Below are 71,304 nucleotides of genomic sequence, written 5' to 3'. Positions count from 1 at the left end.
CAAAGCGCCGCGTTGACTTAGCGCCTGTGTTGTGTGCGTCTTTCTCGGTACCTTGTCCCGTTTTTCGCTGCCTCACATGCCGCGCGTCAAAGCACCTTAAATTGAATAGGTGCTGAACAAGTCAATGGCAGGGAAGTTGTGGATTTTCGCAAACAAGATTTTTTTGTTATCATTTCTCCACTGAAGTCAGTTGCAAATAAAAGCTTCATATGGTGTTCATGTGTACATACATCAATTTAATAATTATTACTAAATCAACAATACCACCAAAACTCACATCATAGCGGTAAATAGATCATATCTACAAGCGCGTTGACTTCTCTAAACCATATATGAGCTCAAAATGCAGCATCAAATTTAGCTTAAACGGTTTAAAGGGGGTGAGGAATAAATGACGCTGGGTACACACTCTAAATGGCATTGCTTTCGGGTTTTGATCTTCAAACCACAGTAATGGTCGCGCAAATAATCTGCTCCGCATGTGATGCTGACCACTTGGCATTCTGCGATGGCGTTTCGCGCCAGAAAATCACTCTGGAAGTTGGAGTTTAGTCAACGACGCGACAGTAGGAACGTTGTATCCTCGCTTAATTACGTGGTTTTCGGACACGCGTTTTAATCCTTAAGAAGGCTAGTCATTGTAACTAACAGGTGGAGAACAGCAAGAAAGAATAAATGAGCGATTATAATTAGTAAATGAGCTGAAAAACGCAAGATAACAGACGAACTTTTCAACACTCCGCGAATTCCCATGCCTAGGAAAAGTTGCGGTGGCGCCATCTGGTGGCGTCTGTTGGAAAAAGGCTTGCCTGCGCCTCGCCGCTCGCGCCACTAGAGAGTATTCTAGTTCACTATAATTGAATGGCATGCTGTGCCTCTGCAAGTGGTGCTTCTCCTAATGGCACTCTTCAACTACTCCTTGCCCGGCTGTGCAGTCTTGGTCACCTACTGGCAACACTAGCCTTAGAGCACATGATGAAGTGAACGCAACTGTGATTGAGAGTGGCCTTCCATCTCTTATATGCCACATCGCTGTCCTGCAGTGAAGCCAACCTAACTAAAACAAAATGCGTCGCTGCCAAAGGCATTGCGGAAGCTAACAGTACCTTAACCTTATTTAGAAAGGTAACAGGATCAGACACCTTATGGTAGGCAGCGGCTAGTTCCAAAGCCCCGTTCGCTGCAGCTTCGATGCAAAGCAGCTTAGGCCTAGCCAAGCATATACTCCATCCCAGCAGTTCCTCGCAGCACACCAAAGCTGCGGTAAGTGCACAGGCGACGTTCTGATGCTGAAGAATGTAGTGCCGGTATAAAATAAGAATACGGGCATATGGATAACATTCTTTAAAGTGCGCATGCGCCAAACGCTCTTTCATATTGAGGCTTAACATACACTATTTCCCGATTTTAGCGTGCTCGAAAACACAGTTTCCAAAATGGCAGCGCCTTTCGAAGCAGGACCCTTCGCCTCGAAATGAATTCGTCATTGTTACTGTTGTTTTCAATACAATGGGGCACCAAACTTTCGCTTCATCTCATCTCGCCTATAACAAAACCTATCAGTCATAAATTTGCTTTATTGTCACTTAGAGTGACAATTTTGCCACTTGCAGTCCTCAGTAGGAGCATCGGTTTGTTGACAGAAATGCTTCCCATTTTAACAACCAGATGGCACCACCAGGCTGAGCTTACCATTGTGTCTTTGCTTGCATACACTGAACTAAGAGTGCGAATGTGACAAATGATGCAACGTCCCACAAAATGCTTGTATTTAGCATACGTAAGCCTTACGCTTATGGTACGTAGGCAGCATCTATTTATACTCTTTTCTAACCATTTCTGAGCAGCAGATGACCAGGCATGGAGAAACACATTTAATGCGCTCTCCTGATTGGCTAAGGAGGTCTCTGCCTTACATAGTGCTGCAAGCTAGTTATGGGATGGAGTATAGCAAGTGCTGCACTACCACCACGCACCACGCTCATTACTAACATGGGTGCAGTGTATTCTTGCTTCTAGGTTACTGATAAGGTTATCTACAGTCATTTTTATTTGTACATCCAATTATTGATATATCGTACTATTTCACGATCCCTTTTTGAGTTCCATGCATCCAAGTTCGACTGCATCTTGACAATAAAAGGGAATGCAATCTATAATAACAAGGCAAAGCTTGTACTGTCTTTGCCAAAAGTAATCAGGCTACATGGTTTGCTTCTCAATTGTACAGTGGAGCACTTATGGCACCCCTTGAACTCAACCTCTGTAAGGTAAGAACAACCCTTCCCAAGACTTTTTTTATTTTTAGGGAAGCTGTAGGAGCTTCCCTATAAAAATGGAAAGCAAATCATGCAGCCTGGTTACTCTTGGTAAAGACGGTACCGGTACAGAAAACCGAACTTCCATTAAATTTCTCTTTTCTTGTATGCTACCCCACCTGCCAGTTTCGCAGCAGTGCACAGCAGAAGAGGTGGACTGTGACCCCCACCTGGATATTGGGGTGGCGGTGGCCTCTGAACCACATAGGGCTGCTGCTGCTGAGGTGCCTGCTGCTGTGGCACCTGCTGCTGCTGCTGCTGTTGCTGAGCCTGTTGCTGGGCCTGTTGTTGGGCCTGCTGTTGAGCCTGTTGCTGAGCCTGCTGCTGCTGCTGCTGCTGCTGAAGCAACTGCCGTTCTTGGAGGAGCTGCTGTCTGCGCTGAAGCTCAGCTTGGCGCATTTGCTGCCACTGCAGCTGCTGCTGCAGCTGCTGATGTGTGGGCACAGCTGGCTGGCCACCACTGCCTGTGGGCGGTGCCTGTTCACCCCCTGCAGAGGCAGCCTGGTGCTGCTGCTGCTGTTGCTGAAGCTGTGCCTGCGATTGGTTGTAAACATGTCAGCTGCAATCACCACCGTAATCCATTGGCATGGTATGAAAACTTCGCTGAAAGTGGCAATGTTGTGATTACTTTGAAAAAATTGAAGGTGTGGTCATGTAGCGCGACGCTAGTTACAGCAGCACTTGTGTGCGTTAAGGGGTAGATGCGTAAGAATGAACATCGTAAGAGAATGTGTTTGGGGCTTCATCTGTACAGTGCTCGTGCTTTTGCATAGTCATACTGCTGTGCTTGACTGCAATCATTGTCTGCGAAGCTCTGCTGAGCACTGCTCGAGCATTTAGAGAAACCTGCTTATAACGAGTGTACTCTTGGAGCGCAGCAAGAGAGGCAGCAGGTGACACCTTGTGGAGCTGAAGTTGCTGCTGCTGTTGCTGCCAGAGGGCTGCCTGCTGCTGAGGGTGCAGGCCATCGGCACGCACAGGTGGCTGGCCAGGAAGCCCCGGTGGCACCTTTCCCTTGAGATCCTCCCCGCCTGCAGGCACTGCTGCAGCTCGCCACTGGACCGCCGCCTGCTGCTGCTGCTGCTGTGGCAAGGGCGCTTGAATGCTACCGCCATCAGGAGTTTTCCTCTGCTGCTGCTGCTGGAAGTTAGCCCATTGCATCTGCTGCAAAGACAAGCAACATGGGAAGAAATTTGAAAGAGAGGCACCCGCTAAAACTTGGATCATATCAACCGGTCTGCATATTCGAAAGCAGCCAGAAAAAATCTGTAGCAAAGTGGTAAAGGTTTCGGAGGAGCTGATAGGGCCCGGAGTTCTGAAGGGTTGAGATGACAATGACTGGCACTGAAGAAAGGCAGAGAGGCCTTTGTCCTGCAGCTATGATGGTGACTGAGGAGGCTAACCTGTTGCCCAGCCACCTGTGGAGGGGGAACTGAACCAGGCTGCTGCGGCTGTGGCTGCGACTGCTGCTGCGGTGGGTACGGTGGACGAACCAGCGCCCTCTCGGCTGCGTAAGGATACTGGGGTGGTGGTTTCATCATGGCTTGTGGCGAAGGCTGTCCGGGTGGCATGCCTGGTGCACCAGCTAGCATCGGCTGCTGAGGCTGTGGTTGGCCACTGCCTGGAGCAGCTGGGGGTGGTGTCGGCTGCTGCTGCTGCTGCTGCCCAGCCACCTGCCCCTGCAAGACAAGATGGCAAAAAGGCACAATTGCAGGCTGGCACAGAGTTTTACCGGACTACAGACACCTAACTTTAGTTGCGCGTTTTCTTCCTTCAAATGACATTAAGATACATAGATCACCGCATGGTATTTGCCTACGGCCGCTAAATAATTTAACCGAACAATAGGTGTGACATGTAGTTGACCTTTATGTCACATGAGGCACGACAAAACCTGCAATATAAATACTGAGACGCAGTTTTAATTCACTAAAACACTTAAACCAGCCTACTTCAAGAGATGGAATAACAAACGACGTATCAGTAGATACACTGCCATTTTTTTTTCATGCCTCACCTGACCTACAGGTCAACTGCACGTCACAGCCATCATTCGGTTGACAAAGCCGAAACCGAAGCAGCATCAAGAAGAAATTCAATTATAAATTATTTAGTGGTCGCAGGTGAATATCACGCAGTAGTCCCTGTATACTGTACACACTTGTGTAAGGGCTGCACTCCCAGCGTAGCAGCCGGTATTTTGGAGGGAAAAAAAAGAAAAAAAAAACAGCCAAAAGAATTGCTTCATGTGTACATAATTTTGCCCAAATGGTATGTTACGCTGGGAGCTGATGGATGACAACTACCTGCAACACTCGGTACGACTGCGCACATGTCGGCCCACACGCAGCACTCCGCCTGAAACCGTGAACATGCGGCACCGCTGTGCTACGAACTTGTCTTACGCGCTTGGCGTTCACACCAGAATGGACAGCCAATAATGCCCATATTTTCGAAACAATCATTGCAAGAAAAACTTCACGCAAAACAGACCGGATAAAGGAGAGAAAAAACATAGACAAGCGCAAAATCTGGTTTTGTGCTCATCTGTGTTTTCTCTCTCCTCTGTCCTGTGTTTTGCGTGAAGTTTTCCTTGCAATGATCGTTCACCAACTGGCCCAACAGCTTCACTACTCAACTTGGGATCAATCCCTCGAAGGATCGAAGTTGGGACACAAACTGAGGCAAACCACAGGCTTAGCAAGAATGCTGGGTTGGCACCTGAACAACCTGTTGGAATTGCTGAGCTGGCATCCGTGGAGGCATGCCCTGCCGCTGCTGCTGCTGCATCTGCTGAATGATCACTTGCTGCTGTGGATGCCTCAGCAGCTGTGCAACGCCAGGCTGACCGCTTCCGGGAGGCTGCTGTTGCTGCTGTGCCTGCGGCAGGTTCTGCAGGGGCGGCTGGCCATGCATGGCCTGCTGGAACTGCTGCATCGTCAGCGGCCTCTGCTGCTGCTGCTGCTGCCGCTGAAGGTTTTGCATCAGAATCTGCTGCTGCTGTGGAGTCAATTGGCGCATTTGCAGCTGGCGCTGGCGGATTTGCATGATCTGCTGTGGGGTGAGCTGCAGGCCACCCTGCTGGGGCCAGGGCTGCAAAGAAACAGAATGGTGCACTACACTTGACCAAACAGACCTCAAGCCACTTTACTACACAACATTCACACTAATTCGGCCCGTACCCCAGCGTGGAAGCATAAGACGGGCCTGGCATTGTCTTTTGCTGTGTTCATCATGTGGTGTGCGCAGTGATGTACAGTGCAGACCGCTTATAACGTACGTCAAGGCCGCCTCGAAAATCTGCACTATAAGCAGTACCACACTATAACAAAAAATTATTATTTTTTTTTTCAGGTCAAATCAATGCCAGGTGGGTAGCTTCCCTTTCAAAAATGCTTTGTTTATCGCTGAACAAAAAGCAAACCACCAAGTCCGCGGCACACTTAGATTAGTTTTAGCAGCCCTCACGCAGTGCAATTGCGGAGTAGTGTTACAGAAGCGATTTCATTGCGAAGTGAGGGGATGGGTACACGGACACATGGTGCCAACAGCATGATGACAGCCATACCCTCAACAAGTGGCAACCTGTTGGGTAATTACGGAAGACAATATGCTTGGAGCAGTGCCTTCAGCCGGTGAAATCAGAGTCCATGTACAATGCGAATTGCAAAGTGAAATAAAAAAAACGTAACATAACCAGGTGAGTGTCAGCAATCCGTCAGATCGATCATCAATCACCGCATAATTTTTTGTTGTATTTGTTTTGTGCAGTAAGTGGCAGCACGGTTCAGAAGTCCCCGGCGCCATGCAGGAAAAGCTGTTCCGCGCGGTCATCGAGCGGATTTCAAAATCGCACTATAACCGGTATGACTTTACATTGAGACCTATAGGAGGCCGACCGGTGGCCGGTAAAAACAGCATTAGTATATATCCGGTCCCACACTATAAGTGGTTACATTATAAGTGGTCTCCACTGCAGAACATTACTTCATGTGCTGCCCAGATCTAGCATGGAAAGGTGTGTTCTACTCACTGCCCTCAAGAGGGAAGGGTCGCCACACGTTTTATTTCAAGACTTTGTTTACCCATGTGAATACTACTCAAACAGAAGGGGCTTCCAACCTCCTTCTAAAACTTTTTCGAAACTGTGACCTGGACTCCAGAAGATGACAGCAGCACAGATTTGCCAGGTCACAGATCTGTGCCGAAAATTTCAGATTTTAATTAACATCTCAGTATCGATACGGTGGAACAATTGCTGGCAGAACATTTACAAGGCTGATCCCACCAGTAGTTAACAACAACCTCAGCCTTTACACTTGAGCAGGTTAGTGTCCAGTCAGCTGAGCAAACAGTCACTCTTTCATCACATTCAAGTGCTGTTTGTTTTTGAATTGAAGACAGAGCTCCTATTTAACTAGCACCTTCAAATCAAAGGCACCTTTGCATACAGCTATGCTCAGTCCACAAAATGCAGACAGGCCAGATACATAAATAGTTCTATACACAAAATTCAGTTGACTTAAAGTATAACTGAAACCTCAATGCATGCTGTGTAGTTTTTATGGTTACTATAGAAGGCACGTACGACTGCCAATTACAGTGATTAAAGCCTGTGTTGAATGGCTTGATGGATTTGGTTCGTATTCCTGCCCTGCATGGTGCGCCGATTTACAAAAAGGTCACTTGAGGCCCACATCTCTTGGAGTGTGTTTTGGGCCTGAAAAGATGCTACATCGTGTGAATCACCCGAATTTGACAGTGTGATGTGTGCTCTCGAAATGACCACACGATTTTTACTGCTGGTGTGATGTGTGAAAACAATGGCAAGCGACTGTGCCTGCAAGCATAAATTGAGTTACATTCTGATCCGTGCTCACCTGTCGCTGTGCCACAATGCCTTGCTGCGAGACCACCACAGGCATGCCCGGAGGAAACTGCTGTCTCTGCTGCTGCATCTGCTGCAGTGATGGCTGCTTCTGCTGCATTAGCTGCTGCATTTGTGCGACAGGCCGCACCATCGCACCACCCTGCAGCTGTGGCTGCAGTTGTTGCTGTGAGGTTTGGGCTGGCTGAGGTTGAGCCTGTTGTTGTGATTGTTGCTGCTGTTGTTGTTGCTGCTGCTGCTGCTGTTGCATCAAGAGTTGCTGCTTGTTGATGGTCATAATGCTGATGCCCTGACCACTAGCCAAAGACACCTTGAGGTCGCTGCCAGATGACGACACATTGACCATCCGTGCTCCAAACTGTGAAGTTGGCACCATTTGTTGTTGCTGCTGCTGCTGCAGGAGCTGTTGTTGCTGTTGCTGCTGTTGGTGTTGAAGCTGTTGCTGAAGCTGCTGCTGCACCATTTGCTGCTGCTGAGAAGCCTGCTGTTGCTGCTGAAACTGCTGCTGCTGCTGCTGCTGCTGCTGCTGCTGCTGCTGCTGCTGCAGCTGCTGCTGCAATTGCTGTTGTGTAACTTGCTGCAGCCCCTGCTGTTGCTGCTGCTGATTTTGCTGCTGTGACACCTGCAGCTGAGTAAGCTGCTGCTGAAGAATGTGCTGCTGCTGCTGCTGCTGTGGCGGTGGCGGCTGCATCAACTGCTGTTGAATCTGCTGAATCTGCTGCTGCTGCAAAGTCATGGCAGCTTGCTGCTGTTGCTGCTGCAGCAGCTGCTGCTGTGTGACTTGGGGCATTCCAAATTGTTGCTGCTGCTGTGCTTTAAAGCCTGCAAATCCTTGCTGGTGTGACATTGCTGCAGAGCTTTTGATTGGAGGTGTTGGTACTGGCTGTGGGGTTGGTGGCTTGGGTGGTGTTGGAGGCTTGGGAGGCACAAGCAGCCGAGGGTGGTAGCGTGCCTCATCACGGAGCGCCTTGGTCTTCAGAGAGTCGGTGATCCAATCAGGAGTCACAATTTTCAGCTGTGGGCAGCAACCAGCTGTCATTGCCTTCTGATATTTTGCCTAAATTCAAGAGCAGAAAAAAATTAAAAAATAAACATTGATTTTTTTTAATGAAACATACATGCAGCATACAGGTTCATAATGCTTTCTACCAGGTAATTCATTTTGAATTAACAAACTTTTCAAGGTTTTCCCTGTCCAATGAAGAAAAGCTCTAGCCAAGTAAGTACCAAGCACTTGTTACAATGGTGGCAAACTTAGACACCCTGTTCTAAATGCCTCTGTACATTTTTTTTTATCCTTACTTATGCCTCTTTAGACCTCCGCCTCCAACTTTCTTCTCAAGTTAATGTCCCTCCACTACCCAATGCATCTAGCAAACACTAAGGCATCTGTGAAAAAAAAAAGGAAAAAAAAAAACAGGCAACATTAAACATGATAACATTGAGAAGCACCATACCCCTTCGGCCTTGGCAGCCACAAGGTGTGTGCAAGTTTTATCCAAGGCTGCCTGGAACTTGCCACCATGAAAAGTCACCATGGCCCACACAGCTTTCGTATCTGCCTCTGAAAGCTGCAGTTATAAAGAAGTAAGCATAAATGAACACCAGAAAACGAATTATTGCAAGCATGCATGCATTCTCTCAGCACTGCCTCACTCTTAACATAGCTCAGCAGCAATCACATTATTGAAAATAAATCTGCCCATTTATTGCCATGTTTTATACTTTGCTCATATTCTGAATGAATTTTTTTTTAAGCTTCACAAAAGAAAATCTATGCTCACAGCAGCAGCTGCACAATTTGATACAAAAGCACCCAGTAAAGACATTTCTAGCACAATACGACAAAGAACAGGTGAGCATAAATTGTAGCACAAAAGTTACAATACTGAAGCATAGGATAACATATGAAAATCTAGGATTGTAATGATTCATCCAAAAACATGACTGTTATTTATTAGTAACACTTAATATAGCTTTGCAATCACCTGAAAGCAGGAGCCCTTCATAAGCTGTTGAAAAATAGATAATGAAGTGGCACTAGTATTTCCAAAATGCAGTATTACAGTATGCCAGTTTATACGCTCACATATAAGTGAGACTAATCTCATATACATTTGCTGCATGAACAATGTTTTGAGGCTCTTTCCTGTAACTCAATGGACCTCTTCTTATAATATATTGCATTAAGAATGACATTGCTAAGAACTTCCAGTGATAATTTTCATTTGCATGCTCTCTGTATGCACATCAATTTGTTCAACCACATAGAGCACTTTACGAAAATTTTTGGTCTTTTTCATGCAACCATGCTTAGAATTGATAGGTGATAGTGGGCTTTTCAAAATTTAGAGTGCCCTGCTGCACAACTAATGCTGCTAATAACCATCCCAATTTGCCTTTGGCCAACTTCTGTTTGTCTTTGAGAACAGTCAGCATGTCTTCAATATGTGTGAGGCTCATTTTTTACCTCCAGCAACCTTTGCCTCCTTCTATTTGGCTCCATATTCGAGAAACTCAAGCTTTCTTGCTTTCATCAGAGAGCTTGCCTTCTCGGCCACTCCATCCGACATGCTTCTGGAGATCACCGCCATCATGGAACCAACTCTCTACTAGAATTCTTTCTTGCGCACACAAAGACGACACAATAAGACAAGGGAGACAGGACGGACCAGCTCATGCCTGGCAATTCTCATATTCAGATTTCTACCCTACTCTCGGTACGGTATGAATGGTTGATCAGGAAGATGCTCAAGTTAGTAGAGAGTAGCCATAACGACTGTTGCCTGAAGAGGTTAGAACATTTTACGACTACTAAAAAAGAAGACAAAAATACTTGCCTGTGATGGACAGATGACAGTATTTGAGAACACTTGGTTCTTTTGTGGTGAAAATGCTTCCAAGCTGTCACACTTAGGTCAAGGTTTTTGAACAAGATTTCACACAGAGATTTCTTCCACAAAAGTGAGTTATTTATGAAGAGGCCCGTAATAATAAATAATAACGGAGTAATGCGAATGTTCAAAGAGAAGGAAAAAAATTAGCTTTTGTACACAGCATTCTGCAAATAACCATGCAATAATCAGGAGGCCTCAGCATATCTAAGACATGTAACACTGAACAAACAACCTTTCCATCTATAAGGCCACTACAAAGTTATGATGCCCAGTCTTTGTCAGAGTTATGAACATGTAAAAACATGTAACATTTGTTAAAAGTTACATATGGGCTGTAAATATGACACGGTTTGGCCCCATCACACATGTCATTACCACAGGCTGTAAGTGAATCTGTATCTGATTATTTGAATAGCAGCTTATGGATGCACTTGATTATGGTTGACTCATTTTAAAATGAAACGATGATGAGGAACTATTTGAAGCGGTTTCTTCCACGCCTGCTTGATAACTTTTTTGGGGGTAATAGCCGCGAAAGATCAGAAGGATACGGAAGGAGCTTTCCACATTTTAGCGAGAGACGAACCCATGCGCTCTGAAAATAAACGAATGCACATATTTAGCCACGATGTTTCGTTTTTCTCAAGCATGGTTTTCCGATCAAACTTCGCAGCAATGCTTTCGGAATTGAAACTTCTCACCGTTACGACCGGTTTCTCATACAGATCCTGGGCCTCAGTGATTGTAGAACTGTCGGGGTTATCGGCGATCACGTAGGTGACATTATCAGAAAGATAATTGATGAGCGTGCCTCCATGCTTGAACAGCAGTCTCTGAAACTAAAGCAGTGGAGGAAAAATTAGCGAGCCAGCGGCATTTCCAACGCAATAATCGAACTTTCCAATTGATACGCACCGAAAAAAAACATAGTAACAAAAGGAAAGAAACAGGACACTGCTCAGAAGATATGGCGAGATATCGTTACACGTCCTCTGAGCGGCGTTCCTTTCCATTCGATCTAACCTACTCATGAAGCAGGACAGAAGGGACATTGCTCGTGCCACTATGCAGGGAAGCTTCGTCGGCACAGTCGCTAATCAATTTCCCACCGACCTAGCAGCGCGATAGCAGCGTTAAGTGCCCAGAAACCAATCGCCGCTCCAAACAACCGCAATATAGCGTCACTACGCGACGCTCGTACAACTTGAGGTCACGCCGGTATCTCAAACTTTCACAAAGTTTATGCCAGAGATTGCAAACAACTAAATAGTTTGTTCAGATCGAACACATTCTGTCTTCGCTCACATGGCACGCGTCAAAAAAACGAACGCCAGCCCAGCTGTTTCAACTTGTAGCCGCACCTACCTCCTCGTCATCCTGCAAGTCGTCCGCAAGGCAAAACTTGACGTTCTCGAAGAGAAGCGCCTTCTCTTCGTGTCCGTCCGGAGAGCTCATCGCTGGATCCCTCAGGCCTTAGCGTGCAAGCCAAAGCTTGCCCCGTTCTAATCGAACGCTTGTAAACAATGCATAGCAGATTTTCTCGCGTCAACTTCACGTGTTTACTATTTACCGCACCGCAAGGTGTCCATTTCCCGCGTAATCACTCCAATGTTGCGAGACCAAGACGCGCTATGAAGACGATCCGCCAATCTAGGCGTAGCCCGCTATGTCGCGTTTGTTCTCTCTGGGCAGCGCCTCCTTTATACTCCTTCAAGTGCAAATTTAAGTTTATACTCCTTTAAATGGAGGCTCTGGCGTTTTGTTAGCGGCTCGGCTTCAAGGCTTCAGCCTCAAACTTTGCTGCGGTCTGCAGCGACAAGTTTGCGTTGTTTATCGGTCCGGTCGCTCCACTCAAGCTGGCTCAAACATCCGTTGTGAATGTTTTCGTTTGTTTTCCATAGACTACACAAACTCGAGGAGAAAAATAATTTATTCATCATCATGCAGCAAAACCACTTGACTAGACATAACAGAAAAAATGCCACAACCAAAGAAATATTCAACCCAGTAATATATAATGTCTATGAATAAAACCTGAGAACTCTTGAAGAAGCAATAATAAAATTAATCTATACAGCCATCAGAACTGAAACAGTACTAAAATCACGTTATGTTAAGGAACTACATCTCATTGTTAGCACAAACATGCAGCTGAACACAAAGATAAGCAAAAAATTGGAGCATATGTAGATAAACCACATGTGGCCTTGCAATGGTTATACTCATTAAAAAAGTACATTCAACATTGATGCAACTGGTCACTTCACTGTTTTGAACCTATGTGCTCATAAACTCATTCTCGGCCCAGATATTTTGTTGGGCAATCAGCTCATTGAAAGCACAACGAATGCTCGCTGCCTTGAGCTGCAGCTCTCTACTTCTCCACTTCCCCAACCAAGATCTCTTCCAATGACCACAACTGTTAATGACGTACAATACTGCGACAACGAACTTTGTCAAGTAAAAACAAACTATAGAAGCATTGTGGCCATAATAAGCACTGGTGCCTTGGGCTAGCATTTCGATGTAAAGGTTTGGTACTTGCAAGCAACAGACAGCTGTACAAAGACATAGCGATGGAACTGAACCAGGACACTCAGATATCATTCTGTTACAACTGCCTCCTCCCCACAGGTGCAAATGTTAACTGTCATAATCGCAGCAAAGCACAGCACTTTCGTTGAGTAATTATTTCACTACGCACACTACACTGTGTACAGTAACAGTTTGTAAAGTGTAAAGTGTATTTTTGATAGTCACCTTTCCAAAATCAGCAAGTTAAGAGTTCACAGAAAGCACGTACTGTGACCATCACATAGCTCAATGAAGCTGATGCTCAATTAAGAATACTTAGGAACTCAGAACTGCAGTTCATCGTCTCAATCAATGGATGCATGCTAAAAATATTTACTGAGCAGTGTACAGTGCCAACAAGCACATTTGTACGCTGGAGAGGTAATTTAAGGATTCATCGTTGCGATGAGGGCTAAAAAAAGTAAGGTGATAAATACTGCCAGCAGACTGGTAAATATGAGCTTACTTATGATTAAACACCTTGTGAGCTACATGTTCATATATATCACTTAGGTATAACCAGGACGAAATAATTGAGCATATAACAGAAATAATCCTTCAAGCACAATGAGCAACAATGACTGCAAAAAACACAGTCAAGTGCAGTAAATAAAAACAAAATACTATTAAATAATTACATCTAAGCTTCAGGTTGTGCAATGGCAGCCCAACTTAACAGGAAAGGAAAACAACAAAGCAATCAGACCCTATCCCTTCCATTAACCTGTTCTAAGCCAGCTGCGGACACCTTGTTCCCGGAGACGTCCTAATCTCATCTGCTCATCTAACTTTCTGCTGCGCTCTAATACGATTGCATTTTCTTGGAACCCAATCCATTAGCCCAAGGAATCATTGGTTATCTTCCCTTCGCATGACATACCTCTAGATTTCAATTAGGATTTGCTTGCACTATGCAAGTAACACTAGCATTCTACAAATGAAAAACAGGCACTTCAAGGCTGAATCAAAGTGTGTGACAGCAACAATGACGAAAGGCAATTGCAAGAGTAGTAGATCTTTCCTAGCAGCAGCCTGCACTTAAAGTGCACAACCACATCAGTACACAACACCTGACCAACCTCAATATTAAATGCACAATATCCTTTTTATCAAAGAACCACAGCTAGACATATAATATTAACACAACCATTGAGTTCCCACAGTCAAGCAAACTCCACATGTACTTTAAAACTTGAAGTTCCGTGAGTTTGGTTCAGAAGCGTAACAGTTTGGGCAAGCTGATTGTGCATGAAGACACCTTTGCAGTGCAAACACAGCACAAGATGTAGCAGCAAGACACACACAAGAATAGCATTATCGGCGACAATCACTTAGTGAAAATTCGCCATTTGTAGATTACAATAAGTAAGTACGCTATTAAGTGCGCTGTGCTTAATAGAAAGCCTCATACTCGGCAAAATAAATTGAGTTGAGCACAGTTTTTTTCATTCCACGAAGAAACTGCAAAAAAAAACAAACAAAACAAACTACATGTTCCTATCAACAAACAGATTTTTTTCCAAAAGGAAGAAAGAAAAGCATGAATGCACCTTTTGCAATGTTGTCACATTCAAAGCAGTTATTTCTTTTTAAGAAAGACACTGTGGTAAGCACACTGTAAACATTTTAAAGGCACACACATCAAGGCTTGTAAAGCAGAAAAGTCGCAGCAAACAAATAACACATGCAAAGTGCTCAGAAAGGGCACGTCAGACATGAGAATGAGTTGTGGCAGTGGGATAACAAAGAAAGACCACCTGTAGCAATGTATCCATAAGGTTGGTGACACGGTGACAGCACTAGTTTGAGAAACGCCGCACAGAGGCTGAATGATGATGCACTGACGCTATGAGACATGGTGATCGAAAAGAACATTCTCAGACTTCTCACAAGCCCTGGTGTGCAAAATGACAGTGACAAATGTACTGCAATGGGCCCATGCCCACACCCCTATACGCAACCTGCAGTGTCCAAACAGTTATTGCAACTGTTCCATTGCAAGCCTAAAAACTGCTGCCTTCAGCAGCTTGGGCAGAGATAAATGTGAGACCATGTCCTGAACGATTAAAGGACTATAGACACCAAATTTCTGCTTGCCTATTTTCTTCTTTCAAATATAAGTTCAGCATTATACGTGGGATCACTGTGCGACGTTCACTTGCAACCGCTAAATAAGTTAGTATAAATGAATTCCTTTCAGACACTGCTTTGGTTTCGGTTTCATCAACCAAACGATGGCTGTGATGTGTAGTTGACCTTCAGGTGAAAAGGGAGTAATGTCAATGAGTAATTACTCCCTTATTACAAATCTACTCCACCTTGGGGGATTCCCCTAAAAAACATTTGGTCGACCTTCAGGTGATGTGAGGCATAAAAAAAAAAGCAGCAATATAACTGCTGTTATATCATTTCTTGTCACTCTAGCTCTTCAAGCAGGCTGGTTTAAGTGTCATAGTGAATTAAAACTATGTATCAGTGTTTATATTGCAGGTTTTTTCATGCCCGACGTGACTCAAGAGGTCAACTACACGTCGCAGCCACCGTTCGGTTGATGAAACTAAAACAATATTAGAGAAGAAATTAAATTACAAATTCAATGTCCAAGGCATCATTTTAAAGAAGAGAACACGTAACTAAAATTAGGTGTCTATAGTCCTTTATAAGTGCATGTTTCACTGATAACATTCTATGTCAAGGTGCTCTCAACGCAGCTCAGCTAGCTGACGCATGCTACACGTCGCTTCAACAGAACGCAAAAGCTGACGAATATAAGTGCAGGCATGTGCCGTGCAAAAGGACCACAGGTCTGCCTATAAAATGCTTGCTCCTCTCACAAGGCTGTGTGTTACGGAGCTGCGATTGATATAGCAAACTTATTGCAGGTTGCCTATGAAGCTCAGTCCCAGGGCCATAAAGGTGACATGGGCACATTCACACATTCAAGAGCAACTGCCCTCTGGTTCGCACGTCCCTCAAGTGTCTTGCACAGAAACTCTGATTATAGAGGAAGGAGAACAGCAGAGAAGACGATAAAATCACTTGCTACAGTGCCTGAGCAGTCGAGACAGTTTCCAGAAGAGGTTGCAGTCTTGGTCACATGACTACTGCACCTATTTCTATCAGAAAAGATGTCAAGATGCACTGTAGCTTGATGGTAAAAATGCATGATCTCGGTTTCATGAATGCATGAAAGTTTTCTTGAACAGGGCATATATAAGTGGCCAAAAACAAGGTCTGTGCAAATAGTGTTTTTTTTTTTGTTTGAAACGAATAGTAATTTTCTTCAAAAAGTAACCAAGCGAATATTTTGAGTGCTTCTGGCACAAAAAAAAAAGAAAAAGCTGAATGGCACAATAGGCATTTTCAAAACCACTTATTTTTTTAAACCCCAAGGTCATTACATAAAAAATAGAAAGAGTGCATTAAAGCTTTGCCACACACATTGAAGCTGTGTTGACTTTCTGCAAAAGTGGCCATTGCAAATTGCTGGAGTTGACCTACACGCAGAGCCAATGTATTTGTGAGGTGTGGGTCCTCCAACTGCCAGTCTTAAAGGGACAGTGAGGAGAGCTCCATTAATATTTTTTTTAAAGCAAAATCAGATACTTCGGCATTTCATGGTTTTGTTGCCACTTGGCTGGCAGCGAAAGATGCATTTATTTCTAAGAAATAAATTCGAAGTTGAAAAAGTTTTTCCCGCCGCTCTGATTCAAACCTGGGATTCTCTTATGACGACATAGGACTAAGTGACGTGAAACATGACGTGCACGTGACGTAACGCAGACTCCTTGACTTCTGCGGCCTAGCAGCAGCCGAAAAGAAAGCTACCGCCGGCCGCACGTTGAAGGCATCTATCGGCTATTGCGGCCGTCGCTACCGTCGCTTCGTTTACGTTTGCACTGGCATTTTGCCAGCGTTACGATGGATCCCGTTCTCGAAGTCGTCAATGAAGTTCTCGCGAATAGACACCTTTAGCATACCGTGTACCTTGTTACCGTCAGCGGAATACCGGGAGCCCGCCTACCGGCCGTGAGCAGGCGCTGATTGGTCCCGATGCTGCAGGAGCGCGCGTAGCTGTCGGGGACGTGGCGCCATCTGGCGACGTCAAGGAGATTTGCGCATGCACTGGCTGCGCCTCAGTGATTTGTGACTTCTCGTGTCCTAGTGTTGCTAGAACCATTGGTTCTAGCAACACTGTTTTGTCCTATGACGTCATCACGCTTGTACTTGCGAGTTTGGCCTGTGGCGGCGATACCTGTATTTTGGTTCTTGCTCTTTTCTACGTTACAAGAGCTTTGTTGTCAGTATGAGTGGCATTTTTGTAATCAGGAGCTGGTGTTCTGTCGATACAACCCAACTTCAATTTCTCCTCAGTGTCCCTAACTGTGACTGCATTGCTACATAGCTGTTGCTTTTATGTGGTGACTTTAGGGACATGTGCTATGTGCACGCACCATGTGCCTGCGTGCCCAGCACCAGCCTGCATGAGCTGTCGAAAAGGCACACCCATCTCCATGTCCCTCACGATAGCTCCCTCTTGTGCTAGTAGCTGTCACGCTCAATCAGTGAATTTCAGGCAAAGAAGAGCGACTGCAGCAGCCGCAGACAGCTCAGACTCGTCCCACAGAAGACAAGAGAGCCACACATCCCCCAATCGATGCACGCCACCATGCCAGTTCTGGCGTATATGCCTGTGCTAGTGGCGCAGGCATATACTCAATGCTCAAGCGGAGACCGGCTTCGGCATACATGCGGATGCACAGGCATGTGGCGTGTACAAAGTGTACACGGCGGAGTCTGGGCTTTAGCTGTGCACACACCACGGTGCCATCCTAGAGGAGGTACACTGAACTGAAACCACACAAAGCAGGCATTCCAGAAACATTCGCTTGAGATGAATTACTCCATGATTTCAGTTACCAAACATTTGGATCGCATCGAATATCAAATGCTTTACTACTCGACCAAATATTCGAAATTGCCAAATATTTGCACAGGCCTACCAAAAACATGTCGCTACTGCTCAGCAAAAAAGGGAGCTCAGCTCAAAGTGGTTGCAGTCGAGGATGACAGAGTTTGCACAGCAACAACACCGCTTAAGGGGGAATGAGGGTCTTGAAAACTTGTTTTTTATTTTTCGACATAACTTGTTGAAACTTAGCACGCAGGTGCATCATAGAATGCTGATCTCAAATATGCATTTAGATTTCAAATATCTCACCTGGAAGAATATTTATTGCAAAATAACATTCAAATTAGGCAATTTCTTACGGGCCTTTATAGTAATTTATCAGCTAAAGAATGATTTTTTAAGAATAAGTAAACATTTGCAAAGGCCCAAGGCACATGCTAAAGCTTTCTTTTTCCTTTAAACATGATATATGAGCAATTAGGCCTAGTGTGGGCTAATTACTGCCACGTCATTTTTTCTTTCGAACTTTGTTGTTTATTTATGATCAACAAAATTAGTTTGTAGACATTCTGTTAGCTTTAGGATGTGCTTTGGGCCTTTGCAAATGTCTGCTTATTCTTTAAAAATGTTTATTTAACTGATAAATTACTAAAAAGGTGCGTAAGAAATGACCTAATTAGGATATTTTATTTTGTCATATATTTCCTTCCAGCTGAGATATTTGAAATCTAAATGCATATTCAAAATCAGCATTCAATGATACACCCAGGTGCTAAATTTCAGAAAGATATGTTAACAAATAAAAAAAAAGTTTTCAAGACCCTCATCTCCCCTTAAAGTAGTGGTGTAAGTTTAAAGGCAACTTTAGGGTTTTATAAGGCTCTGGTGCATTATCTATTACTAACTCCGCCGTCCTCGTCATTCAGGCCAAATTACATTACTGTGCAGTGCTTTTATCTATAAGCAGACGATTTTAAGTCACTGTTACCACAATCTGTGTTGCTATGGGCAGCCTCACATTTTCTTCAGCCCAAACACTGCCCACTAGAAGTTCCCTGTTCCGTCCCAGAGGATAAAAAAGGTAACGTGTTTCTCATCATTCCAGAGATTGTATGAATGGGGTCATTGCTTGTAGCTGCTAGCTAAGCCATTTACTGCATGCAAGTGCTTTGCCAATAATGTCTACGTCATTATCACTATATCCCACTAAGCACTGCCTCTGGCCTAGCAGTGTAGTTTTGGCTTCCTGCATTTTGTTATATTTAAGTGATTCTACTATACGTCAAAAAAAAAAGAGGCTGGCCATAGAAGTAAAATATGACCAACTTACAGATTCCAGAAAAAAAAAAGACTTCCAGGTTGCCCTTTGAATTAATATGCAACTTTTACCAGTTGCGCCCACTGCAGTGACTCAGTGGCTATGGCATTCAGGTGCTGAGCACAAGGACACCGGATCAAATCCTGGCCACAGCAGCCGAATTTCAATGCAGGAGAAATGCAAAAACCCTTGTATGCTATGTGACGCCCGCACTTGAACGCCAGGTGGTCAAAATTAATCTGGAACCCTCCACCACGGTACACCTGATAGCCCATGTGCAGCTTTGGGATGTTCAACACCAAATACCATAGTACTATACCACTTTATCAGCTGCATACTCTACTAAACCACTAAACCAACTTACTCTTGCATACATCTGATCAAAACAAAATATTACATTCACGTTCAAATGGAGAGATCTATGACAGCGACCACGTTAACAACAGCTATGTTATGCATGCCCAGCAGAAGATTCACCGCTAAATTTCAGGCCACAAACGATATTAGTGGCTGCTGAATCTGTGGCAATGCAGGAAGCCATTCGCCACAGCTGTGGAAAGTTTTCTCAAGTGTGGTGCATATTTCCAGATTCTAAACCTGCACTGCAAATTCGGTAATGCTTGTTGCGACAAGGCTCCTAGCAGTATATACGAGGTCTGTTGGAAAAGTATCCGACCTTCGGCCGAAGAAAAAAAACTGGCATAACTGGAGCGTTAGAAACCTAATAACCTTCAAAGTAGTCTCCTTGGGGCTCCATATACATCTCCCAGCGGTGCTGCCATTGTTGGAAGTATTCCGAAAAGGCCCTTTTCGGAATAGAATTTAGCTCTGCTGTCGTTGCAGCCATAATGTCCATTCTTTTCTGAAATGGCGCTCCTTTCAATGGCCTCTTCATTTTAGGAAACAGCCAGAAGTCGTAGGGGGACATATCAGGAGAGTAAGGAGCCTGTTGAACTACAGTAGTCTGGTTTTTCGCCAGAAAAGTCTGAATCAAATGAGAGGAATGTGCAGGAGCAATGCCGCGAGGGATGCGCCAATTTCTTGTTGACCTCAATTCCGGTCTCTTGTGCCGCACAGCACCACGTAGGCGATGGAGGACATCCCTGTAGTACTATTTAGTCATTTTTTGACCCTGTGGGGTGCGTACTCGTGGTGTGCCACACAGAGGGAGTCAAAAAAGCAGTCAGCATCACTTTGACATTGCTGCGCACTTGGCGGGCCTTCTTTGGTCTTGGTGACGTGGAATGCGTCCTCTGTGACGACTGGGATTTGGTTTCCAGGTCGTACCCGTACACCCAAGACTCGTCACTAGTGATTACGGCGTCGGTGAAGTCAGGGTAACTGTTTGTGGAACCCAGCATCTCCTGTGAGACTTCAACACGAAGCTGCTTTTTCTCCACCGTCAGCAGCTTCGGCACGAATTTCGCTGCCACTCTCTCCATGGCCAAATCTTCGGTGATAATGGAATGTGCAGAAAAATTGCTGATGTCCACCTCTCCCGCAATTTCTCGAATAGTCACACAACAGTCCCGCATCACCACAGCATTCACTTCGGCAATTACCTGGTCATTTCGGCATGTTGATGGCCGACCGGAGCGTGGCTCTCTCTCCACGGATGTGCGGCTGTCTTTAAACCAGTTGCACCACTGCTTAATCTGTGTGCTGCTCATAGCATCATCACCGAAAGCCGTCTGAACATTTCGAATGGTTTCCACTTGGCTATCGCCAAGTTTCTGGCAAAATTTTAGGTAGTAGCGCTGCTCCTCTCGCTCCGCCGTTTTCCTTGCAACAAAAAACCGACGAGAGCACTGCGCACTGCCTCACTCAAACGCTGCTTCCCAGCGACTGACGCTATCGGCAGGCGGAAAAAAATTTGTGCATGCGCACGAGGGTTCAAGGTCGGCTGCTCTAAGCGCGCTTGTTTCATATCCAACAGGTGTGCGCAAAAAAAAATAAAGTCGGATACTTTTCTAAAGACCTCGTATATGCCAATGGACCTCACTGAGCTGCATTCATTGTAACAAGAAAATGGCCACCGCATTGTGTTGCTTTCACGTGGTGGTGCCTACACTTAACTGCACATGCAGACTCCACAAGGTGCACTTGTCATGTCTATGACCTTTTGAACCCTGTGATCATGGTACTGTGATCGTGGTATACACTGCATATGCACATGAAAGATTGGCGTTAGCTGCTTTTTTGCCATTCGACGGCATGCCACTGTCAGAGGAAATTGTAATGGGCCGGATATTTTGAAAATTCTCCAAGCAATGAGGGCACTCTAATGTTTTGTGCACAACATGGGTCTCTACTCATGACTGTGATAAGAAGTGCTCCTGACATGCTTATAATCTCTTTTCTGTTCATGCTGTCATCCCCTATAACTCTCTTCTCTTCTGCTCTCCAGTGTAAAGTAGCAGGGCTAATCATCATATTCAAGCTGACCTCTCTGCTTTTGTCCCTAAATAAATCTCTCCCCCACCCCTTCCCCCCCTCCATTTCACCCCATCTGACACTTCCATGGTTCTTATTTCCTCTCACATTTCTGACTTTGGGAAGTACTCAGTGTAGAAGGCATTGAAAAGGACGGCAATGAGAACAAGGAGAGCAAACACAGCGAAGAAGACGCGTCCCGTGATGACTTCCCAACGATGCACGACAAGGTTGCGCATCATGGGCACGCCGAGCAGGAGGCCTGCTGCAGCACCTGCAATGTGAGCTGCATAGCTCACACGGTTCTCGTCGTCTTCCTCCATGTACCGTGTGTAAATGGCCACGCCAACGTCTGTGCTGCCAAATATTGCCAGGAAGATGACGCGAATCCAAGCGAAGTCCATTTCCTTGAAGTTCTGAAGGAATGAAAGAAAGAAAAAAGAGGGGTCTTCTGCTGAAACAGAATTAAGTTTTTATAATAGAATAAATTCAAAAGAGAAGTTGCAAACCTACAAGACTAATTCAAATCACTGATAAAATACCCATAGTCTGGGTATCCGGGAACATCCATATAGCGAATTCGTCAAGATTACGAAGTTTCTCTATTCCCCCTCCGCCACCCCCATTAAAGGGAAGCTGAAACGGTTTTTTGAGAATTCGAGGTTATTCAAGAATTCGAATCTATCAAGCTTCTAGATAAAGCATGAAAAGTATTTTTGCTCTAGCATTTAAAATGATGTCATAATCATCGATTAAAACCACGACGATGTTTAGGCTCCTTCTCACTACGTTGGAGGAGTGCGGGGAAACTCAGCAGTGACGTCATTGTTGCCGAAATTTCAGATGTCCACTGCTTACGCCTGCATGCTGCTGTGTGTCGTCAGATGGTGCCAAACTATGCATCATGGGCTTCACCTTCGATGGCGTCGGTTTTCTTCCATGGAATAACCATTTCTTCGCTGGAAACATAGGGCTGTCATACGTGACGTCATGATCGGGGCCTCTGCCCGTCACTGTGCACTTCGGAGACGCCTGAACGCCGACGACAAGTTTATTCGGCGATTATGCCACCATTTTAAATGCCAGAGAAAAACGATTTCGCAGGCTTTACGTGCATGTTTCGCACATTCGGCAACCTTAAACTCATCGAATTCTAAAACCGCTTCAGTAGCCCTTTAAAGAGTGCATTGTTGATTTAATGAACTTGCTATGCCGACCATCTGTTAGCTTGTGCTGAGTTAAGATATTTGGCAGAAAAGTTTCATGCCGATAAAGCATGAATCGACATGAAAGAAATGCCTACGATCGCAACAAGCAACTGCAGTTGACAACGCGCTGTGCTCCAGTGCCGTGAGCGCATCTCCACTGCTTTCACTTTTGGAATGTCATACCACGTGGCACTAAAACAGTTCATATGCTCAAAAGCAGCGCAAAACAGTAGGACATAGCAAAAAAATACATGGCACGAGCAATGCGCGCCCATCACCATTGCGTGGTTGCTCGCGTGATTCTGGCGCCGATAGCTCTGGTGCATTTGGAGCAGGAACGGTGGAGTGTGCTGGTAACGCATGGCAAAGAGTCTGTTTACTGGGGCAACAGGGGCGGGCAGACCTAAAGGGGGAACATGCGTGAAGAAGCAGGGGCTACCAGCGGCGCGACTGTGCACTCTCTTCTCTCGCTCCACTGCAGTGCCCCCGCCTCCTCGAATTGTAGTGAAATTGAGCGCGCCGCTATAGAGGTGGTGACAGCTGCTGCCCCAGTCACTCTATCAGTGCAATCATGAAACGCTTCTCCCCGTTTATGACTGCAAGAAACACTGATTTACTGTAAGTATTTTTAAGGTGATTTCACCTACATTTATTTCTTATTTTGGCTTCCGTTCTGCATTGTCCTTTCGAGTATTCTCAGGAAAACTGCATGTAATGAAAAACTTGATGCAGCGAAAAATCCCGGACTTTTTTTCAATTTCGTTATACACAGGTTTAACTGTAAATGTTGGAAATGCCTAGATCTAACACTGTCAGTGACACTGAGTTGGGCTAATAAAAGGAGCCAATTGCAAGTAAAAAAGCTATTTGTGCACTATGTTCACATCACTTGTGCGTGTAGTTCCATTCGGGTAACTGATCACATGAGGCTCTGTTTTCTGATTAACTTAAAACAAAACAGACACCTGGACAAGTCTCTCACACTGTGTATACTCTCAGCAGCATATCAAACCAGCACTCTGACACAAATGCAAAAAGCTTGTCAAGGAATGAATGCATGAAAAACGGGCAAGAACAAATTTCATCCTTCGTTGCCACATGTAACTGGAAGTGCTCAAAAGTGGTCAAACTGCTGCCCTGGAAAAAGTAGCAGCAGAACTGAGTAGCGATGCATTCTTGCAATATACCAACTTTAGTTTTTACACTTATTATCTCGGCAATAACACGCAAACAGAAAACCTGCTATGAAGTATGCAGCAAAGTCTCAATGATATAAACAGGGCTGACACAAATCTGGACGGCCAATTAGTAGAATTGCCCGGCTGGAGTGCATTAATGCAATGTGCAGAGTTCTGGACATACCGAACACTCTACTGTGCTACTTCAGATAATACAATCGCACTAGTCATGACTGCACACTCGAGCACGAAGTGCCACCCGTACATCACTGACATCAAGATCGCTAGTTGTGAGCGGTGGTGCGCTGCCTGCCCATCGCCAGCTCCGTGATCACCATAAGTGCTGTGTGCACCCGGAGCAGTAATAAGGGCACACAGCCAGCACATCACTGACTCCACGAGTGAGCGTGACTGCGCGGCCAGTAAATCAGAGACATCGCAATTGCTAGTCGCGATGTACACACCATGAGTAGTAAGCTGTGGCCACGTGGCCGTAAATAACCCTACCTGTGGTAAACAGACCTGTGCGAGTGCATTTTCTGTGCTCTTTAGTATGAATTTTGTTCGTTTTCGATGGCACAAAATTTTGGATGATATAATATTTTTCACAACCCTGCGAGATTTGTATCACCGAGGTTCTACTGTAATTAACAAGTCCTCATCAATCCTGCCCAGCTCACACTTACACTTTTACTGTGCCATTCAGACTAAGAATACTGAAACGTTAATCATAGTGAAACAAGATGGACACTATAAGAAGTAAGACATGATGTTGGGCTAGTCGGTTCATGGTTAGAGCGAAACAAAACAAAGCGTTCCAACTTTTAATGAGCGCGCTTTAGAACACAGGTGATCCCTTAGCAGTGGCACTGGCAGCAATCTACCCTTGCACTGTAAGAGCTGCGACACGAAAACCTGCTCTCCTTACCTGGAAAAAACAAAGTTCCTTTCTAAAGCCAAAACAAAAACTGAAAGAGAAATTATCGAGGCCTATTTCATTTCTAAAAGGGGTGATAAGTGTGTTAGCGCCCCTTCTTTATCTCTTTCATGTCAAGAAATCAATTTCTTAGATGGTCACATTCGAACTTTTCATGCGTCGTAATCACACGTGGTATTGTTGACTCTGTCATTGCCGTTCGCACGTTGCTTCCGCTTGTCTCCTAGTTTGCTGTGATTGCCTTTATAAGCACCCTGCTTTTACAAAACAAAGTCAGTTGGAAGTCTGCGCTTTGTGTGTGTGTATTCGTGCCTTTCTTTTGTCCCGTCTTCTTTGCGCAGTTTTGTTTCGCTCTAAACACTATAAGATGCAGGCAGAAAGGGGCCATGTGGTAGTAAATTACATTATCTCTCAAAAGCAAGGCCTGCTTGAGCACAGTCACCAGTGGCTGATGCAGCACAAGCCCTGAGCACACAGAAAACAAGGCGCACAGTCCCTGTAGCTCACTATGCAGCTCTGCTGCGCAAGAGGCACCGCAGTGACCTGTAGCAGGTCTTTTGCTCTGGCCGCTTGATTGCAAATTGCGGCCTGCCTACTTCTGAGCGTAAACATGTGCAGCAAAGGTACAAATAAACAGCTGAAAACTGTTGCACAGTTCCTTGGCATACCAGTATAAGTGTTGCCAGGTGGCCTGCAATGAGAGCGTACACGCCCCCAGATGCACCAGCAAGGAAGACATATGGATCAGACAGCGACGATCCAAGTGACCCTACAAAGAAAGGAAGGGGGGGGGGGGGGGGGGGGCACAAAGGGGGACAAAGAGGATGTACAGTAAATAACTAGACTGAGAACACTGCTGTATACGTTAACAGCATCCCCGATTAGCATTGCCTTTAGAGCAAATGAGCAGACGTTTTTTTAAATAGCACTTAGATGTGACATTTAGTGTAAACTAACTAATCTCAAGTGCGGGACATATGTTCATGAGCACAGATGACAGACACCTTTTTTAGCAACAGCTCAATTATGGGAACTAGCAATAAAAATAAAAATAACTATTCCAAGGACTACTCATTTTTGCACTGTGGTCGCCCCGTAGGTACAAATTTGACCACTTTTCAATAATGTTAAAAATCACATTTCAATGTAGAAAATATCCACTGCAGCCACACCCCTCATAGAGAACACAGTTTATGCTTATTTTATGAAGTAAGATGCTGCAGTACAAGCAACACATTGCATAATTAAGCTTCAGCCAGTAGGCAGCACGATCTCTAATGCAGAGTATATATACTACTTGGTTTACTACATTTAACAGTGAGCATAAAGTTTGTTAGGAGCAAACCTGCTTGTCATAACGCAGAAGTAAAAGCATGCCTAAAGCTTATACGGCAGCATATAGTTTGTCTGTTACTGACGATTTTCGCGAAACTGACTCAATGCTGCAGCACCGCTGCAGACTAGTCTGAGAAGGATTTGGTGTAGGCAGAACAGCATCTTTTGCCCTGTTGCATGTTTCACAGGTCAACTCATACGCTGCTGTTAGAGCTCTGCTCCGAAAATAAACCCTATGAGTGCTGTTACATTCATACTTGCATGCTAATGAGACAAAAGATCCGATAAGCTTCACTGTGTGAGATAGTGCCACCAATATAGAGAGAGCATGGGAACGGGGATGTTCCCATGCCAGCAGGGCTATGCCAGTGCCACTCTAATCAGGCACCCAGCCCATAATTCTAATAATATAAGCTTCCTGGACTAAAAATGCCATAGTAGATACACAGTGCTGTTTGTTATGAAACATAACTGAGCATGCATGACTAACGGGCCTATTTTAAGCCAGAAGAGTTTTTTCATGGCTGTCTTTGTAATTGTGGGCATTATTACGACATGCGTGTATGTTGATATGGTGTTTTGTTACCCACAGATGGTAAACACAGGGTAATAAATGATTTCATTCGAATTCCATTTTATTCTGATTCCTTTTGCACTTTGATCCTGCTGGCGGCATGAGGTTGTTTTTTAAACTGTCCCTATGCCCTCTACATAGCTGCATAGAAGCAGACATGCAGGTGGCAAGAATAGAATAGAATTGGACAAGAAAAACTGTATCATAGCGACTTTAGTTTCATCCCATTATTTCCATCCACTGCTTACAAATAAATTGAGGGCACAAAGCGCAGTTAACTGCTCCAAGAAGACAGCACACGGAAAAAGACGACCTCGCTGTTCCCACTTTCCGCCTGTATTCAGTATAAAAATATATTCATATTTAAAGTAGCACATGGTTAATGAAGTGTATGACCATGGATAAGCATAAAAGGGCACAGCTTGATAAGAACCTTCTGTTCGTCATTCACCTGTTGTAACTGTCTTCATAGTTGATATCATGGATTTTAAATTCTTTTAAAGCAAGCGTTGGCTGCCTACCCTTCTGTTATTCGTGGGCCGCTCTTAAACATCAGGGAGTGATATTTTCTTCGTCACTGATTTATTTCATTTACACCATTGAGAAGAGAAGTTCTTTGGCTCACATGAGGTTGCCATCATTGACTAACAAGCACGAGTTAATTGTGAAGTTTTAACACAAGAGCTACAATACCTAACTAAGCTGACCCAAGGAACAGTCCTCTGTGACGCCACCATACAGATAAATTAAGACATCCCCACCCCCTTTTTTTAACCATGGGAAAACACTTGTGATAAAATTGCGTTACTGATAAGAAAACTTCATTTTCAGTGAATATGTGTAATCGGACAAAATAAAATGCTGCGAAGCACGAGAAAAGTAGCCTTACGAATGGACTTTCAGCAACAGCTGAGTGCTAAACGCTGAAAAGAAGACTTCTCTGCAATCACGGATGCTTTTCAACTATGTGATTACGTTTAGCCAATCAAGGCGAGTGGCACAGGGAAACCAAATGAGCAGCTCTAGGTAATTATACAGTAACTCTACACTTGCCAGAGTTACTGTATAAGCATGGAGGAGAAAAAACTCGGGAGGGAGTGTCCGGAAATATACTTGAAGCTGAGTCATAAAAAGTAAAAAGGAGAGAGTCGGTCCCCCCCCCGTGATCACACCGCGTGATAGCGTGCGGTGATATTTAGCGCCGCCGTGCGCGTTTATGCGCGGACCAAACTGATTGCAAATCAATCTCTTTGGTGTAGATGCCTGCACCATGGGCCACGCAGACACGCGCACTAAAATATACCAACAACTAAACATTAGAGACTGAGTGGGAGAGCGAAAAAACGGGGGAGGAAGCGGTTTCACGAGCACCTGGCTTATGAAGGCTGCCTACAGTACCTAAACAGTAGAGCAAAAAAAATTCATGAATAGAACACACAAAACGGGTCAGCTGGTAATTTAGGAAAGCCACTAGTTAAATTTAATGCGCAATATAAGAGCCAGAAAAAATAGCATCGCTGCACAGCTTTGCTTTTTCTGAATAAGTTTATACCAAACTATTTTCGATTGCCTGAGGCAAACCTGAGAAAAAGCCTGTAAGGTAGAGGCTGTAGTTGTAAAATCATGAACGGAGCAGTCAAAAAAAACCATTGGAACCAATTGGATTTCCAATCGGTTCCAATTGGAATGGTGTTCCAATTGAACGGTCCAAATGGACTATCCAATTGGACCGTTTGGGTTTCCAATTGGTGAGCCCAATTGATCTTACCCATTGCATCCAATTGGTCCGCCGAACTGCACCCAATTTATCCAATGAATGTTTGCATGTTTGACGAAAAAGGTAGAACTAATATGGTACTTACAATAAGAGCTATCAGCAGCTTAGCCTAATAAATTGTACTCATCACCTACACCACCACTGGAGCTGAAATTAAATTAAATAACTGCGCTCAGTGGGCAAGCACAACCGGCCCCAGCATGAGAGCCTAATAAATTGGGTATATAAGTTGGAGCAGAAGTGTGTTCTCTGGATGTACATATTGAGCTAATGTATGCTACTAGTGCCTGAATGTGCAGTGTTGCTTGTGTGTGATGTATGTGTGTCTGTTGGCTTTGATTTCCATAAAATCATGTTAATTTCAATTCCGTAGAAAAATGCTGATTGGCACTACCCAGTCAAAAAAAACCATTGGGACCAATTGGTTTTCAGACACCATTGGAACCAATTGGCTCAAAAGCCAACTGGAACCAATTGGTCTTTCCAATTGGTTTCTAGCCAATTGGTTCCAATGGTGTTCAAAAATCAACTGGTTCCAATTGGAAATCTCAATGGTTGAAGTCTGTGTGCACTTATTGAGTCATGGGAAAACATCTGCAGCCTTGGCTGCACTGATATGATGTCATCTTGAGAGATGTCAAACAAAAGGCACAAGACGAGATTTCGAATGGTAGCAAAAAGGCAGTGATCATGGAGCGGCACCAGGACTGCGATCATGTGAAGTGGCACATCATTTTGAAGCGCATGCTTCACGACTCTGTAAGTATTAATTTCTTTTGTACTTTGGGATCGTTTAGAGCATGGATATTTTGCAGATATATAATTTGAAGTTTTCCGAAAAGTCTATTTTTTTTGCGATTTCTTTTAAAATGTCAGGACACATATCCTCCCTCAAAAACAATAGCTGCACAGTGACGCAATCCCAATTAAGACCAGCTGTAAGGGATGTTGTAAGTAGGTGTCAAACCCAACAACCATGCTGGCTCCGCATGTAGATATTCATGATGTAAACAGCGCGAACTACAAGGGACAAGAAAAAGAAGGGACACTTGTCCCTTGTAGTTCGCGCTGTTTACATCATGAATATCTACCAACTCGCCCAACTGAACGTTTTGCTCCGCATGTAGGTTGACTTTACAATTTCCAATGCCCATTTTTGCAGGATGCCGACACAGCTTGAATGAGTGTGAAAAGCTTGAGTGCATTCTCGTTTTTTTTGCATGTGATGGCCATTGTGAACTGAAAAAATACATGATTTTGAAAATGCTTCTTGTCCCATCCAACCTTTTTCGTGCGCCAGAATTATTCAAAATATTCACTCTGAAATTATTCAAAGAAAAGTACTATTAGCTACGTAACGAAAAAATCGCTATTTGCACATGACCAAAAATATGCATACAGTGCCTGTTCTCATACACTGTAGGCTGTCAATAGCATAAACAATATGTACAGTTCATGCACTGAAGAAAGATATAATGTTTTCAAGGTAAAGCCTTTTGTACAGACCAGCTGCGACGCCCCCAACATAGATGAGCATCACCCTCCACCACTTGTGGACCATTTCAAGTGGAATTCCAAGCATGAGCTGAACAAGAAGATTGAAGAAGATGTGGAAGCCACTGGGAATGCATGGAAAGGAAAGATATACATAAGCACTGTAATTTGCTTGGTAATTTATACAAGCATGTAGTAACAAAAAAAGAAAAATTGGAGTCTAAATAAATAACGCACAAGTTGAAGGGTCTAAGAACTGAAGTTTAAGCGGCCAATTTTTTTTCGACCTAACAGAAAGTTTAATGCCTAGCGTGCTCTATTCTGCAGCGGTTATCAACATTAACCAACGACTCCACTATCGAGGAAGTACAATCACTAATATAAACCCTTCTTCATCATTCTAAATCAAGTTTACCGTGCTATCCCCAACCCTCATGTAATGTCCCGCAAGGGGCCTTTGAGGAATATTAAACAAATAAATAAATCACGTTAGAAATGCTGCAGAATACTTTAACCCAGAATTTTTTGATCAGTGGATGCACCAGTTTTCATGTATCCCGAAGCTACAAACCACGATCAGCGAGCGTCAGTGACAAACTAGACTAATATAGACTCACTGTCAGACATTAATTAGACAATTTTAGAATAGTGCAGCACCCATTTCAGCGTCCACACCCCAAGCTGTAGAGGCAGACTGACGATTGCTTCAATGATGACAGTTTTAGTGGACAGCAGTTACCATTTCGACCAAGAAATGCAAAATACCGTGGTGCCATTTAGTAACAAAAGCTGAAAGCTGGCGATGCAAAGGAAGCGCTGCTTTTAATTTAAGGGCGCACTGGGAAGGGTGCAAACTTTAATAACTTATAATATATATTTAATATATATATTTCATACATAGCAGGCAACACTGCCAAAGCTAATGCGCCTGTTCGCGAAGGCTAAGTCCACCCAAAAAGTAGAACACTGAGTGCCTCACAGTTTTGACTATGATTTTCAGTGCTAGCACTTCGTTTCATACAACCCTTTGTATTCATCCAAACACTCACAAAGGCTTCAAGAAGAACAATGACACATGGCAGAGTTATATGGTTTCGCAGACGCACTAGTATTTCCACAGCCTCCGCAATGTTGCCTGCTATGTATGAAATGGAATGTAGTCACATGGTAGGATACAACAATTGTGGCAAGATTTTACAGTAGGACGGTACTTCCGGTTGTCGTTTTGCAATTTTCAATGCCAAATTAAAATTACAAATCCTTGTTTCTTTGAAATTGCAGTGTTCAATTCTTACATTATAAAGCAAGATCTCTTCATGTACATCATAAACTCATGACATATTCTCATCAGCTTTCAATCCATTAATCAGTCTGCACCATCTAACTGTACAAAAGGACTCAAGACCTTGTATTATGAGGCTGCGACCACTACAAAGAGTACATTATAGGACCACTTGATCGTGAATAAATGCCAAGTGATTTAATGACTTGCAAATTTGCAACTTGATAATAACGAATTTTAATGGCGCAAGGGCAGATTCGGCCAAGGGCACCATGGCACAAAACATTTTTGTCTGTACAAGGTGGGGTAACAGATCCATTCCTAAGCACTTCGCCCCAAAGGAACTGAGCACCAGTGCAAGAGAAAGACTGTACCCATTGGAAGACTGGTGCGTGCCAGGTGGCACTGGGCACAGAATTCTGCACCACCAGCACACGAGGAAATTCGAAACCTCCAGACAGCAACAACGTGATAGTGCCCTACTGATAAATGGACTTATTGAGTCTGATTAAACTAATCAGTCCATCAAGAACCCTGAGGACAAGAAAACGCATATTACTGGCATTGCAAACCCAAAGAGAACAGCCATGAAAGACGATTTACATGCAGCAAATGTTTAAAAATGTTTTAGTAACAGCTGCTTCATTAAGAATCAAGCTTTGCTGCTTACACGCTAGAACTTTCTTAAAGGTCAGTCGGACTGCTCTCACATGTGTAGGAAGACGTTTGCTCGGTTCTTCAGTTTTCTGCCCATTCTCAATAAACTTGGGAGCTCGACTTTCAGATAAAAAGACAGTTCGCCTCACTGCCAACTACATGCTGTTTATATACAGACGTTTGCGTAATGTCCAAGGGCAGCACTCATCAGATCTACAGCCTCTGGCTTGACATTTTCTCAACTTCCCTGCGAAATGAAATGTCGGTCAAACTTCGAGTTATTCATCAATTCGATCTCGCCCTACCATAAGCTTGCCGTCCTGGTTAGCTCAATTGGTAGAGCGACTGCTCCGGTGTAGCGGTGGTCCTGGGTTCGAACCCCGGACCAGGACGAATTTTTCTTTAACTACGAAGTTTCTGAGAAAGCTGTATAGCTTTCCTTTGTAGCCGTATGGCTGCGCTCGGGTGGATGCCAATGAGTAATTACTCCCTTATTAGAAATGAAATGTCGCACCATATTTCCTACTCTCAGGAAAAATGTTTTTTTTTCAGAATGGCTGACAGTGTTGCGTGCAAATTAAGTCCGCATGCATAAACCACTCACCACATCGTTCAAGGATAATATTCTTTCCTTCATAATAAGAGCTGGTCCTGTCCTGTGCCCGCATATTAGTTTGGTTGATTGGCCAGCTAACCAACTTCTACAAAAAGGATATCATGATAGCCCGAGCCCTCAATGCCATCAGCAAGAAACAGATTCATAGCAGATATTATCACTGATACAGCAGGCAGCCAAAGCCCGTTTGTACAGCTGGTAGAACAGCATGCATGCGGATCTTGTTCAAGAGTTACCTTTTAGTACTTCCGATTCCATTTTTTCTCAACCTTGTTATGCCTTTATTTTCTCCACTTTGCATGGGGTATCACACCAGATGCACTTCTGCTATGCCTCAGTTCCCTCACTCTTTTCCTCCAGACAGTGTTCAGCGTAAAGTCGCATCAGGTTGAGTCAGGTCCTCTTTCAAGTGACTGCATCACAATGCCTCTCAGTGAAAGCTAAGTTTTTAGCCACGAGCACTAGCAAATGTTTCAAGAGCACCAAAAGAGATGCTAACCCAACATGTATGAACATGTAGGTGAGGTAGCGCCATGCCTCTTTCCGCCTCTTTGGGTTGTAGATGAGCGGACTGTCTCTGGGCACCGGACCTGTGGCCGTGAACTCCTCGAGAACCACACAGTAATAGATGAACACTGCAACCTGCCACCAGAAAAAGAGAAAAGATATTGAAGACAGGGTGAATATGCATGTGCCATAATGGGAAAAACAAGTAGTCCCTAAACTGCATGCAGTCCTAAGCTCTACTATATTGTTCAAGATATACAGCCCTGTCTACACTGCAAAGACTTTGTCAGGCAGCAAAGAAGGTGGTAGGGTATGTAAAATACTTTTGTGTGTAAGGTGACCATGGCGAAAAATATTTGAAAACTGAATTCAGATGCATACTCATGACCAATGTAGCATGAAAAACACATAACTGAGTCAAACTCAATTTTAATTTTGTAAACAAGTCCATTCTCATAAGCACCAATGACCTTTGATCACCTCATCATTATATGAACCTAAATGGATTAAAGCGCTCACTCCATTGCAGCTTAACTGTGACAGAAGGTGGTGGGAAGAAGAGACGCAACCGAGTAGTCTGCTCTGAATGGCTCTGTGGAGTAATACCTATTGTACTACAAGGAAGGCGACCACCAGGAAAAGGTAATTAAAATTTAGTTTGGCCAGCACTCAACTGACAACCTTTACATTGCTTTAGACTGCACCCCAAAAACCTTTATTGAGAAAGACACTCAGCAAAAATAAAAAGCTATGGCTCTGTTTGCAAGAGATACTACGTACAACCAATAATCAAAGCAGATATGATGTTTCTGCAGTGCAAGTAGACATGGGTTGTGCATATGTTTACAGTGAAACATCAAATAACCAGCTGGACCGCAGCAGTACACTACAGAACAGATTGGATCATTAATTTATGACTTTATATTGTTACGCAGACATTCAAAAAAACTAAAAATCCCTCATCTAAAATTCACACAAGTGCACAGCAAAAAATCTTTACCTACTGGTTCTCCCCCTCTTAACCCATAATTTTGTTTTGCTTTTAACATTCTTTTTTTTTTCATGACCCAAATGAAAGTTAATTTGATTCATACATTGTTCAGCCATATTAGAAGCCATTTTATTTTGTACAAAAAACGGCATTTCTAAGCATGAGCACAACAGCATATCTAGGATACAATAAGCACACTTTGAGGAACTATACGAACCTCAACAATACTGATGGTGATCAGAAAGAGGGGCGGTGGCATGCAGCTGTACTCGTCGAGGTATCGACGCACCACGGTGGCACGTTGTCGCCTGGGGACAACTGCCATGGCTGCATAGCGAACTAACCTGAGGAACCGTGGTCTGTGCTCACCCAAGTCATAGGCATGCACCTGCAGAAGCAATCAACAAGCTTTAAGATTTTTTATTATTCCTCCCCAGCCCGATGCTACTGGATGCATTGAGCAAAGCTATTTAAGGTAACGTTAGCTAAGGTGGAGTTAGAATGGCAGCACTGCAACTTCAACGCAACGAACCTACAGTGCATGTTACAGCACGTCTCTCTTTCGCATATATAGAATAAAAAAATTTCACACAATTCTGCAGAAATTTCTACTTTTGTACATAATATTTCTCATATAAATATCTACTCTTCACATCAAAGAACTAGAATCATCAGAATAATCAACTGGCTAAGTTCTGCCTAATTCACATGCATATATCCCTGCTGCAAATGATCACGGCAGAATTATAACAGTCCGTTCCTTAATAAACTTTCACCCTCTGTCGCGAGCATCGAGGAATATCACAAGACGCGCCATTTAATGGTGGAATGGCGGTAACGTGGAACTAAAATGACTCAATAAAATGTCTCGATCCTTGCGGCGAAAAACCCACCATGCTCTTGAATTCCGCGTAAGAAAGCTTTCTGTTGGAGTCCCAGTCGGCTCTCTCCACGATTTCCTCGAGGACACTTGGAGGAATGTCGTGCTCCAATTCCTCGTTTTTGTCGTGCAGCAACTGCAGGATGTCTTCCAGAGGAATTTCGCCATCGTGGTCGTGATCATACTGTTTTACAGGATCAGAAAGAAAGCACAGCAGTTGTCGACAACGGCATGGGTGATACACTCGATCGTATACAACTGGCACTTTTGCGCTGTAGCATGCACTTAAAAGGCACTCAGAACGTCCTGTTCAGGACGAGGAGCTTCTGACCATTTGAAGACGTCCTCAGACGTTTGGCGCTGTCTGGGACAACGCGAGCAAGCGGAACAGTTCGACAGTCGATCGGAGCGTAGAACTACAAAGGATGCTGAGCACTTACCTTATCGAAGATAGGCCTCCACAGCTGAAAAAATAAAATAGATAAATAACGTAAGAGTGAGTTTGAGAAAACTTTGAAAGAGGCCGGCTCAAATGGACGCACCCAGTTTTAAACCGCGCGCAAAACGCCACAGCGCCAAACAGGTTCTCGTTCTCGCGTGAGAAAGTTCAAAGCAATCGGAGTTCATATTTACCCGCTCCAGCTCAATGACTTCCTCTGAAGACTTGCCAGCGGTGCCGTAATCCTTTGCAGAAAATTGCGACATAGCAGAACTTCCCCGAACGATATGCGAACAAGCAAATCAAACTTCGAAGCCCACGCCCTCGGTAATGCGCCGACTGGAGCAGCCGGCTGTCACCTGAAGGCAGGAAGGATGCGCGTTATCGGCAGCCGGCGTTGATATTTTTTATCCGCCGCAGTCAAAACGCCGACGTGAGTAACGCGCTCGTCGCCAAGGCCGGTATGAGCGATAGTTGCACTTGGTTGCACAACACGCACACAAGGGCCGGCGGCCATACAATGACGGGTAACGGTACAACACCAAGTATACAACACGACCGCGCCACAACCGCTCCAGCAAGCCCAAAACAGCGCACCGCGTGCAGCGTAAAAACCCAAACGTCATAAATAGCATGGCATGGTCGCGGTCTACAACCCCACCTGTGCACAAACGCCCAGGTGTGCTGAAATACTAGTGTTCGGTGGGCAGTGTAGATGGCACCACAACACTGTTTAGCAAACGTTTTGATTGAACGCGCCACTTTCGTCGGTGCGCCTTTGCAGGTAACGTTGTCAATGGCGACATACTGTCATGTAAAGTCGTGTATCCCCCAACATTACCATGTAGTTTCCGTACGGAGGCGATTGACAGCTGAGATCAGGAGCGCACAGGTAGCACACTTAACCGGGATGAACCCTTGAAATGCGGCCGCTTCCAGATTTCTCCTCGGTTATCATCATACTTCAAAAAGCAAGGCACCACTGATCGAGATCTCTTCAACGCTGTACAAGCGGTTTCTTATATTCCCCTAATAATAGCAATCAGAAGAGTTATTTGTGTGATTAAATGCGATAGCAGTTATCCGGGTAGTTTACATTTCGTTCGAATGCATCGCATCGGCCAACATATCCGCCTGCCGTCCCACGCTGATGTGCGCTGATGGCACCGTGCACGTGTGGAACTTGGACACTGGAAGTGAAGATAGGGGAGTGGGTATACCATTCTGCTTACCACGAATACAGGGTCGAATTTAGCCCTGCACTGCGGCGTTTGCTCGGACGCTACACGCGACAAGCCATGCCTACCTATGCTAATGAAAGCAAAAATTTTAGAGAGAAGCAGAGGTCAGGTCGCGCGTGAACTTGCCGAGGCGTTTTTCATCAGTAAGCGTGTGGATGACTGTGTAAGTGACCGTTCGATCAACCTTTATCAAAAAGAAGGCAGATATCTGAACTGCGCATAGATATGACGCTCGAAGGTATATAAGATGTGTTTCCTTTAATATGAATTCAGTCGCGAGTCTGCGCTTGTTGTGTGTACTTTGACGTCCTTGTTTTTGTGTGCGCAGTATACTTTGAAAATAAGCCTGACCGACTCGCCCAACAACGCACTCTTGTAAAGAGTGACCTTTCTACATATATAGGCATCACGCTATCGCGTCATACCTTTGAGGCGGAGTTCAAGCGCCCCTTGCAATTTTTTTTTTACTGAATCAGGGGTCCCGCATGACTTGCCAGTTTGTTCGCCCCGTTACTTTACACAGTGTCACTTGAAGCATTTGACCTTGTTATAGTACTTTCTTCCGCCGCCGCGGTGGCTCAGTGGCAATAGCGCTCGGCTGCTGACCCGAAAGACGCGGGTTCGATCGCGGTCGCGGCGGGAGAATTTCAATGGAGGCGAAATTCCAGAGTCCCGTGTACTCTGCAATGTCAGTGCACGTTAAAGAACCCCAGGTGGTAGAAATTTCCGGAGCCCTCCACTACGGCGTCCCTCATAGCCTGAGTCGCTTTGGGACTTAAAGCCCCATAAACCAAACGCATTTTTATGCGTATGTTTCTTCACTAGGACACCCTCCTCCTCCGCTTCACTCACAGGGCGGTCGAGGTGTCCACAGAGAAGTGAGCCTTTCATTTGCTGTCAATAGGAAATAATCTCGTTTCGCCTTTTAATGTGGCATGCAGCATTATATGTACCGTTCTCGAGAAAAGCCGGCGTTGTCCGTCCGTGTCAAGAAAAAGCCCATCGGTCGTGTGGGTCGTGACATCATTGCAGTCCTCATTGGTCGAGAGGGTCGTAAAATAACCTTTGCTAAGGTAAAAGCTTCGGCGAGTTGGTGGTTGCTCATTTTAAAACAGTGAAAAAAAGGCACGGACAACAGGGCACGAACAAAAAGACACGGACGTTTTGTACGTCTCTTCCTGTTGTGCGTGCCTTTTTTGCGCTGTTTTAAAATGAGCACAAAAAAAGCCATTCACATTTGCGAAGTGCTTCCGAAGAATGAAGAGCACTTTCGTCGAAAAAGACGGTCGAGCGGGAATTGCCTAGGTCGCCCCCCCCCCCCCCCCCCACCCCTTCCCCCCAAAAGCCTTTGCATATTTTCCCGGACGTCCGTTTTCGGGCTCTCGTAGGGCGAGATGTAATTTTTGACGTAGAACTGGAAAGCTTTTTCCTCTGTGATGCGTCAAGTAGTACCCTACTTTGTACATTCACCGTGTTAGCTGCTGTCTTATTTCACACGTTATACGAGCACTATTCGTAGTGATTGTCGAGGTATCGTAGTCCTGCCGTGCCCCCACGTTGTTTTGCCATGTCGCTGGAGTGGCGGCGACGGTGGTGCCATTCACCTACGGTTGCGGTGGCCAGCAACCTCGTTGGGGCGGTAAAGAGCTGTCCATTCATGCCTTTATGCTGATCATCCCTTTTTGGCTTGACAAGGAGCGCCGACCAGCCGCCTCGAAAGAGGGGATTGAGGGCGGAACAAAGCCGCTTCCCAGAACTGAGTAATGAAGGCCGCTAATGCCACTGGTTAAATGTCCGGGCAGGTGCTTTGACCTTCGCAGACATGCCGTGGCGGGATATCTCAGCCGTCGGCTTGTTTCCCCTGGTATCGACAATGAATACTGCTGGCGTAAATGTTAACATTCAAAGTTTGAGTAATGGTATAACGTCTATAGTGTTCGCCTTTTATTTTTTAACAACAAAGCGCACAAAGTTTTTTGTGTAAATAAAATAAATAAAAAATCGTTTAAATAAAAAAACCAAGACAGCCTTTGTGACGCCTGACGCGCTGTATGAATTCAACGTCATGCCCTTCGGACTATGCAATGCCACTGCCACTTTTGAGCGGATGATGGACACGATACTGCGCGGCCTGAAATGGAAAACATGCTTATGTTACTTGGACGATATCGTTGTTTTCTCCCCAGATTTCCAGACGCACCTCGTTCGCCTGGAGCAAGTTTTGGGATGCCTCGAGGCAGCCGGGCTTCAACTCAATTTAAAGAAATGTCGCTTCGCTGCTCGTCAGTTGACGATTTTGGGCTACGTCGTGTCGAAACAGGGTGTCCTTCCTGACCCAGCAAAGCTTCGTGCTGTCTCTAAGTTTCCGAAGCCCTCTACGATGAAGGAACTTCGCAGTTTCATCGGCTTATGTTCTTACTTCCGACGCTTTATCCGAAATTTCGCTTGTATCATCGCACCTCTGACTGCCCTTCTTCGTGGCAGTAGCGACCTATCAAGCTGGAGTCCTGCCTGTGACGAAGCGTTCATCACGTTGCGCCGTCTACTTACCTCTCCGCCCATACTGCGCCACTTTGACCCTGCTTCTCCTACTGAAATCCACACAGATGCCAGTGGCGTTGGTATCGGTGCTGTTCTTGCTCAACGCAAACCGGGGTATGCGGAGTATGTTGTTGCATACGCGAGTCGCACCCTGACGAAGCCAGAGCAAAACTACTCAGTAACTGAAAAAGAGTGCTTGGCGATCGTTTGGGCGATCGGGAAATTTCGGCCTTACGTGTACGGCCGGCCTATCGCGGTCGTCACGGACCACCATTCTTTATGTTGGCTGTCCTCCCTAAAAGACCTAAATGGCCGCCTCGCCCGATGGGCCTTACTCCTTCAAGAGTACGATATTCGTGTGATCTATCGCTCTGGCAGGAAGCATAACGACGCCGACGCTTTGTCTCGTTCACCTCTAGCCAATGAAAGTGCCTCTCCTCCCGCCATCGACTGCGCCTCCTTGTCATTGGACGATATGCCCAACGAGCAGTCCAAGGACCCTTGGATCACTTCTCTTGTACGCTATCTTTCAGACCGTTCTGTCGTGCCGGTACCGCGTGCAATCCGCCGTCAGGCTGCCCACTTCACTATTCATGATGGGATTTTGTACCGCCGAAATTATCTCTCTGATGGCCGCAAATGTCTCCTAGTGATCCCTGGACATTTACGCTCAGAAATATGCGCAGCCTTTCATAGCGACCCGCAAGCTGGCTTCGCCTCCGCTATTACTGGTGCGGCATGTATAACTACGTACGAAAATTCGTCCGTTCCTGCCTCGATTGCCAGCGCCGCAAGCTCGGTCATCACCATTCGACCGGCCCTATCCAGCCTTTGCCTTGCCCATCCAGGCCATTTGACCGAGTTGGCATTGACCTGTATGGACCACTTCCCTACACTGCTGCGGGAAACCGCTGGGTCATCGTCGCTGTAGACCACCTGACACGGTACGTCGAAACAGCCGCCCTCCCAGCTGCTACGGCGCGGGATGTTGCAGCCTTCCTCTTGCACCATTTCATACTTCGACACGGAGCCCCGCGTGAACTGTTGAGCGACCGTGGGCGGGTGTTTCTGTCAGACGTAGTTTCATCTCTTCTGCAGCAATGCAACATTACTCGCCGCACCACTACTGCCTATCATCCCCAGACGAACGGCTTGACAGAACGTTTCAATCGAACATTAGGTGACATGTTGTCAATGTACGTGGCGGCAGACCATTCTAACTGGGACGTCGTCCTCCCCTTCGTCACATATGCCTACAACACCGCTACGCAGAGCACTACTGGTTTCTCACCATTCTTCCTTCTATACGGCCGTGAACCATCCTCGCCGCTCGACACTATTCTTCCGTACCATCCTGATTCGTCGGAATCCACAACCGTATCTGAAGCCTCCAGACACGCTGAAGAGTGCCGCCAGCTCGCCCGGTCATTCATGTCTGACGACCAAGGGCGCCAGAAATACCACTTCGACCACTCCCATGGCACAGACACTTTTCAGCCGCAATCCCTTGCTTGGCTCCGTGTGCCTTCTGCTGCACCAGGTCTCTCTACCAAGTTGCTGCCAAACTACCACGGACCCTACCGTGTCCTTGAGCGCACTTCTCCCGTCACTTACATCGTTGAGCCCGTGACGCCATCACCCGATCTCCGACGACGTGGGCGCGAGACCGTTCACGTTTCGCGTTTGAAGCCGTATTACGACCTCTGCGTCCTGTTGACTCCCTAAATCGCCAGGATGGCTCTTTTTCCCCCGGGGGCAAATGTAAAGAGGAAGACGCTTAGCAGACGGAGCAACAGAACCGATGCGCGGCGCGAGGCGAGAAGACGACGATCGGCAGCTGAAGCCTGCACCCTTGGAGCAGCAAAGACTGGAGTTCGCGCAGACTGGAGGTCTCTTTCACGCGTTTGCGATGCCGAGTTCCTCTGCTTAATTTCTACCTTCACAGATCTGGTCTGGCGGTTTCTCCACTGTGTCCATTTTGTGCCGAGCCTGAGACAGTGGATCACTTCCTGCTGTTCTGCCGCCGATTCTCTTCTTTGAGGAGGCGCCTATTAGAAAATCCGTTTCACCAGCTGGGTCTGCCTGTGTCCACTGAGGTTGTTCTTTCCTTTGGCGCTACTTCGCTTGGACGAAGCAACAGGAGTGCGCGCTGTGCAGTTTAAAAATTTCTTTTAGAATCACAGCGACTCCCATGCTAATATTTTTTTTTATTTTTTTTCTATTTGTTTTCATTTTTCTGATTATCAAACTTTTAATTTATTATTATTATTTTTTTTCTGTCTCTCTTTCAGTCAATACAAAATTGAACCATTCCATATGTTGCATTCAAATTTGCACATAACGCCGTCCTCCCATCTTCGATCTCCCTGCTAACAGGTCCCCTTTCGTTGCGTCGTCCAATCTGTCAGCCTATACCCTATTAATACTCCTTTACCTCTAAAACTCTTAATCATTCAAACAGTTCACCGCCTGTGTCTTGGCCACTCCCCCGTAGTGGGTATGTGCCATTCTACTTGAGGCCAACCAACCAACCAACCAGCAGAACCGACGCGCGGCAAAAGCATCAACTATTCTGGGACCGGACCTGCCCTTGCCCGCTCTAACCGGCCTTAACAACCACTCATCTCTTTGCCAATAAAGGCCGCTACACTATATTTTTTCTTTTTTGATATGCGGAAATTTGCCCCCCTCCCCCGCCCCCCCCCCCCCCCCCCCCCTAAAACCACGCTCTGGGACCGCCACTGCCTATGGGTCATAAGGCAGGCACGCTACCTACGAGAAAAGCTCGACCGCTTGTGTGTGAGAGAGAGAGAGAGAGAGAGAGACTCTTTAATGAAAAACAGAGAATTTAGCCGGCGTTTCAATATCGCTGGCATGCTACTCTGCGTAGGGAGGGGAATTTGGGAGATAAAGACAGAAGGAGAGCAGCGTGGAAGAGGTAAAAGAAAAAAAAACGGAGATAAAATGCGGCCATGAAATGGGTACTAAGGATGCAATGGCGAGTACTGATGTAACCTATGGAATGATGGAGTGCGACAAATGGGCTGACGAAGTTCACTGCAGGAAGAATGCATGAAGGTAACGTGCAAGTGAATTTAAAGCTTATCGAGATGTGCAATGCCTTTTAAATATGTAAAAAGAAAGTTCATTGCAAGTCTCTGTTGCCTGAAGCAGGCTAAGGGACCTAAAACTTTGTCCATTGTTAGGGGCACTGGGCAGAGCTTCTGCATGCAATGTTCATAGCACGCACGCTCGTTAGCATACGCAGGGCACTCAAGCAGGATATGTTTGCTTGTTTTTCTGCTGGTTCTTGCAAGAATAAACAGTGAAAATATATTTTATCTAAGCAGTTTTTCTCATGGGTTTCAGTTTTTTTCACCCCATTTTTCTGTACTTAGCTTCCCCAGTCTTTAGTCGCGGAGGTCCCGGCCCCCGTCCCCCAGGCCTGCGTGCCAGGGGCGGGGAGTAGGGGGTCTCCTACATCGGTGGAAATATAGTTTTAATCATCAGCATTGCCATCGTTAGGATTTTCTGTACCATCTGCGAGTAGACACAGGAACAACACGCCGCCGGATTTTCTCGTAATGGGGCTAGTAAGGCTTTCGCCTTTTTTAACCAGCTATTCGGATCCCACCGGCGGCATGCGATTATTTTTCTGCACCTGCCTCGAGCCCGACGCACACTCAGCGCTCCTTATCAAGACAAAGAATGCCTGATGGTCCGCGGCCTTTGCAACGATAAAGGGCTGCGCGGCTTGGTTTAGTCTGACTCAGACCTGGCTCGATTCGAGTTTCTCTGTGCGAACCGTCTCAGCGAAGCAGCTTATAACGAAGACAAAAAGAGACCGGCTACAGAGCAAAGCTCCTCTATTAACGATATTTTTTTTGTCCTCTAACTTGAGCCGTAGCAGACACATAACGGACGCACGTGCGCACACGTGCGCACAACCTGCCTCGCGCAGTGTGGCATCTGGCCGGCTACTTCCTCTGCCCACATTTCTCATGTTTGCTGGAGCTGCGTATTGCACTTTGCTTTTTGTTTGCTTTTTCTTCCTGTAAGTCATATGCATACATGCCTCACCCGGGAGATCCGACTGAGCGTCTTATCATAACGGTAGTTTCCCTAAATCTGGATAGGGCATTGCGTTGGAGCCCTTTCATATCCGCGTAGCCATACCCTGGCAGCACCACATGCATGCGTTGCGCATCCGCCCCGGGGAAAAGAGTAATGATTCGAGGAGAGGCTAAAGCGACGCTCAGGCGGAGACCCTCGGAGCAGCTGGCCCCGTCCTGTGCGGGTTTTCGCTGCGCGTGCAATCCCTTCCTTGATCCGCAGGGTTTTAGCCTCTGCTTTCGCGCTACGTCGGTGCGGCTTATACGGCGCAGCCGGCCGGAGTTGTCTTTGCACAGCGGTCCAACGGCCGGAAGCATGGAGTTCCGATACGGATACACGCGTCAGAGTGAGCAGCAATCTCACCAACTTGAACGCTCCTGGTTGATGACGAGCTGAAGGCCGTGTGGTTCGAGGGCCGTCACCGTCTCTCCCCGCCAATAAACGCACTCATTTTCTCAACAGGGAATGCTGTTTTAATGCGACAGTATTTATGTTGTCGTCGCACACACACACAAAAATAATAATAAGTGATGCTGGCTTCTCTGTTATGAAATTCCCCGATTGGTCGAGAGAGGTCTTATGACCTTGTGACGTCATCCTACCTGCCCACCGTGGTCGCGTGAGACTTACGGGAGCTCTGGAACAGCAACCTAGATCTCACAAGCACCAGCGGTGGCTGTGTTTGAAGCAACCACCTCCCGGGGCAGTGGCGCATCGCTTAACCGCTGCACCACTGCCCCAGTAATAATACCCGCGATCTATGAATGTAACTGAGATGACTGCAAGGTCATCAACACCACGTGAAAACCAGTAGACCAATCAGAGCAGCGCCAAATTTGAAAATCTGAGGACCCCAAGATTTGAAACTTGGTCCACTGCAGGAAATGGATCTCATATAACAATCTGATGGAAACTACTCGAACATTCTAGAAGGTGATAACATATGCATACTATATAAGAACAATGGAACCGGTTTCAACCGGAGTTTTGGCGGGAAAATCGCAAGAACAACATTAGATGCTCATTGTAGACACCATAGCAGGTAACATAAATGCTATTGCATTTTCTTCTTTGAGAATGTGGTTAAGAAGGCCCCAAAGAGGTCAACCATACCATTTTTGTTCCTAGTAAAAATCATTCTACGGCTCTTTCTTGTTTAAGTTGATGCTTGTTTGATAGAAAAAGATGCAGTTTTCGTTCTGAAAATTGGACTTCGAGATTAAACTCACAGGATGGTTACGAATGTGTAACGCGAATGTTTGAGCGTTAGCCGTGGTGCAAGAGCAAATAACTTTCAGAAACACGCCGTGCTGCTAATGACCCCGCCGTGTTTTGGTGCCTGCCAAGTTCGCCGGGCGAGTCATCGCAGCCGGCGCTCTCGCCAGAACAAAAGCACCGGACGGTTACAAGTTTGTGACTCTGTGAGTTTGTGAGGAATGATCCTGCTTTAGCTGGATTGCTCGGGGAAGAAATGGATACATTTTATAGTTGTTTTATTAATAGACTAGAGTGAAACGATCGCGGCCATCGCAGCGTTAGCGCATCTGCCTATGGCCCGATACCACTTAAGAACGCAGCGGTTATTCCGTGTCAAAAAACCTCCTTCCAGTAAATTGCGTCGGCCGATTCTCAGGACCCTGCTAGTGTGACACAGCAGGGAGTGGTAGGTGAAATGGGATCGTTCCCTTCCCTGTATGGTCGGGGATAGACCCCTCTTTCCATTGTGGCGCCGCTCGCTACAGTGTCACGCTAGCAGAGACAGAGCAGAATCGGCCGACGTCATTGGCTGGAAGGGGATCCTTTGACGGAGAAAAGCCGCTGCGTTCTGGAGTTGTATCCGACTATAGTATTGAGGAGGTGCCGGGCTCGTATGTCGCAGTTGCATTTTTTACCGGTGGGCGTTCGGTAGCAGGCTTGCAGACGCCTATACGCTAACGGCACATAACTGAGGAAGGAGGAAGAACTGGAAACGGTGTAGCCACTAGGCAACCGCAGGGGTTGCGCATTGGCCTCGTATACGGTATACTGGAAGGTGCGGGTGGGGCTGGGTTCGTAGATGGTAGATGCCCTTTCACCGGTGGCGGTCCAGAGCTCAACTCATCGGAGGGTGCCCCCTACGGAGGGAAGGCCTGGAGGGTACCTGGAGGGCTATGCGAACGGTACCGACCACAACGCAAAAAACTGAGGAAGCTAAGAAGAATTAACGCTCTAAAAGCAACCGTCGGTGAATTCGGTACCACGACGTGCCTTTGTTTGCCAGGGGTCTTCGAAATATGATTGGCTCTCGGATAATAAGTGCAGAGGAGTCTGCGGCAAAGGAGATAAGAGGAGGAGAGGAGGAGATGGACCGGAGTGGTGTTTGGGAGTTAACGGTTTCGTCTAAAATGAGTTAATGGGAGGTTGACATCGAATATCCTCAAATCGTTTACGGTTACTGTGCCATTGCGTCCATCTCCTATCAGCGGACATTTGTGATGTGATATCGCGTTCACTCTGACAGCTATGGACATGTCAGCTGCCTTTGCTCTAGAGCACTTTTTTGTGTGTGTGGACGAAGGCGGAGACAGAATGTACGCACTGAGAAGCAAACTTTGTCCTATGTGTAACGCATGCCTAATGCCGAGAAGGCCCTTTTGTCGGCCGTAGAGCAGCGAGAGTAGCCGAACCTACACATCTTTGAAGCCTCCCATATGTTAGCTCCACGATGCCTTTGGATGCGCAACGAGCTGACGCGGCAGAGCAGATGCAGATTTATTTTCTTCTTTTCCTTCAGCCCTTGTTCGTGTCTGTCTCTCTGATTATACTCACTCTCTAATTTGTAGTCCGCCCTAATGTCCAAGCTGTACAATGACAACACACAAAACAACCACCTCAGCATGCCAGTAAGGTCACTGTTTTCTTTCTCCGGATTACACAGTGGTGTAGCCGGCTGGTTGCGTTGCACCGGGGCACGGGGTGTTTGTGCAGATCTTTAACCTGACATCCGAAGTTCTCGAACCGGAGGTAGCCAGGGTTGCTTCGAGCGGATTCTTGATTATCCTCCTCTTGGAAGTCATTTTCAAATGGCGGCTCAACACAAGGAGCAGGCCGATGATGGGGAGCGGAAGCACTATCATGGCCATCGCGAAGACCGCCATTTCCGTTGGCAGCTGGCTGCCGGAGATGAAACCGAAACCATACGGGTACACTTCTTGACCCGGCTCACCGTCGGTGTACTTGACAACCTGGACCTCGTAAGACAATTCGAAGGAGGGCAGGTTCGACCCAGTGTCCTTGACGATGCTCTCCGCTGCGAGAGGAAGCTTCCGCATGAGCAGTGCCGGAGCAGTCGTCACGCCTAGACTCGAATCGTTCTTACCAGGTTTCGGTCTCATGCCCTCACGACTCGCAGCCAGTATCTTGTTCAAGATGACCTTCTTGATGACGTCGATCGCTAACTCCCGGCGACGGCGGCTGCTTTCGGCGGTTTCGTTCTTGGACTCTGCGGCAACTTCCGTCTGGTTAGCACCGAGCGTGGCGCTGGTGTTTCCAGTCTTGTTCTGCGCCAGGCGTCGCCGAAGGATGAAGATCAGAGGGCTAATGTGCTTCTTTTCGCGCTTTCCTCGCAAAATCTGGTCGATGATCGTGTGATGCTCACAAGCGGAGTCACCGGATGCATTGGAGGATTCGAGGTGGGTGGGCGTCGCCAGAATGGATTTGCGAACAGCCGCGTGGCCGCGCGCAGGTTCCACAACAAAGAACGGAAGTCGGTGCCGGGGCTGCTTACGTAGCTTCCGCTCTGGGGCTTTGCCCAGGCCGTCTTCTCTCTTCCGGCTGTTCATGCTAGCCGCGCTTGCGATGCGAATGTGGAACGTTGAAACCTCTTTTGTCTTTCGGATCGGCCACAAACTGTCAGCGATGCCGGAGTAGCCAGAAATTGGAAGGCCAGCCTTAGACCGCCTCAGAAGGCTTTCCAATAACGCTGTCTCTTGGCCTGTAAGTAATGAGAAGAATCATGTTACTTAAGTGACAGTAGGAAAGCAGGGTAATTCCTGCTTCTGTGAGCAAGAAAACAAGTAAGAGCAACCTTCAGCATGCCGAATCGACTGTAAAGCAAAACACGGCTCTTAGACCATGTTTTCAGTTACAGCCTGTTTTAATAGCCGCGAATACCAACGTAAACTCGGCAACAGTCAAAAAGAACAAAAACTAGAAACACACAGAACTTTATGTAAGCTCTCAGAAGTGAAGACCTTTTTCGTTTCAAGAATAAACGTGTTCTATGCGCATAGTCATTATGACAAGCTGCTAGCCCCGCAAAGTTCAACGATCAAAGCCGTAAACATTTGTTTTCTTGTGGCGGTAGGCGAAATCATTCCAAGTGCAGCAACAACCTGAAATGCGAACGACCAGGACAGATGAACGTGCGGGTGTAGGTGGACGACTACGTGGTGTAAACGGGGCCAGACACCGGGAGCTAATGATGGGCTGGTGAGCTTCCTGCGGAATCACAAGAATGTATGCTCTCCTTCTTGCAGTGAACTTTTGTTCTCATGGCTTAGGAGCCTGCTAAGCCTGCGTGGAGATGCAGCGATGGCGCAGAGGTAGAGCATCCGCCTCGCGCCGCGCATCCGCCTCGCATCCTGGTGCCGCGCAATTATCCACAGGATAAAAAAAAAAATTGCCGACGATTACGTTACTTCCTAATGCGAAATTTGGGCGCATCTCATCAGCTGTTTCAGCTGTTCGATAGATTTAGGCAAATAATTCGAGCAAGACATGTACAATTACAGACAACTTGTTATTTTTCGCACATTTTCCTTCTTCAAGAAACACTCCACTAACACTTCTTGCCACGAAGGAAACTTTGTGGCCGGAGAAATAGATTGATATATGCTCTACATGCTGCACCAATGCCTGGTTCTCAAAGACGAGATCTACGTAAGTATTTCACGAGGTTGTCACAGCCGTGGGAGGCGTTACGAGTGAGAGGAACAGGATGTTTTCCCGCATAAGTGGTAAGAAATTGCTGTTTGTCGTTATATGTACATTGAAGTCCCCACCCACCCTGGCAGGTGACAGTTAATGGTTGATCGCGAGGGTTACCTCACCGTTGTCAGCGCTAACGCATGCAGCCCACATCTCTTTCATCCCTCCACATAACTAAAAGTGCGATTCAGGCGTCCGCTGACCCGGGGAGCCAGTTATGCGCACTTTGTCTACCACATGGGAGCAGCTCGTACTCTAAACACCGTATCAGACATAGCTACTTGGACCGACCAACGCAAGAAACTATAGTGAAGCGGAAGTAAATTAACGAGTTAGCGGTAAGAAGGAAAGTAGATGAATTCAGGATATCGCTTCAGAACAGATATTAGGCTTTAACTCAGGACGACGACCTTAATGTTCAAGCAATGAACGATAATCTCGCACCTATCATTACGGAGTGCACAGTAGAAGTAGGCGGTATAGATTGGTTGTACAAGGATACTGGCAAGCTCTCTCAGGAGACGAAAGATCTGATTAGGAAAAACCAAAACATTACAGCATGAAGAATAACTTAGTAATCTGCAATTCGCTGATGACATTGCCTTGCTCAGTCACTCAAGAGATGAACGGCAAAGCATGATAAGTCAGTCAAGAGACGAACGGCAAAGCATGATCAGTGAGTTGGACAGGCAGAGCAGAACGGTGGGTCTAAAAATTAATGTGACGAAAACCAAAGTAATGTTTAGTAGTCTCGGAATGGAACAGTAGTTTACAACTAGTGAGGTGCTGGAAGTGATAAAGGAATGCGTCTACTTAGGGCAGGTTATTAAGGCCAATCCGGATCACAAGCGTGAAATAATTAGAATAATAAGAATGGACTGGAGCTCATTTGGCAGGTTCTCTCAGATCATGCATTACAGCTTACCAGTATCCATCAAGAGAAAAGTATGTAACAGCTGCATCTTTATGTAGTCACTTACTGGGCAGAAACGCGGGTGTGACATCCTAACTGAAACCAAAAGGAAAAAATGGGCTTGGGCGAGGCATGTAAAGCGAATGCAAGATAACCGATGGTCCTTAAAGGGGCCCCGAAACACAATCTTAGTTGACTGTTTTGCCTGTTGATCGCATACAGTGAGTTACAATGGTGCTATTAGCGTTGGTAATACCGCGTATATTCCGTTTTTTTTTTTGATATTTTAATGTCCTCCCAAAAACAAATTCATGGCTCTGATGGTGTCCCCACACAGTGACGGGTTTTAGCAGCGGATATGGCATCACCTGGCGCGAGCTTGATGATTGGACAAACAGTAAATATACTGCAAATTGTGTGAATAAATAGAGACACATTTTGTCACCTGTCGGTGTTTTATATTAGATCAACAAAAACAACTTGTTCGTCTTAGATAAAAGCCCTGCAAAGCAAGTAAAATAAAAATACACCACCAGGGGCTCTGGCGTGGAAACGACGCTGCCAGTCTCAGCAAGAACGAGTCACAGAGAGCAGGCAACCATGGAGTGCAAATTTCCGCGACGTGCTCTGGCAGGCTGTTTTGATTGGTTGCGCCAGGTGCCGTCATTGGGAGAGCGAAATAGGAGTGGGAAGCCCCGCCAAAATAGAGTTGAGGGCAGTTTGCTGGGATACGGCGGCCGCAGCTGGCATATGACAGGGTTAGTTGGAGAGACTTGGGAGAGGCCTTTGCACTGCAGTGGGCGTAGTCAGGCTGATGATGATGAAGCCTGCGTGACTTCCGCAGACCTCGCACAGCATCTCGCTAAAGACATGGCCCGCAGCCTACACAGGTAGCGCGGTGCTTTGCGATAAGAGACGCATGTCTATATTTGCAAGTGACCGAAGCTACCACCGCGCACTGCGGTGGCGAAAAAGTGGCTGTCTTTATAGAGTCACTGGGTCAGATTAGGAACATAAACATTCAGTGACTCTACGTCCTTACAGTGTCCATCTCACTTCATGCGGCCTCGAAGGTCAAGAGACCTCATGGCTCGGCAACCGCCCTGGTCGTGCTCGGCGTGGCCTTTGTAGTTTGTGACAAAGGCTGAAGAACTTAAGCGGCTAATCTGCATGCATTCTTTGAACGCTCATTGGCGGGCGAGGATCCCTACATTTCAGCACTGAATGAGCCTGAAGCCGAGACCCGGCCAGGGCCTGCCATTATCACTCTTCTGAGCCCGGGCCGGCAAGTTCGGCGTGAGGACCGGTCCGGACAAACTGCCCACCGTATGCAAGTAGACTCCTATTACACAAGTAAAGGAGTGGCTGGCAAGGGTGTTGAAATCGCAATAAGGCTAAAAAAAAAAATTGGTTAGTAAACACAAAAAAATTTCGGGGGGGGGGGGGGGCACCTAAAGTGCGGTGAGGTGGAAGCCTTAAGCGTGGTGTTGCTGCTTGTGTCACTTATGTGTGGTTAAGATGTTAAGCTTCGCCTCTAAGAGTGGAACGCGACAGCGTCTTGCAACGCTGAGTCCACAGAACGCCATCGCCCGTTCGGCTCTACGCCTTGCTCGTCGGTAAATTGGTTTTCGAGGAAAGGAGATGTATATGCTGTGTTTCACATGTTTCGGTAGACACCTGAACCTCGCCGTAAGAGAAGGGAGGAAGATAGGACTGAACGAAGACACCGTATTCACTATAGACGCGCCTTTGCTTATTCCAAACCATCGAGATGGCATGGCGGAGTGGTCAGCGTGCGCGTCTCGCACTCTGGAGACCCTGGTTCGATTCCCAAACTCGGCCGATTTCCTCCTCGGTTTTATTTATCTAGTCTAGTCTGACTAGAAAAGTTAATTAGGCTAATTGGTTAATTACCTAACTGACTAAACTTAGTCCCACTTACTTGGAGCATCACTATACTACCCCTTAACCCTTTGTGGGACAGCGGGACTCATACGTCCCACTTTTTTCATAGTAATATTTTGATTTTTGAGCTGAAAACCAATGAATTAATTTCGCTTAAATTTCCACTACAACCTCCTGGATGTCCGAGGAAGCTGTTTGAATAAAAATGTTGTATTGAGCGGCGCACTTACCACACAGGCATGCGTCTCAAGTGAACTGTTCTACTTGCGCGCGGTGCATGCTGTTTTCAGCAGATTTTGGCACTCTGTCCAGCTGGTTGACTATGAACGACAAGTTTCAAAAGTTTTCTTTTTACTGACTAGTTCTTAAATGTGCTTTATACATCATTTTCGTTTGTCCTGTGTGTACTGTTTGCAAAAAAAATTTTGCATAGTCAAATTCAGCATTCCTCATCCATATATTTCGGGAAGCGTATCCAGTCTAAAGCTCTTTTGCCGCTCATCGGTGGATTGGAGTTTCATTCATGCGCGGAAGTCTGTCCATGCAGGAAGTAGTTGAGCTGGTGTTTAGACTCCTGGACGACTTACGTGGTAAAGAAATACATGCCGACAGGGCGGAGGATCAGGATGATGCAAATCCATCGTTAGCGACACATATGTCCCACTTTTTTCGTGGTTACACTGACTTTTGTGGTTAAAACCGCTCGAATCAATTTCGTTTTTGCTTTTACTGCCATCTCGTGGATGTTCAAGGAAGCTGTTTTGATGGCTCTTTACAAGAGCGCCGAGCGGCGGCAGCACATACCTGTGCCTCAAGCGAACCGAACCCCTTGCGTGCGTTGCGTGCGGTTTCCAGTAGATTTTGGCGCGCTTTTCAACCGGTATTCGTCATGAAGGGTAAGTTTCAACCTTTCTTTTTACTGACGAAATCTGCAAATAATGCCCTTTTGTGCTATCCTGTGCTATGCCCTTTTGTGCTATGTTCATTCTCTGAAAGTGACTACTCAGTCACTGGACATAGATCGATATTTTTTAGATTTTTTGTCATAGAAAGTAGGCTTTTGTATTCTCCATACTTTGTTGTTGGTAAGCGCACCCTTCTGTACAAAATAAAATTACTTTTTTTCTTGAGTGACTGTGCTTCAGAGGTCAGCGGGACACATATGTCCCACTTTCTCAAACGCACTCATGGGGCGGTGGGACTCCTGTGTCCCACTTTTATCTCGAAAACCACTAACTCTAGAGAACTCAAAATTTGCATATTTCATAAAAAGCTGATAAGAATAAGAATCCCGTCCTGAACAGCCGGTGTTCATTGCTCACAACTTCATGTCTCATAAAGGGTTAAATTGGTTGCATGGTTACTAGCCAAAGTACAATTAGCCCCGTTTGAAATTCGCGCACTGTGACGTCATGACCATTTCGACCAATTGAAAAGCGTGACATTTATGTCGTCAACTCCTGCTTACAACGACGAGGCATTAAAGGCTTCCGCCTTAAAAGTGAAAGGTCGGCCTGCTCAGGCTTTTGAACGTCGCTCCTGTATATCCGCTGGAAAAAGTTTCACCACCACAAACAGTGGTCTTGTCTGGGAGAAGCTCTGAACTTCGAGAGCCAAATTAATACGACTACATCCATATATAATAAACTGCTTTGCGTTACCGCTAGTTCTGAATGGGCAATTTTTTAGTGCTCACGATGTGTAAATTTTAAAACGTCTTGGAAGCCGCAATAATGGCATTTTTTATTTAAGGAGCACAATTTCGCGTGTTGAATTCACGGCCGCACTGTGAGCGTTTCGATAGAGACGAAAGGCAAAAGTGCCTGTTTACTGCGTAGTATGCTTTGTTAAAAGACCCGAACTGGTCTAAACCAGTATGCTCTTTCCCAATGGCGTTTCTCGCAGCGTACAGACGTGCTTTTGGGAGTTGAAGGCTCATGATCAAGGACGGTCACGAAACAGATGGCTGCCCGTCGAGCAGCCGAACGAAGGTCCTTCTCCATTGGTTCTTATTAAGCTTCCGAAGTACATTCGCGGGCGGTAACACAAAATCGAGAAGATACGAAGCGCCTTTTCGTAGATCCGCCAGCGTGTGCTCGCTGATAGCTAAAACAGCCCAAGCTAGCAGCGCTTTGTACTTAAGTAGGCGAACGGAGTGGTGCAAATGAGCCGTACGTCCATGTCAGGTATTACAACGCTCCACTGCGAACGCTGCTGGATCTATTGCTGGATCTTGCGCTTCAGAACCTGCGAGAGCGGTCTTTCGCTGCATGATGCTAATGGTTTAAAAAACCCTCATCAGACCAAAACTTGAGCATGCTAGTCCCCTCTGGAATTCACGCCAAATATGCCTAACAAGTGCACTCGAATCAGTTCAAAACCGCGCCATTCGCTTCGTTCATTCTGCATATACGTACGTATACCATAAACGTTTCGTCTCTAAAGACGAATTCCAGTCTTGTAAGCCTCGCAGCTCGCCGTCACATCGCCAGCCACTACTTGCTCCACAAGGTTTTCCATAGCGCTTTAAATCAAGCACCTTACATTGCTCATCCGACCCGCATATCTCATTGCACTGCCCATCCGCTTCAAACTGCCCGGCCTCTGTCTCGTACTACATTGTTTTCAGGTTCCTTTTCCCCGAACTGTTATGAACTAGGATGCCCTGCCCACTGACATCGTTGCAATCACGTGACTGCAATAATGCATCGAAAGACTGACACGCGCAGGCTCACTATGTACGGGCCCGAGTCCGGCCGGGGCTCGAAATTTACGTCCGGCTCGGCTCAGGCCCTGCGAACCAGCGCATTTTGCAGACCAGCCCGAGCCCGTGCAGTGCTCTGCCTTACACCGACTCACTTGAGAGAGGTCGTGTGTCGCCTTCCGTCGCCTGGCTGACGGAGACCGCAACGACGAGGATGCCAAGAAGAAAAGCGCCCTCGGGAAACGTCCGCCTCAGCATTGTGGTCGAGTCGCGCAGTTGTCGGGCGCTATGCTCTTCACAGTCTCTGGCCCTAAAGAGCACACCACTGCGATCGAACGTGGCCCGCGAGCTGCTGGCTGTTGATGATGATGATGATGTCCTCAGGCTTAATGGCACACACCCACGGCGGGGGATTGGCCAGGGTGCTTAGCGGATACAAACGCACACATGTACAAGGAATGGAGTATTTTGATAATTTTGGGACGTAGTGCTGGCTGTTCCTTCGGCTTCCGCGAGAAAAGAACGAAGACGACGACGCTCTCTTCTTTTTCGCGGTGTAGGCACGGGTTTCCTCTCAATTTAGCGGCGTTGTGCCAGCCCTGAAGGAAGACAGGTAGCGTGACGCAAAGTGTGCCCAGGGTTCCTATCCCCTTCATCCTATTGCGTAATCCTGCGAAGGACAATTGAACATCCCGTGCTTTGAATGCCCCACATCCGCTTTGATGCGTTCGGTGAGCATTATACTGAACATTTTCCCTTTTAATAAAAAGAAAAATGCAGAGGCTTTGCCTTCTGTGATGTTCCTTTTCGCGTGGTCTGTTTGCGTCTGATTCTTTTGGGAAGTAACATATAAAAAACAAAATAAAATTTACGTCAGAATGTTTCTTAACATGCGCATAGCCTCTTTATTGGCATGTTCTCAGCTCAGACACAGTCCGAGACAAAAGTCGAATGCCCTGTGTGTTTTTCGTCTTTCTTAATTTTTGCCCATTTTAACAACACGCCCGTTTCTTATTAGGTGCATACGGTGATTTGACGATCACCCTGCACGGAAGCAATGCAGGCAAGCGCACCAAACATATAAAATTGAAGAAACCCAGATACTACACATTTGTTTTTCGGTGGTTGTTGCTGATGTCGCCTTGCCAGGAAGCCTGAGGCATATGGCACAGGCCGCGCTCCGTGCCTGCTGCATGCGTTTTGTTTTGCGTGTACCAGTTGCAGAAGAATTCATGGTACCAGTCGCTGGTGCGAATGATTGCCTTCTTAAAACTAAATAAAAAATACAGGAACACGAAATTTCATTATTGGCCTTGGCAATGCCATAACATTCCAAGTTCTTGATGCCTTTACCGCAAGTGACTGGTGGGGCTTGTGAGACCCATGTTGTTCTCCCGTACACCACCTGCCACCTGCCGCGTTTGGCAGGTGTAGGCTACACATAGACGAACCCTGTCAGGTGACTCCACTACCCTCCTGCCAATGTGAATTCTCCAGTCTGGTAACGTAACTTCCGGTGTGGTGACATCACTCCCAGGATGGTGAAGTCGTCACTTCAGCCAATGGGATTTCTCCGTTCTGGTGACGTCATTAATGACATCACTACCTTCCAGCCAATCAGAATTTTTATGAACAACGCCGGACGGCTCTAGGTTTTTGCTCCGGTGAAGGTTCTATGCTATGGCATAAAAGAAAATGTGCCAGGCACAGCAAGTCCACTTTTGCCAACGCATGGAAAACAGGCGATGTTCTTGCTCTGCTGGCATTGTGACGCATTTCTATGCATTGCGTGAATACTCACACAACGATGTAAGCTGTATGAGACGAGGGTCTAAGATCTTAAAAAAGGGCAAAAAAGTGTTTTCTTTTCAGTGTCACTTCATAAAGTGATATTTTTCTTGAAAATTTGGTATAAAGACGCACTATATTAGCAAAACCTTGAGTTGGGTTAGTTGGTATAAGTTCATTGTAAAACAGCGCAAAAAACGAGGGACCAGAGAAAGAAAGAAAGACACAGCGCTTGTCCTCTGTCTTTGTTTCGATGGTTCCTCGTTCTTTGCGCTGTTTTGCATGTACCATATTAGTCGCACCTAACGGGATGGAACTGTACATTTGTTGTTAAAATCGCCTTTGTAATTTAACTTGTATACTAACCAACCATTTTTCGTTGCAAGATAAACACTCAGTTAATACGAACAAATAACAAATCTTGTTTTACATCTGTCAGTGTAAAAGTTCAAACAGTTTCATACCGTCAATTTCTTGAGAGGTAGATGTTGAAGTGGGTGTCAGCAAAAGGCGGGACTAATCTTTCGTTATAATGCTGGAAACCGCTGATTAGCCCTATAGCTCAATTATCGTTAAACAGCGAGAGTGAACGCCTAAAGAGCGGTTTCCGCAGGGGAACATTGGATATCTTGTGGATTTTTATAGTCTTATGTGAAAGGCAGAGTCCTTAAAATGTTTTCGGAGAAAAGCGAGGCGTAAACTAAAAAGTTGTGTCGAACAGTTTTCACTTATCCTTCAAAGAATTTGTATGTGGGTCGTATCGTTGTTTGGAGGTACACCGAGAAAATTGAGAAAAAAAAAAGCGCGACTTACGCATTGGAAAAACCAATATGTTACAAAAGCAGACTACCATGTGCGGGAGCCAAGCACATCGTTTTCGACAGTCGCTGGTACGGTGCTCGAGGCATCGACCATTCGCGAATAGTTAATCATACGCGTGAACAGTTTTATGAATTTCCCGTGTGCTGTGCGATGTCAGGGCGCGTTAAATAACTTCATGCGGACGAATTTACCCGGAGCCCTCTACTATCGCGTCCCTGGTAGCCCATGTGCAAGTTCGGAACGTTAAACCTCACATACCATACCATACCATACCATACCATACCATACCATACCATACCATACCATACCATACCATACCATACCATACCATACCATACCATACCATACCATACCATCTTTTATAATTCTACCCGCGGTTAGCTGTCGTCAGCTCTAGCCTCCACACTACATTTTTTCCGCGAAACAGCCTGCACCTATGCGTAGCGCTCCGACGCGGCGATTACGAATGGCGCCCGTCCCCACAGGATGCTGTTAAGCACTAAATAAACAGCTTCGCGCTGCGTCGCCTGAACGCGATGGGCGGGCGTTTCTCATTTCCGGCCCTGGACCGAAAAGACACGGGGTAAATGGCGAAGCACAAAGGGGGATTAAAGCTGGGGGAAGGGGGTGGTGCGTAGAGATCAACAGATAGAACGCGATTAAGAAAAAGAAAGGCGCAGCAAAGAGAAAACCCTTCGGCTATTAGTGTGCATGTGTGTGCGCACCCATCAATACTAATGGCGTTCCACACACTACGTGAAAATGATGGGGGGTACACAGACAGCATATATTGTGTGTACAAGTAGCGTCACAGGTAAGCGGAATACTGTTCCGCTTAGTTATAATGCGCGACCTCATGGAGCTATTCTTGAATTATTATTTTCACAAACGACCAAGCAGAATTCTGAAGGCTTGCTGCGCCTGCATGTGCAAGCATTGCAGTGCTGCACTACAGCTCTGACATACTGTCACTCCCAGTTTTTATTATATTAGTTAAGAAATATTTGGGGGTGTATTTCGCGAAACACGAGGTTGGTTAAAGAAAACGCTATCTGAAATAATTTGTTCCTGTTTCCTTCTTTTCTTTCGTCGTATTTTCCCTTCATTTTTTTTAAAATTATTTTGTCCTCTTTGTACCTATATACGCAATCTTTGTACTCCGGGTGCCGGATATCTCCGAATTTCCCCACATTTCCTCGTATCTATATAAAGCTGAAGGGCTTCAATAGTCTGTATGAGCAACGTAATGCGTCTCTCAATGGGGTTGATTGGGCGAAATGGTACGATACCTCCTCCCGCGCTCGGAATGGACGCTCGCTGAAATGCAGAGGACAAACCGCGAATAGCGCGCCAAGAATAAATACGATGGCGGCTCCGTATGTCGTCGGCTTTTTTACGATATTCGCGTGGAGATCAGGTTGCTAAGCAGATGCGGCGTTATGCACTTACCAGGGAGGAACACCTTTCCCTGTGCCTAACGGACAACACTAAGAGCAGGAGTCTGCTCTGGATTCTGGAAGAGAACAGCCTCCACGACCAACTTTAGCTTATCGACAGCCTCTTTTTGTGCCACATTGCAACTCCTGAAATAACAATAAAAAATAAGACGCGGTTTGAACGAGTATGTGGTGCGCATAATCGTTGCAGCGACGAACAGGAGAAGTTGTGGCCTTTGGACGATCCTTGAAGGTTTGCACATCACTGTCATCATAACGGAGACTGAACACTAAAAAAAAAAAAAAAAAATATCCGTGTTATTGGTCTCCCTCGAGAAGCGATAACAGCCTGTAACCTTTTTGCTGTCGTTTAGTACTGGTACTGAGTTCCCTTAAAGGGACACTAAAGACAAATTGAAGTTGGCTGTATTGATGGATTATCGCATTCTGAAGACAGAGGCGCTACTTTCACTCAAAACGCGCTTTTATGTAAGCTACAAAAGACGAAGAAAATTTTAATACGAGTGTCGCCCTCACGGGCCGTTTTTGCAAGCAGACTTCGAGGATGTCAAAGTAGTTTTCTGAGCGCAGATCCTGAGGATAGACTACTCCACCATTCAATTCCTAACGGTGATCGCGGATTTCTTTTCGTTCTTGACGTCATGAGTTTGAATCGAGTGGTGGGAGGTTTCAATTCTAAATTAAACTTTTTAAAGAAATAAATGCCTCTTTTGCTAACGAACAAAGATCAATATTTGCCGGAAGGGCCAGACAATCAATTTTTATTAAAAAGAAAAATAGAGGGTGCAGTTCTATTCGGTGTGCTTTAAGAACAAACAAACAGAAACATAATAGCCATAAGAGCAAAGCTATTTTCACAGTTTTTTAGTTCAAATTGAGATATGTGTTTTTTTTCTTGCCGTACTCAGTTATGTTGTATTACTCGAAAAACTGAAATATATAAATGAGAATTTTGGCATGTAGTTCAGAGCCCGTTTATCCATTCGTCTTGCAGTGAAGAAGAAGGATAGAAAAAAATAAATATAGCCCATAAACAGTGTAAACTAGTCTCTGGAAGGAGTGTGACTTCCACCCGGTTCTGCATAAATAAGGACTCTGCGCACAACACACTTACACAAAATATAAGAGAATATAAGAGAGCAAATTGCAGAAACGTCACACACTCCAGTAAAATTAAAGGAAGATCATTGCCTCCTGTATGATAAATGCCTCTCATATCATCCGCTTTTCCATGGGTGCAGCGCGTATGACTGGTTCCCTGACGAACACATATGAACTGCGGTGAGTGCACGCCATTTCGACTGTGGCGCCACAACTGTGCCGCGGCGCAGTCTGGCGGCTGCCAATCAGATCATCAGTTTTCCAACTTGAGCAGCGTCGACGCTTCGTTCACCAGTTATCCACGATGTGGCGCCCTCAAGCTGGAGCCTAGTCTTACGTCACGCGGCTGCGGTGCCACGCGGCGTTTTCCACAACCTCTGCATACTTCGGCGACACTACGCAGTCCGGCTTGACTCTACGTGACCAGCCTAAGCTGACATAGGCAGAAAAAGGGCAGGAGAGGGGGGTAAGAAAGAACTGGATTCTCCGTTTGAGTGCCTACCCCCCAGAAAACAGGAGAGGACGAGGTCGCGGGCCAGCAGCAGTTAACAAACAATGTGGAAAAACAAACATAACAAAGCTTTGTGGCGATAATACACGCATGCTGATGGTTGGTTTAGTTTATTGGGGTTTAACGTCCCAAAGCGACTCAAGCTATGAGGGACGCCGTAGTAAAGGGCTCCGGAAATTTCGACCACTTGGGGTTCTTTTAACGTGCACTGACATCGCACAGTACACGGGCCTCTGGAATTTCGCCTCCAGCCGCCGATGCCGGGATCGAACCCGCGTCTTTCGAGCCAGCAGCCGAGCGCCGTAACCCCTGAGCCACCGCGGCGGGTGCATGTTGACGGTGGACATACAAATCTATCCATGTATCGGAAAAAGACGCACACAAAAAACTGTGGTCACACGTATTAGGTCTCAGGTTCATGTCCGATACAGTCATCAACATCGGCTTGACTACGCCCACTGCAGGACAAAGGCCTCTCCTATATCTCTGTAGTTAACCCTGTCCTTTTCCGATTAACTCTGCCCAATACAGTAACGCGTCTCTTTCGCTGGAGCTGCGGGCTATGCCGAGAAAGTCGACAACAAAAGTTCGCCCTAGGTCAGGCAATCAAATAAGTTGATTTTCCTGCAGCAGGCGCAATTTCGCGATTTTTGACTTCGCTCCCCACAAGCTCGCCAGAAGTTTAGAGACGGAAATCTGAGCAGTTCAAGAAACACGTGGGCATAGAATCTTTCCAGGTTAGAGACCTCACTGGATAAAAGAAAGCTGCCGTAGTTCGTGCCTCACTGCCCTGGTTGAGGTTACATAAAACGTGAGCTCAAGCTGTGCACGACACACAGAAAAAGAAGTAAAAAATAGCAGAGTATTGGGAGGAATTTTACAGTAGAAAACAGCGCACTCGCCAAACGTCGGCCGGATGTCATTTCGCAGATAACAGGTCAGTAGCAGCGATCTTGCGGAAACCGACCTGCAGCCGCGCATCGGTGAGGAAATGAGTTTAAAAGTAGAGAGAGAGAGAGACAGTGATAGACAAAGAAACAGTTGTCAGCGGCTTATTCTGTAGCGACATATTTTTTTGCTCGTGAAAGTTCCCCCGAACCATCGAGGGCTGCAGAACTCACTTAGATTCTTGCTTGGCTCGGCAGCACTGCGTTAACCGAAGTGTACAGGGTAAGATTTCTCCAAACAGGCGTGTCGAAATCAACAGTGTGGGGCGCAAACTAGAGGCTGGAAAATGAATTTCATGCTCACGGAGTAACCTTTCTAGTTTCAAGTCATTTTAGTGAATGATGTGTGGCGTTTTTTTTTTTTTGTCGTACAAAAATATATCTCGTGTCGTGCGCCATTCTTGCCTTTATGATGGCTGTCCTCGGTAGAACCAGCACCTTGAGCACGGGCAGATACTGGCGCTACACAATATGGAGGGAGGGGACGTGGGATCTGTTGTCGACCTGTTAAAAAGATTTGATTTTTAATTGGGTTTCACGTCGCAAGGCGACTCAGGCTTTAAGAGACGCCGTAATGGAAGGCTCCGGATGATTTCGACCACCTGGGGTGCTTTAATGAGCACTTACATCGCACCGCAAACGGGTCTCTAGCATTTCGCCTCCATCCAAATGCGACCGCCGCAGCCGGGATCGAACCCGCCTCTTTCGGTACAGCAACCGAACACCATTCCACTGAGCCTCCGTAGCGCCTTCTTGAAAAAAAAAAGTATTTGAAAATTAATCTACAAGGCTGCGTCTGCTGCTGATAAAAACTGATGTAGATTTTCCGGCAGGCATTTCACCCTAAGGCACATACGGTGGAACGTCGTTCACCTTCCCCATTCCACACTGTTGTTCCTTCGACCGAGCGTCGTTTCCGGTCGTGCACGCACTCATCTCAGTTAAGCTGATCACATGCTTGTGCAAAACTCGAAGTTGGAAGGGCATCTCAAGTCACTACAACCTGCTGGTAGGGCTATTAAACTGAACATCTATAATCCTATCTACGATGTAGCTCCATTCTAATTTTATAACCCGTCGCGGTGGCTCAGTGGCTTTAGCGTTCGGCTGTTGATCTCAAGGAGGCGGGCTCAATCACGGCCTTGAAAGCTGCGTTTCGATGGAGGTTAAATACAAATACGCCCTTGTGCTGTGCGATTTAAGTGCACGTTTAATAATCCCAGGTGGCCTAAATTAACCCGGAACCCTCCACTACGGTGACCCTCACAGCCAGCCCATGTGTCGTTACAGGACCTTAAACTCCACGATTCCCAATTTATAATTTTATATTTCCTGACACTAAATCTCTCTTTTTTTGATCTTTGTGCAGCGTTGAAAACCACGATGACACGTTCGCGAAACCTAGCCACCGTCTACTCGGTCTCCGTCGCAGTAGCCGCTGTGGTTTCGGCTGCAGCGGACCCAACTGCCGACATGTTCAAGGTATAGTCGGAACACTCCAGTGGTTTGTATTCTTGAGTCAAGCGCCTCATGTCAAGACGCTCAGTACTGTGCTAGAGAGTATGCAATGAACCACCACGGACAGTAAGCGATGCGCAGAACATTATTGTTGAGGACACGCTTGTGGTAGAGGTTGTTCCGTATATTAGGTGTAACTCAGAGTGAAGACTGTTCACCGCTCACGTGCGGTAAAATGTTTCTATACGAATCGTACTAGAAGTTCACAGACCACACACGCGATATTTGCTGTCTACTGTGCTACACTACAATTATTTATTTATTTAGATCTTAAAATTTCATAGGTACGAGCTATTACATAAGGGACAGGCATCTGAACTAGAGGATGACAGTCACCTTGGCATTCTTGAAATGAATGAGATTGTATGTTTATGGCGACTAGGGGTATACCAGCTGCTAATGCTATAACTGTAGTTGCTATTTATGCAATTACTGCCACTACCACTAACCATAATAATACAAGAATAATGAGAACCAACAGTGTTCACGTAGACAGGAACGTGAGCAGCTCGCAGAGCACCGACACAGTTATGAGACCGGCTCTCTTGAAGACCAAGTTCGACATGTCAGAAGAGGGTCTGCCGGTCATAAAGTCGATGGACAAGGGGGGGGGGGGGGGGGTAAAGCAAACGTCTCGAATAAAAAAAAAGTTTGCTAATTTTCACATGAACGAACAACCATACATTCGCTTGCAATTAACTTTTCAAGTAGTGAAACACATGCTACTGGCATGATTTAATTATCCATCGGCCAATTTCGCAAGTAAACTGCAGTGCATCCACACGATTCCTTCTGCACGGCTAGGCTACATTGCCTTTAACCTCAAAACAGTGACCCCGGAGTCCTGTTCGGTGTGGGCGTCATCAGTTCGAATCGAGCTGAAAAAAAAAAACTGCATGGAGCTGTCCTCGCTGTCCCTTCAGCAGAAGCGGCGTGCGCCGGTCATTTCATATTCGCAGGATGGCCAGGAGAGGCCCATTCTGGGGTACGAGTGCTACCGCACGGGTGTCACCTTCGAACCGGAGGACACCGTGAATTTTACTATCCTGTGGGATGGCACCAAACTTAATGGCACTAAGGGCAAAGGAAAAATGTGGATGCCTCGCAACGGAACCAACGACAATTACACCACGTAAGTGCGCCAGCGAAATCGACGTTCGGTTTTAATTGGAGCCGTGCTGTGTCGTGTACTCCGCTGGTTTCGCACAACTCGAGAAACGACCTACTTTATTAAGAACGCACGCTGGATATCCTCGCAGGTTTAGACACACCACGGGATGCCATCGACCCGGTTCTGCTATTTCTTTCATAAATTTCATGGAAGAGTTCTCATTACTTATCAACAGGCACGATTTTCAGTATGCGGTCTAGTGTGTGAAAGTTACGGTACTAATTCTTCATATCGATGCTCTGTGATTTTCAACAAACAAACAAACAAACAAACAAACAAACAAACAAACAAACAAACAAACAAACAAACAAACAAACAAACAAACAAACAAACAAACAAACAAACAAACAAACACGTTAGATACAGGGCAAGAAAATGAGATCCTTGGGAGTACAAACAAAATGAACAGGGGTGGGGCTTAGTCCGCTGTCTATCGTTTCAGCGCGAGGTCTTGTTGAAGATTAGTCCCACGTAAAGACAAATCGTCTTGTCAAAACATTGCTCGTGGACCGAGGCGCTCCCCGCTACCCTTGTTCATTTCTAGCAAGTAAACAAGCTAGCAAGCAAACGAAAAATGAAGGAATAATCTCGTAACCGACTGCCTTATTCTTTCTTTTTTTTCTGTATGGGACGCAACGGTAATTAGCTACTTTTGGTTTACAACAGAGAAGCAACGGAGTCGGATTACGGGCAGCAGGTGTGCTAGTCAACAGTTAAAGCCAACGTATCTCATACGCGGCAGGAATTGGCACCGAGAAAAAAATAAAGTGTGATTATCTTATAGAAGAGGCGACCGAAATATTACGGTTCTAGTTGAAGCTTTTGATGCGGGTTTAAGCAATGTAGGAGGCCGCAGAAGACGCATCAGATAGTTTCACTCCATCGTTTCCCGCTCTTTCCAGGGGTTATTTCGACTTCAGCTTCGACGAAGCAACGTCCTCGCTGGTGATGGAAGCTCCAGGTATGTCTCGTAGCACACGTTTGTTCATGGACTGCAATACTTTAGAACGTGTAGTGCTAGAAATGAACAGAACGCGCGCAGAAAAGTGTGGAACCGTAGCCCATGGACGCTGAATTCTCGTGATTGGAAGCACCATCAAAAGGGTAGTTAGAAATAAAGTGTTAAGGTGAAAGCCTTGGTAGCCCCATTACGAGAAAAGCCGGCGACGTGTTAGTATGATAGTGTTTGTACTCGCCGATACTACAGAAAAACGATGACAAGAAAAATACGGTGACGTCATGAGCGTCTGTATACGACGCACACAGCGCACCGAGCACCGCCATTTTAAAGGGTCATATATATTTCGTTCGTCTATACAACGGGTGTTTCAGCGAACACTTTCAAAAATTTTCAAAAAGAGGCTTTTTGAGGTAAAAATATGGCTTTTGCGGCATAGTATATTACCAGCGTTGGCGGACACCAGAAAACCGGTGAATCGTCTGAAGTAGTGAGATGGTTGGCTAATTTTTAATAATTAACTTTTTAACTAGTAGAGTTAGGCGCCTAGTTGAAATTAAAGATTTGTAGCCGGTCGTTAAAGATAGCGATATCAGTTTTTAGAATTTCGAAAACGCGATTACCCTTGCCGTTGTGGATCGATAAAATTTAGCTTTTTCGACTAGTTACGTGCACTGGAGTTACGTGCACTACTTTGCCTGCATGCTTTCGAAAGCGCATGTATTTTCTCACAGTGCAGCCAGATTTTGTCGAGGCACAACGGCGAGGGTAACCGCGTTTTCTAAATTGTAAAAACTGACATGATTATTACTAATGACCGGCAACAAATCTCTAATTGCAACTAGGCGCCTAACCATACTATTAGAAGTTAATTATTAAAAATTATTTAACCATCTTGCTACTTTAGACGATTCACCGGTTTTTTGGTGTCCGTCAACAGTGGTAATACTATGGCGCAAAAGCCATATTTTTACCCAAAAAAGGCTCCTTTTGAAAATTTTTGAATGTGTTCGCTGAAACGCCCGGCATACCCCACTGGCTGACGTCTATGTGGAGCCAGTTTTTCCTACTACATTCGCACCAAAACTATGAGCAACCGCTTCCTGAAGAGTGCCTTTCGAACCTTTTAAGTAACTCTTGACGAACTGAGCGTTCGCGGTCACGCATCATAAGCGTGGTGACCATTCCATACGTTCCACTCTGCCACTCTGTAAGCATGTTACATCACTGTCCCAACTGCAAGCATGGTTTTATGTATTGTTTGAAAATAACTTCCACAGTTTCGACAGCGGATGTCATTAGGAGTAGGGATCCAATTAGTGATTGCGTGTGAAATGTACCCGTTTATCTGTGCATGCAGAAGGGGCCTGCATTTGGTGCCGACTGCAAAATGTGCTTGTTTTTGTGCGCTTGACTCCTGACTGCTGCGTACAGTATGTTTCTTTATTGCTAAGTCGAGTTGCTTATCGCCATCACCCAAAGCAGGTGTGGTATGTGTGCATTATTAAATGTCCAGCCCGACCACGCAGGATGAAAATTCACGAGGCCTTCCTGGCTATATGTTTATCGTGGAAAATAAAAGTTTTAGGCAGTGTAGCCTAACGTACACAAATGGGGCTGAAAAAGTCACCTGTGATAAATAGCCGATAAACACGTGGCTGTACCACGTTTAGTGAACAGCGTACATCTCTTTGAAAAAGCCGTGAAGCCTCAGCTGGTTTGTCTCAAGTGCAAAGTGCCATTGCATAAACGCTTCCACTCAAAGCAATCCTTCTGGCAAAGTGAAAAAATATAGGTTTACAAGCCCTTTATAAACAGAAATTTTCTTCGGAAAATTAGATGAAGCATATTCGCCTGCCTTATTTTGCAGGTGTAAAGGAACACGGGATACAAATGATCGAGCCCTACAACGGAATGGCTTATTACATGAGAATCAGTAAGTGTGACATCTTTCCTGCTTTCATCACGCGAGAGACCATACAAGAGGAGCAGTCTTGTGCAACCATCAAAATGCAAGACCGTGTACAGAGTGGCCGCAATCGGAACATTCCTTCTTTCAGCAGGGAAGGTATTGGGAGGGAGAAAGAGAATAGGGGAAAAGCCAGAGCTCTTGCATATTGACGTCTATTTTATTTATTGCCGAACAATAAAACTGAGGTCAAGGGAGTGAAACAGTCACACTAAGAAATATGCAAAGCAAGCATGAAATGCATGGCCTACGATTCATGAAGTGCATTATACGCTGACGTTCTTAATTCCTACGTCCATTTCCCTCTGTGTTTGTACATTCTTGTCTGTTCGTTTGATGAAGATGGATTTTTCTGTCGGAAGGATTCATTTGGCCAATGGCCCCAAACACGTGGCGAATGGCCAGCTGTTAACCATCCGTCAATGGTGGGACCTCAGTAAAGTTTACTCGAAAAACAATAAAAAACAGCCATGCATTTATGAGCGTGTACTGAACACACGACTACGTACAATATACATTTCATATATTGCCGTGTGGGTATGATGCTGGGTTATATACGTCGTCTCCAGATGGGAATGACACAAGAAAATGGAGTAGCGGACGAACTAGAAGCTAGCCTGAAAAAATACCTGGACTTTCTATGGCTCTTCTAGAAAAGAAAAACGCAACAAAAAGAGTAACAAATGCCGTATTGTGTAAAGGATACCCTACAGAAGTTCATGCAGTGGCGCAATACAGGCCTATAATGGATACAATTCAATAACGAAGTGCCTTTTCCCTATCAAAGTACCTCATTCCAATGCCGTCGGCTGATTCTCATGAGCATGATAGCGTGACAATGCAGGGAGGGGGTTGTCTCTAACCATGGAGGGAGGGGACTATCCTCTTCTATCCACAGCTCCCTGCACTGTCACGCTAGCAGGCCCATGAGAATCCGCCGCCGCCATTGGCTGGAAAGGGGTCCTTTGTCGGAGAAAAGCCGCTTCGTTGTTGAGTTGTATCCGACTATAGCACATACTTGCCTGCGGGAATGTTTTCTATATAAATATCAAATTACCACCACCTAGAGATGATGCTGATGACGATGATGCCACAGCCTAACATCCGTTGCCCATTCTCCGCCTCTTCGCAGTCGTCAGCGAGGACAACCGTGTGGTGTACAAGCTGTACGACGTGGACTCGAGCTGTGGCAACGCCGCCGCCGTCCTGAGCATAATTGACTCCAAAGACGAGATCGGCTTCATCTTCTCCCGTGACGTCGCCGAGCCGAGCAGGGTCTGCACTACAGACTTGCGCTGCTCTTCCCAGCCGCAGGGTTCATCCGTTGGCAACGAGCGGCCTGCCTCGTTAGCACACAGACACAAGTCGTCGCCACAGGTCATCGTGATAGAGATGCCAGTCTGCGTATTCCCATTCTGCTATATGGGATAAATGGACAAAACTTCGGCTGCTGCAATTCACCGCTTACGTTTTATTTAGTATGATTGCCTCAGAGCACTATAGGGATGTATTATAAAAATGGGAAAAGGTTTGCAGAATGAATGATGTCCTGCAGAGACCACTGATGCGTTTCCAGTTCCCACACAGTATTAGATGTTGTGCTCTATAACAAGGAACCTTTGCTGCCAGGTGTTAAATCCTGCTTGGCTGTAGTGTAGGCCAGAGCCAGAGAAGCTGGTGAACGTCCACTTCGACGTCACGGCAAATGGCTGCTAAATAACTGAAACAAGTTTCGAGTGTTTGGCGCACTTGAGGCCACCTCAACTCTGACTCATCCTAGGCACGACCTCCTCAGCACGCATAAGACCATGGAGAGGGACGCTGTATGTACAACGAAGGTCTGGAGCACGTGTGTGGCTCCGTACTGGTTCCTCTCCTCTCAGAAGGTGGACAGCTGTTCATGGCAGAACAACGCAGAGAATGCAACTAAAGAGGCTCCTCATACACCACGACTCTTTCAAAGTGCTTCTGCGAAGCTTTGGAGCTGCTAAGGGAGTTTCACAAGTGATGTCTGTACAACTATGTTCAATTGCCTCCCTTTATACCGATTAATTAATCAGAAGACTCAGGTGGATTTAACTTTGTACCAATAAAATGTACGCAACTACATGTTTCATGCTATTTAATACATAATAAAGACAAATCACCCAGAAATAATAATGAAATGCGGCTCAAAGAATATGTAAACATTACTTTCGTGATAAAAATCCTGGTTGTTAAAGAAACTCAGTTCCAAAGACACACAAACTCAACTTTGAATGGGGTGAAAGTAGCAGATTGAAAGCCCGATTTTAACTTCATATAAAATCCTACAGAATGTCCCTGAGACTGGAACATCTTCTCATTCTCTCCAAGTCATCTGTAAGTTTTTGCAACGATATGCTCGACAAACGAAAGCACGAATTTCTTTTCTTTGCAACTGCGGCTATCCAGTTGCTTCAGATCCTGCGTGGAATACATCGGCGTCAGGGTAGATTAGTCAAATGTTAACACACAAAAGTGGCCAACAGGCGTTCCACATTCAATCACGGAAGATAAGGACGGACATCGAAAATGTTTCCTTCAGTGCTGGCATTGAGCACGTGACGCAGCAGAATGTAACGCTCCTTGCCTCTGCAGGGAGTCGCGTACGCGTCCAAGTCGAGGTCATGCACCAGGATGCACATGTCCCGATCGCCGGGACCTCTCTTGCCGTAAGACATCTTGCGCCGCAGAGACTCGTGGCTGTCCAGGGAGTACCAAGTACCATCCTCTGTTCTCGTGCGCACAATCGACTTCGTTTCATCTGCACCCTCAACCTCACGGAATCCAGTCCCAGAACTGCCGCACAATTCGAAGATAGCCCTGTACCCAGCCACACGGCTGATGTTCGTAGCCGGTAGCGGATACTGCGACCCCCCGCCTCCTCTGGCGTGCAGGGCGAGGGAGAGGCTTACGCAAATCTTGAGCCTTAGCTCGGTGTAAGACCGAAGCCGTTCAAGAATGCTCTTCATGGAACGGTAAGACGCCGCAGGACCTTCGCCTGCCGGTACTTTAGCTGCCTCGAGTGTCGTGTGGGTGGAAAGAAGCACAAGGTCAGCCCGGTCTCCGAGGTGCGAGAGCATCGAGTTCGCCAGCGAGACGTCTGCAGGCGCAATAATGCCAACAAGACCGGCGCCATCCGGAAAGTTCAAGGCAAGAACGGCCCGTAGATCGTCCAAAAGGTCAGCGAGTCCTGTGACCACATTCTTCATGCGTGCCCGGCACACCTCGTTACCGTGGGCGACCCAGTGGACGATGATGCCATCCAGCCTGTGCCGCCGAAGGTTCGTCAGGACATCTGCCACAAAGGGCGCACGTGCAGGTGGACTAGCGGCGAGCAGGTACAACTCTGCGGCGTCCTCTGGATAGCCCCCGAGCGCCACATAGATGGGTACAGAGGAACCTTGTGTTGCCCTGATCCTGTGCAGCTGTTCGATTCCGTAGCGCCTATCAAACTCGGGCGCTCGGCTCCTAAGTCTCCCTGCGGCCAGGCCCATAGACCAGTAGACCAGACCTGAGCAAAGATTCAGGGGCAAATGACGCGGCAGGAAGTCGTGACCGCCCTGGCGCCGGAATAGCGAGTTGTTGTAGAGACAGAGGACGGGAGTTGTTGGAGGCACGGGTAGTCTCAAGGCGCTGTTGTCGGAATAGTCATCGTTGATTCCTGTGAGGTCGTCGGCGAGAGGATTTGCGCTCTTTCCGCGGCAGGCAGGCGGTAAGGCCAGCAGGGGATCGTCATCTGCGGACACCGGCAAAGTTGCCGACCCCTTCCTAGCCTCCACGGGAACCTCGGCGTTCTTGGGCGTTGCAAACGCCTCTTTCCAGGCACTGGCCTTGGTGTGGCTGGCCAGGTAGGGCAGCAGCAGCAAGAACAGCGGCATGATGAAGAACGCGGCGCACACAGCGCAGAAGACCGACGCGTGAAACAGCCGTTGTCTGGCGAAGGATAACGCGTCCGGAGACTGCTGTGGCAACACGTGCACATCGGAGGCGAGAGGAGTGACTGCAGCTGCCCTTGGCCGCTCGCCCGGTTGGTGCGCCCGGGTTGAAGGCGGGGCGCCTTCAAGAAGCGAGTTGGAGGCCTTGTTAGTGCTCGTGCTGTTCCAGATGAATGTGTACTCGCTGTCACTCCCTTGGAGTCGGCTAGGTGGCTGGATTTCCTCCAGACTAGTGGAGAATGGCACTGGAGGAGGCATGGTGGTCTTCACAGAGTTCTTCCTTATCTTCTTCTATTGAGAGGCAGGCATGTACACCTTTTCTGTCTTTACTATTTCATTTTGAATTCTTTAATTTATCATCGTTTTTATTTTTTATTTTGAGTTCATGCCCTACTTGAATTCGGGCCCATGGCGTTGCACTCACGCGTGCGTTTCATCTGCCCATATTTATTTTTTTTTTCTCTCTTTTGAGTGCGTAAATGTACAGGTGAATAAGAAGCTATGCCTCCCGATTTTCGCATGTGGGTATATGCCATCTGTTTTTAGACCAATATATTTTGTTGGATTAACAGCGGCTCACGTCCGTATTCATGAACAGGTGCAAACTTATTGTCTACGTCCTGACTGTAAAGCACAAGTCACATGCCGAAGTTTTAAGGTTTATCCTAACTGGCGCTAACTTCGCTCCGCATGATTGTCGTCTTGGCACGACGATACAGGAAGATTATATCACGGGTTTCTCAGTAAGTCGCATAAGTTGATCTAAACTGACTATCGAAGCAACCATTCCTCCGTTCATTCGACTGATCGGGCTCGCGTGATGCACTGGCGCAGATAGATTTGTATGACTGCATTGATTTGAATTTGAATAACTTACGACGAAAGTTCTTTATCAGGCTACTCTACTGAAGCCAAGGGACGCTGAGGGCAAATTGATGTTGGCATATATCGATAGGGTACTGCGCTCGAAGAGGTCACTCTCCCCAAAAACGGTGACTCGTAGTCATAAAAGAAAAAAAAAACGAAATAGAATTGTTGCTATCACCGGTGGATCTCTCAAATAAAATGCGTGCGTCTGCACAGATTTTGAGGCGCCGATCATAGAGGCTAGGTGCACCGGCATCCAATTCAAAGCGGTGTACGTAACTAGTCTTTCTCGGTGTGGTCACGAGTTTGGATCGAGTTGAGGGAAAATTTTTAAATTCCGTTTTCTCAGCCATAAATGGGTATTTTGCTGCCAGACAAACGTTAACCAGGGAGACCCAGATAATCTGTTTTTACTGAAATCAATATTTGGCTGGAGTCGTTCTACTCTGCAGCCGCCAGACGATGTGCGCACTGAAGGTTTTCATTGGTCGGATAGGTTTAGCTATTCGCTCATCCGTGCTGTGAGCTTGGCGTCACTGACTTTAGAGTTGAAGTAAAGGATATATTACAGGGTTGGACAACCTAACCTGAAATGACGGAGCGTTCAACAAACCACTAGCAGCTTCGTGCAGCCAC

At 46.2% G+C, this 71,304-nt stretch overlaps 4 protein-coding genes across 6 annotated transcripts in view; 1 reads left to right on the top strand and 3 right to left on the bottom strand.

Annotated features, from left to right (window-relative positions):
- The window catches only part of LOC149365057 (uncharacterized), a 58,651-nt gene extending 46,935 nt beyond the window's left edge, over positions 1-11,716 (bottom strand). For 2 of the 3 annotated variants that reach the window (XM_089575129.1, XM_089575132.1), the window contains exons 1-10: positions 11,469-11,716; positions 10,805-10,942; positions 10,655-10,698; positions 10,047-10,110; positions 8,664-8,777; positions 7,199-8,263; positions 5,040-5,411; positions 3,722-3,997; positions 3,219-3,482; positions 2,489-2,852 (exon numbers count right to left, since the gene is read on the bottom strand). In XM_089575129.1, the coding sequence (XP_089431255.1) occupies positions 2,489-2,852; positions 3,219-3,482; positions 3,722-3,997; positions 5,040-5,411; positions 7,199-8,263; positions 8,664-8,777; positions 10,047-10,110; positions 10,655-10,698; positions 10,805-10,942; positions 11,469-11,558 (2,791 nt within the window). In that variant the 5' untranslated portion in view covers positions 11,559-11,716. The remainder of the gene's footprint in view (positions 1-2,488; positions 2,853-3,218; positions 3,483-3,721; positions 3,998-5,039; positions 5,412-7,198; positions 8,264-8,663; positions 8,778-10,046; positions 10,111-10,654; positions 10,699-10,804; positions 10,943-11,468) is intronic. The other variant, XM_089575131.1, reaches the window with a different exon arrangement.
- Positions 11,717-17,964: 6,248 nt separating this feature from the next.
- LOC149365056 (rhomboid-related protein 2-like) lies at positions 17,965-35,842 on the bottom strand. The gene is made up of 8 exons (XM_089575138.1): positions 35,410-35,842; positions 35,217-35,240; positions 34,790-34,960; positions 34,114-34,284; positions 32,898-33,040; positions 29,856-29,968; positions 25,332-25,432; positions 17,965-21,756 (listed from the first exon to the last, which is right to left on the bottom strand). The coding sequence occupies exons 1-8, from the start codon at positions 35,479-35,481 to the stop codon at positions 21,445-21,447; spliced, it is 1,107 nt and encodes a 368-aa protein (XP_089431264.1). The 5' UTR covers positions 35,482-35,842; the 3' UTR covers positions 17,965-21,444.
- A 10,109-nt stretch (positions 35,843-45,951) lies between these two features.
- LOC149365055 (uncharacterized) lies at positions 45,952-47,068 on the bottom strand. The gene has a single exon (XM_089570240.1). It carries the CDS (start codon positions 46,929-46,931, stop codon positions 46,020-46,022), a length of 912 nt encoding a protein of 303 aa, XP_089426366.1. The 5' UTR covers positions 46,932-47,068; the 3' UTR covers positions 45,952-46,019.
- Positions 47,069-62,640: 15,572 nt separating this feature from the next.
- LOC149365054 (uncharacterized) lies at positions 62,641-67,273 on the top strand. Its single transcript, XM_089568778.1, has 4 exons — positions 62,641-62,876; positions 63,818-63,876; positions 65,744-65,809; positions 66,975-67,273. The coding sequence occupies exons 1-4, from the start codon at positions 62,641-62,643 to the stop codon at positions 67,271-67,273; spliced, it is 660 nt and encodes a 219-aa protein (XP_089424904.1).
- Positions 67,274-71,304: the final 4,031 nt, after the last annotated feature.

This window comes from Amblyomma mixtum, chromosome 2 (genome assembly GCF_055824585.1).
Source record: "Amblyomma mixtum isolate Tamu chromosome 2, ASM5582458v1, whole genome shotgun sequence".
Taxonomy (NCBI): Eukaryota; Metazoa; Arthropoda; class Arachnida; order Ixodida; family Ixodidae; genus Amblyomma; species Amblyomma mixtum.
This window is presented reverse-complemented; position numbering and strand designations above follow the sequence as displayed.

Coding starts and splice junctions, on each gene's coding strand:
- LOC149365056 (XM_089575138.1), bottom strand. CDS start 35,481: ATGTCGCAATTTTCTGCAAAGGATTACGGCACCGCTGGCAAGTCTTCA. Junction 34,285..34,789: donor ACGCGGAATTCAAGAGCATG/GTGGGTTTTTCG, acceptor TTGCTTCTGCAG/GTGCATGCCTATGACTTGGG. Junction 21,757..25,331: donor ACCTGGCAACACTTATACTG/GTATGCCAAGGA, acceptor TCATTCCTTCAG/AACTTCAAGGAAATGGACTT.
- LOC149365055 (XM_089570240.1), bottom strand. CDS start 46,931: ATGAACAGCCGGAAGAGAGAAGACGGCCTGGGCAAAGCCCCAGAGCGG.
- LOC149365054 (XM_089568778.1), top strand. CDS start 62,641: ATGGAGCTGTCCTCGCTGTCCCTTCAGCAGAAGCGGCGTGCGCCGGTC. Junction 62,877..63,817: donor ACCAACGACAATTACACCAC/GTAAGTGCGCCA, acceptor CGCTCTTTCCAG/GGGTTATTTCGACTTCAGCT. Junction 63,877..65,743: donor GCTGGTGATGGAAGCTCCAG/GTATGTCTCGTA, acceptor CTTATTTTGCAG/GTGTAAAGGAACACGGGATA.